Source organism: Haemaphysalis longicornis, unplaced genomic scaffold (genome assembly GCF_048455015.1).
Source record: "Haemaphysalis longicornis isolate Haplotype H1 unplaced genomic scaffold, Haemaphysalis longicornis Haplotype H1 scaffold_5, whole genome shotgun sequence".
Taxonomy (NCBI): domain Eukaryota; kingdom Metazoa; phylum Arthropoda; class Arachnida; order Ixodida; family Ixodidae; genus Haemaphysalis; species Haemaphysalis longicornis.
The window spans coordinates 26,716,620-26,780,531 of record NW_027526385.1 but is presented as its reverse complement, the minus strand read 5'-3'; the positions used below and the strand labels follow the sequence as shown (position 1 = coordinate 26,780,531).

The 63,912-nt window shown below is 48.5% G+C and overlaps 1 protein-coding gene across 1 annotated transcript; it reads right to left on the bottom strand.

Annotated features, from left to right (window-relative positions):
* Positions 1-43,629: 43,629 nt before the first annotated feature.
* Positions 43,630-49,390, bottom strand: LOC144137981 (uncharacterized). The gene is made up of 2 exons (XM_077670016.1): positions 48,992-49,390; positions 43,630-45,271 (listed from the first exon to the last, which is right to left on the bottom strand). The coding sequence occupies exons 1-2, from the start codon at positions 49,274-49,276 to the stop codon at positions 44,135-44,137; spliced, it is 1,422 nt and encodes a 473-aa protein (XP_077526142.1). The 5' UTR covers positions 49,277-49,390; the 3' UTR covers positions 43,630-44,134.
* Between the last annotated feature and the right edge of the window lie 14,522 nt (positions 49,391-63,912).

The following is a 63,912-nucleotide window of genomic DNA, read 5'->3' as shown; positions in this document are numbered from 1 at the left end:
ACGCACGGGATCAAATTACTGGTAAGATAAACCGAGATATCTGGCTTGGTTACTAGTCGCATGCGGAGAGGCAACACAAGAAGCCCGGACTTCTCCGCTGCGCAAGGCCGGCCCCCCCAGAGAGGCATAGTTCAGAACTACATCTGCTGCCTCTTGCAGGGCGTCCTGTATTTTGCCGTCCGATCCGCGTGTTGCCCACATGAACACATCGTCCTCGTACAGCATGTGGCGAAGCTCCGGAATTGCGTTGAGTAGAGGAGGCAGCTTAGCCATGGCCACATTGAAGAGTATCGGGGATAAAACTGAGCCCTGCGGCGTTCCTCTTCCAGTCAGTTGAAAGGGTGGGGAGCGGTGCTCACCTAACCCTATGGTGGCTGTCCTATCAGCCAGAAAGTTTCTGACGTAATTGCATGAGCGTTCTCCACAATTTGATGATTCCAGATTGTCAAGAATGAGGTCGTGTGCGACGTTACCAAACGGACCGTTTAGGTCGAGTGTCAGGACGGTGCGTGTTTGAGCTCTGTTGGGATGATCCAGGATGTCGTGCTTGAGTTGGAGGAGCACATCTTGTGTGGCCAGCAGGAACGAAAACCGAAAATTGTGTCGGAGAAGCGGGTGGCTTCGAGATGTGGTTGCAACCTAGCAAGAATATGTTCGAGAAGCTTGCCCAGACACGAAGTGAGATGGGGCGGAGGTTTCCAAATGAAATAGGTTTGCCCGGTTTGGGTATCAGGATGATGTCCGCGCGCTTCCATTCCTGTGGTAGAGTGCCCTTGCGCCACGCATCGTTGTAGTAAGCCATCAACTGGGTTATGGCGCGGTCGTCCAGGTAGCGAAGTAACTTATATTGGATGCCGCCCCCTCCCGCTGCAGCGCTTTTTCTGAGGTGTTGAAGGGTCGCTCTCACTTCTGCCTCGGTGATGTCAGCATCGAGCACGACATTTGTGTCAGAGGTATCTGGGTAAGGCCGATACTGGGGGCGGGGACCGACGCTGATATAGCGATGTTTCAGTGTAGCGAGAAGGGTATCTTTGTCAAGGTTTTAAGTGCGAATGCACTTTATAAGCGACCCTGAATTCCGTTGACCGCCGTCCGTCCACATAGCAACAGCTGCGGGTGCGCGCGCTCCTCGTCTTCCTTGGCAACGGGGGGGGATGGCACATACCCACGTGGGGGATTGGCCAGGAATCTCCTCGTCTTCCTTGACAACGGGGGGAGATGGGCGCGCGCTGCCTGGCCGCTGACATGGCACATACCCACGTGGGAGATTGGCCAGGAATCGGGCGTGAGAAGGGCTAATGCACCCGCTTAAAGGAGTACTGACACGAAATTTCAAAGCTGGGATCCGCCCTAGCAATCAAGTACAACGACAACACAAATAGGTGTCTGTGCATGGCACATACCAACGTGGGGGATTGGCCAGGAATCGGGCGTGAGAAGGGCTAATGCACCCGCTTAAAGGAGTACTGACACGAAATTTCAAAGCTGAGATCCGCTCTAGCAATCAAGTACAACGACAACACAAATAGGTGTCTGTGAATAAATGCATCTTTCTTTCTTTGTAGTTGTGTGTGTGTGTGTGATCTCTCTTTCGCGAACATTACCGAACCGCGCAAATTCAACTCGTGCATTTGCACTTTCACATTCTTCCCCTCGGGGAAATGCGGGGAAATTTTTTCCTGTGGAGTAATGTACAGATGGCTTTCGTGGTTTCTGTTTTGGTCTGCTTGGGGTCCAGGAGTCTGCGTAGCAGCGATCGTGTCTTTGCTGTTCCAAGTGTTCCTTGCAGCTGGTTGCAGAAATTTTGCCAGTTGGCCCGTGTCAACTCTGCTGCGTAGCGTTCGGCTTCGGCGGTGAGCAAGGCGATCCATTTATGAAGTTTCCGATTGTGTCTTTGCCTTGGCCATCGTTTGCTGAGGCTACGGCGGGCATCCAAAATATGAAGATGGTGGTTGTCCACGTCTGGCATGTGAGCTGCTGTTTTTACGGTTCTAGTAGTGTCGGCCAGATCGTTTTAAATTTGTTTAATCCACTGTGGGAGGGAAGGAAGAGGCTATTGCTCGGGGTCTCCAGTAGTGGACGTAGGGTCAGTGTCGGGTGAGCAATTGCCACTCGGCAGGGCACGGCGCTTGCGGAAGGCGACCCAGTGGGTGATTGCGACCGATCGGTTCGAAACCTTGGCGCCGAAGTACGCTATCTCAGAAAAGAGGATGTAGTGATCACTGTGTCTCTCCAAGGTTTGACCACCTCTGGTTGCTGAGGCCATGGTTAGAGTGAGCTCCGGACAAGTATCCCGTGTACCTCTGTTACCCAGGCGAGTAGGCAGGTCAGGTTCTGTAAGAACCGTAAGATGGCACCTGGCTATTGTCAGGGCTAGCTTTCGTCCCTTGGGAGTTTCTGTCATGTAGCCCCAAGTAAGGTGTGCCGCGTTGAAGTTGCCCACTATGAGTACGGGGCTGTTGGTCCGTTTTGCTAAAGAGAGGGTGCTGTCGAAGAGGTGGTCAAATGTGTCTCGTCTGGCCAGGGGTGTAGGTTATATGTTGAGGACGTATACACTTGTTTGCTTAGGGGTATTTGGGATGATTTCTAGTAATACGTGCGGAATGTGATGGGGACTGCTTGGAGAGTGATCAATGACTGCAATCCTCTTGTCTACAGATGTCGTCACTAGAGGCGCCTGGTCATCATTTCTGGAGTTGGAGTACGGAGAGTAGCCTGGTAGGGTGGGATCGCATCTTACTTCTTAAAGAGCAATTACGTCCTGCGAATTTGAGTGCGTGGCTATATATTGCAAAAGTGCCCCTTTCTTGCGGCGATAGCTTCTAGAATTCCATTGCCAAATGCGCAGGGGTTCGGGCGTAGGACGGGTGTGGGGTTTTGGTGGTCTCGACTTGCTAGCCGTGTTGAGGGGGTGGCTGGGCGTAGTTTAGAGCATTGCCGGGGTGATCCGTTGTGGGCGTGAGATAGGGGTGGACGCGGCGTAAGTCTCGGGGATCCTCGTCTCCTCCATGCGTGTCTCCGGGCAGAGTAAGTGGGAGAATAGGCTGGGGTTGAGCTTGTTTGAGCACCTCGCGGATGGCATCATTTACGAGGGTTCGGAGTTCGTTCTGAAGGGACTCGTGATGCGCCCGCAGTTGGCTCCGGATTTCGTCAATGGTGGCGGTGTAGGGCTGTGATGTTCGTGTGTGTTGTTGACGGAGCTCGTCGACGTCTGCCTGCAGTTTTTGTATGGTGGCCGTGAATTGGGCTTAGAGATCGGTTCGCATCGCCTGGAGCGCATCGGGTATTGTGGGTGCGTGTGTGGGTGTGGGGCACGGTGTTGTGATTGGGTGGGACGAGGAGGTGTTGTTAGAAGGAAGTGGAGAAAACTGCTCTGTCCAGCTCACCTTGAGTTTGGTGGTCTGCGGCCGGAAGTTAGATGGAGCTTGGTTTCCGCGGCTGTCGCTGGCCTCCCGGCTGTACCCTGGTACCCTGGACTGACCGTGGCTCGCTAACCGGCCTCCGTCCACGCGTCTCCGGTCGTGGCTTTTGCTGCGGCCGCGCGAACGGGACTGCGTGGACGGTAGCTCCGAATCGGCAAGCGGGCGCTCGGTGGTTGCAAAGGACTGCAGGTATCCCTGGGTTTGATGGGCAACAGTTTCACCGGTACAGTCAGTGGTATTACACTGTTGGGTAGTGGCGAAAGAGAGAAATGGTGGAGAGCGGTTTATCGATGCCAAGGATCGAAGAACATGCGTCTTGTTGTATCGGCGTCGTTGCCGGACCGGGCAGCAGGGATCCATGGCTGGTGGTCTGCATGGCAGTCGGCGCAGCGGGGAACACACATGTGATCTGGCACTGGGTTCACCGTCCACAAGCGCTGCACCTATGCGTGTCCGGACTCGGGCAGACGTCAGCTCGATGGCCGAGCTTAAGGCATATCCGGCATACTTGGTGGCGAGGTTGATATACGCGGCAACGGTATTGTCCCCCGTGCTAGTTGACGTAATCAGGCACACGGAGACCCGCGAAGGTGTGAACGCGGTGGTATATTTGCCCATCATCCTGGCGTGGATGGTTTCAGCGTTTGGTGACCGCAGATGCTCTACAAGTTCGTCGGTGGTGGTGTTGGCCGCAATTGCCGTGATTATACCTTTGCTTGAGTTGTCTGCGACAGCAATGTAAGCGGTGACTTCATACTGCTTGCTCTCCATGTTAAGGGTGGTGATTTGCCGGATCTTCTTGGGGATGTCCAGGTCCAGGGTAATCACTACGACCAAGTTTTGTTCCCTTCGTATGCGAAAAGTGATGCGGTCTTGTGTTGCGTCGGATATCTGCGCTTCGGCACTTATTGCGTTGGTGACACGCTGAACGAGCCACTGGGCAAGGATGAGGCCGGTACGGGGCCGAATGACCTCTTTGTAATCCTCAAGCGGGAGAGGTGGCAGTCGCGGTTGGCGGGGTAGGCGATTGTCCGTTTGGGAATGATGCTGCGGAGTGGTGCGATTCGGTGAGGATCCGTGTTGCTGGTAGGAGGGTTGACCAACAAGATGGGACTGCTGTTGTCGGAGGCGCCTCTGGCTGTTACGGCTTACGACTTCGGTCCACATGGGAGCTGTACGTGTCGGCCGATATTCAATACCAGCGGGGTCATCGGATAAAATTTCAGGATCAGAATTTCCGTGCTCAGTTTCCATGTCCGCAGGGCACTGGGCGTCGGAGGAGGTTCCCCCGAGCGCGCGGACGGGAAGGCCGCACGACGAGGGAGCCTGCTGAAGGCCGCGCGGGGGAGCCTGCTGGACCGGTTGGGTCACTGACACTGACGGAGGGGACGGAGTGGGCACCGCCGTCGCCGCGCCCGGTGGGGCTGTGGAATGCGCCGAGGCTCCGTCGGCGCCCATTTGCGTCCGGCAGCACATCGATAACCGCTGCGTGTGCTTATCGCTATGACGAACTGGCGCGAGGGAAGGATATCGCTTGCACAAATGGCACCACCAACGCCCAGGTTGCTGCCTGGGGCCGAATTCTCTAAAAAACGGGCGTCGCTTTGAAACGACGGGGTAGCGCCATGCAAATGCATGTGTTCTGGGGCTGGGGCCGTCGCTTTAACAAAGCTGTGCAAGGAGTGTAAGCCGCAGAAAAGCACTGTGGCAAGGCCGCGAAGCGACAAGTGAAACGATGGTGTGCAGTGGGTGTCGCTTCGCGGCCTTGCCACAGTGCTTTCCTATGGCGCTACCCCGTCGTTTTAGAGAATTGAGGCCGGTCTCATACTTTGACACCCGGGTGGTTGTACGTCTCTCGTCGGTGGGCATGTCTCGTGGTTCTGTGGCTCATCTCTTCCTCTCTAGCTGGCACCAGGGATGGGCGTTTTTTCACTCCAAAAGAAGCCACGGCGGCTTCTCGAATGATCATGTTCTGTGGGCTTGTGCCACCGCTCTTGTCTTCTTCGGTTAGTTTATTCGGGGGGATGGGCGTTAGAGTCAACATATCCGGCCGCTGCTCCGGTGGACATTTGTATGGTGGCAGGGAAAGCGCCGACTTGTTGGTAGCACTGCTCCTCATGCATACGATGTCGTTGAGCCTCACACACGTTCCCTGATGACGCTCCCGGTATCCATCTTCCTCGACGTAGCTGTTGGGGTTCTGGACCTCATTTGCCTCCTCTTTCAAGAAAACATTACTCTAGTCAGGACGAGGGCTACGGGACGAGGGCCTGGGTCTGTACCGATTCCTGTAGGTGAGACTCCTGTACCTGCCGGGCTGCACTCCACTGCAGTTCTACCGACAGGTGAATACAATCTTGCAGGGTCAAGTCTGTGGGCTGCGCAGTCAAGATTGCCGCTTCGACGGGGTCAACCAGGCCATCTATGACATACTGCCTTGCTGCAGGGCACACCCAAGGGAGTTCGCAGTCTACGAGCAGGCGTAGATTCTCATGCATGTAGACCTTGATGTCTTCACTGCGGCCTTGGTGCCGGCGGCGCATTTCCATGTAGCAGGCGTCATACGTGCGTGAGAAGGCACCGAACACAGCAAGCAGCGCCCCGCTACAGCTTGCCCCGGTCAAATGTGTGTTTTCCTGGTACATATTCCATGCCCTGGCAGCGTCGCGCAGGCGTTCTTCAGTGACTGACGTCTTCATGTGTTCGGGCCACGCGTGGCAACGGCAAGGGTGTCAATAAGCTGTACCCTCCGAACGGCGTCGTCCTGGAATCCCCGAAATACCAGGACGTCTGCGTGGGCAGGCGCTGAGAACGGGCTACCACGGACCGCGTATTCCGGGGCTTGCACGACGTCGGCGAGCCGCCACCACACCTCTGTGAGGGCCTGCACAGCCCAAGAAGGCTGGCCGCCATGCTCAGCACTGGTCGTCATCGTGAGAGGTTGCTGACTGACGAAGGAGAATCCAAAGTGCAGAAATCAACCGCGAACGGCGGACGCAGCGGCGAGTCAAGAAGACGTCGGCCGCTGGGGAAGGTCGACAGTAACGCAGACTGGGTTAGTAACGCACACAGGCCACGGCACAAGAAATACACGAAATGTTCGCACACATCGAGGATTTGGTTTATGTGGACGCCGCAGATCATAGCCATTGTGGCGCCATTGTCATTTCGGTAGCTGACCCAAAGGGCCATTCATCACCCTGGCACGGTCTTAACATCTCGGAACTACAACATCAACTAAATTCGATGGATTTAGCTCTAATGAATGAAACTCAACCAGAAATTCCGTTACTTTACATTGCACAGCATCCTGTAACAGCAATCAACAGCTCGACATTTTTAGGTGTTTAGTTACACTCTAACGAAGTGCGCTCTTCATGCTGCCTACATTAAAAAGAAAATGTCGAATGGCATACGCGTGGTCATCAAAGCCCCCCCCCCCCCCCCCCCTACTATATTTCTGTCGTCAGACACTCACCAGGCTTTATTATTCATTTTTTCACTCTCATATTACTTATTGTATCAGTTCTTGGATCAACAATTTCAAATGTCATGTCGCATCGATCCAAACAATCCAGAATCAAGCATTTAGAATCATAACATGCAGTCCGTACCTTGCTTAGGTCCGTACCTTGCTACTGGAACATTTCTGCGTTTTGACAGTCGCGAACCTCCTTAGATATAGTCTTTGTATCTATCTCTATCGAGGTATTATTAGCTTACTTCCCCGGTCATTTTACCCGCGCCATCCTTTTCCAGCCATACCCTCACGAGATTTTCGGTCAATGGTAATTTAATTCGCGTATAATTCGAATGAATTACCGTAAGCAAATGACCCATTTCTTTGCATTTACCATTTGGAGTACACTTCCAAGAAAATTAAGTACCGCAAATGAAAGACTGCATTCTTCTGAAAGCACTTTGAAATCTCACCTCCTGAAACAGAATTTACAACTGTTTGTAGTATTTATGTATTGACCGGGATACGAACAGCCCTGAGTATAAAAAAATTATTCAAGTACTATGCCCCGCTCTCAGCTGATCTTCACTTCGAAGCTATTACAATTTATTATTGAACTGTTCGTACTATTTCCCGCTTTTACATATATTAATTAGTACTTGTTGCTTCATCGTTCATTTTTCGAAATATATGATGAGTGGTGTGGTTATATTTATGATCACTCGCATTTTTTGAATATGGAATCTGTAATCTTGCTAATAGAACGTAATTATCTTTATATTTATGCTAAAACTCCCTTTTCATCTAATGCCCGGTTTGCTGCTAGTATAACGTATATCAATTTTTATAGGAGGTCCCGCTGCCGTCTCTGACTTTGCGATCTCCTTCTGTTCGTCCTACTCATGTACTCAACCTTATGTTTGCTATAAAACCTTTCGACTTAACTTGAATACCTCTCGGCGCAGCAGCCCCTTGTTACGCTTAAAAAAAAAACTGCTGCAGAGTTGACGGTTTTGGTCTCAGAGGTATCCGTACAGGCATTTACAGCGCTTTTCGTCATATTAGGTCGCACTAATCTATTTGTTGCAAAAAAATTTCTCCCACCTCCCCTCGCGGGAACCCCTGTGTAGAGGCGACGCATAGGGGGTTCCGTTGTTGTTTCCGTGAGCTTGATTCTCCCATCGCGTGAAACGTGCCGTGAACCCCCTGCCGCGGCTATGACGCAACACCATCCAACACAATCCACTTTAATCCAATACAATCCAAGCCAAGCCAATCCAATTCAATGCCCCTCGCGAGAGAGTGTTCGCTATCGGAGAGGAGGGGGGGTGAGCGGCGGAGAGCGCAGCTCGCACGGCTAGGAGAATGGGGGAGGGGTGTGGATGGACAACAACAACGCCGTATGGAGGGACAAGGCGAGTGAATGAGATGCAGTCGCACCTAAAAAAGCCAGATGCCGTGAAGGAGGCGCACCTATGAAGTGTTCCAAGGCAATACTTCAGCTCCCGACGCTACGAGGATAAGTGAAAACCGTTAAGTGATGTTGCTGCCAGGCACTACCCGCCGAGGTGAACACTGGTCACCGCACTTCCTGGTTATGGCTTTATATGTCAGCATAGGGAAACTATCGTATTTTTTAAAGACGATAGTCTTTCTTCGGCTACCTAATCCCAGAAATTTTGGTCTGTCTGTATGTCTGTTTGTTCGTCTGTCTGTGACTCGATTCAGCCACCGCAGCGAAAGTAAAATCGATACAGCGCAATAGTCTTATATACTCACAGCCAAATGTGAACGTCTAAGCCCGGTTTATATGTTCATACTTGTCAACTTTGTTGAACAAAACAAGACATTACGCAAATATAAGACAGGAAATTAGTACGCAAAGAATGTTTACAGTGTTTCTTTATTAAAAAATTTATGTATACTTGGTTTTTCGATAGCAAATGATATTCTACTCTACTACAGAAAACCTCCGCCTGCTGTTGCCCGCGCCACCTCCTGGCGCCATATGAGAAATCACGCGTCAACGGCAACAAAAAGTTCCACGTTCTGCTTGGAACGTACGTGGGGTAGGGCAACGCGGTTCTATAAACCCTTAAGTCGGCCGCCTCGATTCACGCGCGTCCCCGCCGTACTGCAGCGCTGCCATCTAGAAACCCGGCCTGTAGCAGTGGAACGCGGTAAATTCAAATCACCTTGAACAAACGTTTAGTGTTAAATTAGAGCGCGACGGAACAGGAACAGCATGAGAAGTGAGCGGGAAAGCAAAGGGTGGCATTTCCTTGGAAAATGTCTACAAAGACTATCGTCTTTTGACAACATTTGCAACAAAAGGAGCAGATACGCGGCCAATTTCTTTTAGGGGGGGGGACTCTTGTCTTCTAATCGAGTTTTATAGGCTATTCTGTCAGGGTCTCTGCCCTCCAATGACTCGAATGCACTACCTCACGTCCGAATCAGTGATAACAGCTGTTTGTGCTGGAAAAACAACACACCCGTGCACGCGTCCGCATGCATGCATGTGCGAACACATGTACTAATCTCTTCAGCCAAACAATATTTCCCTCCTCTTCACAAATAACTCCAAAAGAATTTAGCACCCGCGCAATTTTGTAGGGGGGTGTATTGTAGTGAGTAACAGACACACAGATAGAACACAATATCCCCGCTTACCAAGAGACCATGGAAGGGCATCACCTGTGCACACAAACAGCCTTGTTCCGGTGACTAGAATTGCTCCTGATTTCAAGGCCACAAGAAATTTTTGAAGTTCGAGGATATTCTCTACATAGACAACGTCGAAAACAGCTTCATCTGTGTATTTATTTCTTGTTCGGATTGCTGAGCTTCCAGCTTCAGCATGAAGAACAGAAATCACGCCGAGGAGAACAGAGATCATCACTACAAATTTTATTTTCAGCGCGATGGTGCCAAGTACGCCTATTCTGCATTAGGTAGGCATTATCGTATTACGGTGTATTTACTCATCTTGATGTTTCCACCCTACTAAGTAAAACTTAAGCTGACAACCCTGTCGCTTTAAACGTGTTATTGTTTCTAATATTATCCTGTGTGCACGAATTGGTCTGTCTCAGCATGATGTGGCAGGCAACTGTAACTGTTTGAATGCCATCACGGGAGCACCTCGAACCTTAGCAGCAGCTCATTTTCCTTAACGTAACCACCAAGTTCGAGGTCGCTTGATATAACCCTGGTGGCTCGAAAACTAGTGGCTTCATTGCTAGTTTTTATTGGTCGAGAAAAGATGGTATTATCCTTCGATGAATATCCCCTTGCGCTCAACAGCCGTTCTTCTCGTGTGTCCGGGTGAATGATGCTGAGCCTGCATTCCTTTGTAAATGGCCAGTCAAGAAACTCGTCCTCTCCACCCTCGTGCAGTTGAATGCACAAGGAAACGTACACGCTGTCACCTTCTTCCAGGAAATGAATTCCCCAAGACATAAGGTAGCGTTGTAGATACACTCTGTCACTCATGCTCAAAAACCAACCCTCTAGCAGTGCTTTTTCTTTACATGCCGCATATCCCGTTAGAATGCGCTGATGCGTTCTCGAAACACTGGGAACTGGCGCCAATGTTGAGGTTATGGCGGTCCTCAAAGGTTCACTTTTTTCTGTGTAAAGGCTTTTTATCTCAGCTATTTTGCCAAGGAATTTGTTACTAAAAGTGTCACTCTTTAAGGACAGTTGAGCGAGCTTTGTATCTAAGTCGCCTACTCGCTGTTCTATAGTTTTCACGTGCGCAGCTAGGTCTTTCACCTCAGCCTGGTTCCGGTTAAAACGATCGATACTTTGAATTGAGGCTCGTTTAAGCTCTGTGTTTAGTGGTTCTAATTGTTGTTTTAATGTTTCGTTCAAATGATTAATGTTGTGGCAAAACTCAACAAGTTTGTCGCTCTGCGAGCCATTCTGCAATGCTAGTTGGGCAAGCCTAGCATCAAGTTGGCGTACTCGTTCCTTTACCTCACTTTCTAACGCTAGAAAATGGGTATTTTCACTGTTATCTGTCCCCTGTTGGGCTTCAGGCACAGCCCGCAGTACAAGTGCTGTACATCGGGACTTGAGGTGTCCACACACGTCACGGCTCAACACCACCGCCAAGCACTTCGGGCAGGTGGTCACGTGGTGCTGGCAATCGTTGCGATTGTGCTCGGCGATCTGCGAAGCTGGAAGGACGACACCGCAGCCGTTGACCTCGTTCCAACAATGCACCTACGTGGACAGAAAATGCAGTGACGGGTATTGAAATGAATTGCATTTAATTTTTTTATTTCTCACAACTTGTGCCGGTGTATAACAACCGCTGTTGTGAGAGGAAAGTGGAAAGAAATGTCCTAACATGCTATTCTCGTTTTTAAAACGACAGTTTTTCTTGTGCTACTTTAAGGGACACTGAAGTGAATCTGTCGAATTTCTGTATTATTTCGCATTTCATCGACTGGCTCAAACACACCTATCATGGCTCATCTGGTCAATAGTGCAGTATTTTATTTTTAAACCCAGAATGAAGAAATATTACCAAGCGCAACCGGCGGCGACCGCAGCAACTCGCAGCAGTGACGAGTACTCGAGTTGCGATGTGATTGGACGATGTCCAAGATTAAAGTTCAGCCTATAGTCTCAGTTTCAATTCAGTCCAACAACAAGCACGGCATGCGACGTTATCGTTGATTCGCCATTTTCGATATCTCCGGAATACATACCGCGCTTCCGCCTTGTTGTCGGCTGTAGAATGGGTTAGAAAAGCCTACCAGCGTAGCTTAGTATGTACATTCTACAGCCGAGGTGTACGCAGTGGCTAAATGCCCTCCGGGTCATCGCAGACGCCCGACTGCAAGGCACTTGGCCCCCACTTTTCGCATAATGCCTGGCTCGTCCCTGCGTTTTAAAAAGGCGTTAGCACACCAGGAAGACAGTTGGATGGCTCGGCATTATGCTCGCAAGCTGTTTGTGCTGTTGTCAGCACAACACCAACGACACCTCGGCAGCGCGTCAGTGTCCCTATGCACGCGGTCTGCCAGCTTTCTCTTGGAGAAATTGAGTTCCGAGCACAAAATGATAAATGGATGTCGAAAACATCACTTAAACAACCATGATTACTGAAACAAACGAAGTGGAGGTACAAACCTGCTCTCTGCGACGCACTACATACGCGGCTTTAGACCGCTCGGCCATACTGGCAGCAGTTGCCGGTGAGGAAATGTGAAATATATCACGAATAACCTGTTCACCCTTTTTTAGTTTCAGCATTCCGGGCAGCTTATACGAGCATTTCCGGAATAACGCTGGAGCAGTAAGCGTTCAAGTGCCCACAAACATCTTATCACAAACGTCTGCCTTCCTTCGGCAGTAGCAGCGATCGAAATTGTGCGGTCGTGGTGCTGCCCGCTGTGCTTGTTCACCCTGCCTAAAAAGTGCTTTCCGTACCTTAGTTCAACGCTTTACAATAAATGTTTCGGTTGATTTCTATGCCGTATAATTTATATAAATTTCCATTAGTCTTTTCCCGCCTTTCAATGGCCTTGTATTTTCTACTAGCGTGCCACTCGCACAGTCACCCGCACCTTACGGCTCCAGCCAAGCAAAGCCAACGAAGCTTCGCTTTTGCGGAGCTATTTTGAATTGATCGACTTTACTAAACTTGATACAATCTACAGTCTAAGAAAGTAAAGCCACATGAATCTGGGCACAAATTTTTTCTGGATTTGTTTCAATTGAGATAACGAACTTTCATTACCCACAGGCTGCGGCCGTCTTACTGTGGCGCAAGGTGAGTTAGCCGCGCAGTTAGACAAAGCCTCCTCGAGTAAGCGTCACACGAAAGTTCATAGCCAATGGGGAATGGGGATGCAGAGAGAACGACAGGATTTTCTATTTGCTTTTCTATTAAATAAATCCGCGTAAACGCGCCTAGAGTAATCGAGCATGGCCCCAGTGACTCTAGACTTCAATTTGCACAACAAATCCCACGATGTTCACAAATAACTTCAGTGTCCCTTTAAACAAGAAACTTTTGGTCTGCCTGTGTCTGTCTGTCCGTCTGTCTGCTGGCTGTATTTGCCTCAATTCAGCCACCAGGCCAACAATTGATAGAATTCTGGAACAAAACGCTTATACAGTCGAGTCTTCTATAACGATTCCGATTGTAATAATATATCGGATATAACGATGAACAGCTATGGCACAGTCCGCTTTTGTATGCTTGCATGGGAAAATAAACCGCTTATTACAATGCTCCAGTGACGCGATATCGGGTATAACGATTGAATCGGGTTGCAGCAAGCACCGAAGATGCGAGGTGCCGCCAGCTCTCCACGCCAACCACACCGACACCATGCACCGCGATGCACCTCGCAACTCGTCCACCCCTCAGAAAACGAGTCCACTCCGCCGCTTACGAGGAAGCGAGGGGAGGAGGGGAACAGTTCTTCTAAACACCCCTCCCGATGCCGCCACTTTGGCTGCTTGGGCTCCGTCCCCGTGCCTGCTGCTTTGAATTTGACTGGGTGCCTCTTCAACTAACTCCGTTTTTCCGCGGATCGGACGTCAGGGCAGTGTTTTGGACACGTCTGGGTGCCTCACCGACAAGGCGATCGTTGCGCGGACACGTGCTGCGGACAGTGGTGGCAGTGACAACTCTGACGACTGGATTGCACACCCTACTCCGGTAGCACCTTCGCAGGAGGCCCAACGCATGATAGTCTCTCAGGGACTTCGTTTCCACCAAGGACCCTTCGCTCAGCTAGGCGAAGCCCCTATAGATGCTCTTGAAAATGATGTGCGCCAGCTTCATGTGCAGCAAACAAAGCTGACCGTGTATGGCTTCTTTTCTACAAATAGTTAGCAGTACAACCTTGCTTGCATTCAAATATATGTTTGAGCTCTGCTACGTCTTTTTATTTAGCAACCCGCATGTAACAATCATCGGTTATAACGATGGGATTTCCTTGGCACTTGTACAGTGTTATAAGTGGACTAGACTGTATACGCAAAGCATGTCTCAACTAATTATTCTTGTAGCAAAGTTCATACTTGTCAACATTGGTGAGCAAAAACAAAACATTAGGCATATTAGAGGCAAAGCATCAATAGACAAATGGTATTTGCATTTTGCTTTTAAAATTTTAACAAAAAGTGGCTGCTTGATTTTGGCATTAGTCCCAAATCAAAATAAACGAAAATTTCCAGTAGATGGCCCGAACAGTAGAACGCGGCACAATTGTATTGACTCAAGCAAACCTCCGCCACGTTTCTCGTGGAAGGAGCGAAATTGGAGAGGAAGCGCGTGATATGTTGGCGGGAAATCGCACCGATGCATTTGCGTGGCAGGGGCGCCAGAAACTATCGTTTTTCAACGAAATTTGCAGCGATGCGAGCAGATACGTGGCACATTTTTTTACATATGATGCCACTTCTTTTGCAAACCCTTTGCCACCTGGAGTTTGTAACCATGTGGGGTACTGGCAGCACGGGGCAGTAAGGGAAAGACGAAACTTACGTCACTCGGTGCCAACGGGAACAAAGTTTTTCACGCAATAATTACTGTATTTGACATGGCATTTCTGGGAGGGAACATAAATTACGAGACGGGCTTATTCGCAGAAGTAACAAGAGAAGCTTTATAGTCGTTACTGGTGTTCGTGCGGAGAAATTAAACTGAATACACTTGCTGAATCCAGTTCGCTTCTTGGCGTTAACCGCAGTAAATGTCCAAAGGGGCCGGATCAAAGGTACAGATTCAAATGAATGTTCCCCCGCGCGAAGCGCCTAAATTTCCGACATGCGAACGGACGTATTATAGGATGTTGCTGATGTAATCTTGCCCATAACTTCATCTGTGAATGTAGATAACGTAGGCGGGCGAGATTGCTGGCGTTAGGCGTCGAACTTTAAAGCTCTAGAGGTGAGTAAAAATAAAATTATAATGCTCGTACAAAAAGAGCAGAAAACAATGTACTGTAGGTGCACTACCAGCTGCGACAAAAAGTTTAATTTGACCCTGCCCTTAGTTTCATATGTGGGAATTGTTGTTGTTGTAAAATTTATTATGAATAGGACGGCACTAGGCCTGTTGCGGTGGTAGGGGCAAAAGGGAAGGGGGTTACGTGCGTCGCACTATGGAGGCTTCACACGCATAAACCAGTCGTACAACATAGACGGATTCTTTGTCGAGATGAGAAACATGATCACCCTGCTCCAAAAGGGATCAATCAATCAATCAATCAATCGGAAAACGTAGCAAAAAGCGAGGGGGAAACTTACTTTCCATTTGCAAATTCAACGTAAAGGTAAATTTTTCCTTTCAAAAGCCTTTGCAAAACCTTTGCAACAACAAAACTAGTCGTGACAGTGCAGCTTTTTCTAAATTATCGGTGTGAAATATAAGCTGTACTTCGGCGGGCTTCCGACCCGGTTAACTCCTCCTTTTCTGACCAACAATGATGGCGTTTGACGACCGCTTATGTGCGCTTGCAAGTTTTAAGTGTTGTGCAAGAGAAATTGGTAAAGTTGAAATAAAAAATAAGTGTCGACAGCACGCAAAAGTAATCTGTGTGCACTTTGGCCGTCTGGACGCAACCCTGTACATACTGCCACACCCGCCCGTATGGCGCATCCTGGCGTACAGCCTTTCACAGCCCGTCACGACGCTGCAGGCTCCATTGCTACGGTATAAACGCCAGATGGTGCACCAAAGTTCGTCGCCGTTCTCCAAAATAAAAATTATAATGAAAACAAGGTTTAACATGCGAGAAACAGGATGGTTGTGCAAAGGAACAAAGAAAATTATGGGAAGCTTGCTCTCACGCCCAAGACTTAAATGGCGAAGCTGTTGTTTTTGAGCATTGATGGACACATCATTGTTTATTTGCATATTTGCAGTGTTATAGTAATCGTCATCACATGCATCGAAGAGGTCGTCGTCGTCTTCGCGGTGACTGGTAGATGCCAAGTCATCCTCAGCATTCTAGACTTCCACCAGCTCAACTCAAAAACAAACAAAACAATTACTGCAGGCATCTATACTGATTTCTCTAAGGCTTTCTATCTCAATCATAACATTCCACTATTCAAAATGTACTAATATGGCATCAGAGGAATTCCGCATGCTCTGTTTGAATCGTACTTGTCTCAATGAAAGCAGTTTGTCAATATTGATAACACTACGTCAGCTCCTGAACTGATTAGTGCAGGTGTCCCCCAAGGCAGCATATTGGGACTACTTCTGTTCGTGATGTATATCAATAATATACTACAAGGTGTTAAAAATGCAGAAATCGTTTCTTGTGCTGATGACACAACTGGTTTCGTTACTGGCGTATATGAGACAGAGGTAGAGGGAAAAGTAAATGATGCATTAGTTGAACTGAAGAACTGGGCAGATGCAAACGGCTTAAGAATAAATAGCAATAAAACAAAAGTGGTGTTATACCTGCCCAGGGGGAAAGCACTGAGAGACATCAATATTTGTTTAGGCAGCGAAATAATAGAAATTGTGGACAACGTAAAGACACTTGGTGATATGTTTTCTAAGAATTTAACTTGGAATGACCATGTTGACTATATCCAATCTAAAATGTCTTCAGCGGTTGGTGTAATGAATAGAATGCGGCATATTCTTCCCGAGAAAATCAAGCTACTGCTATACAATGCACTGGTATACTCCATTCTGCAATACTGCAGCTTAGTTTGGGGTACGACAGGAATCACTAACTTAAAAAAAACTACACCTGCTTCAAAAGAGAGCTATTCGGCGCATTTCAAATATACCCTTTCTTTCGTCCACCAGCCAGCTTTTTCTAAAATATGACATTCTTCCTGTGTTTGCATTATATAAATACCAGGTACTAATAAGGTATAGATCGTTCACTAATAAAAAATTATCCCACCTTCCCTCGAGGGGAACCCTGTGGAGATGCGACGCATCTTGAGGGTTCACTTGGTGTTTCCGTTGGGTTGATTCTCTAATTGCGTGAAACGTGTGAGGAGCGCGTATGATGTATTCTTTATTTAACACGCGGCGTAACGTTAACGATGACGGCCTTGTGGTCGCTGAAGTGTACGGGTAGTGGATGGTGAAATAACGGGAAAACCGTGCAATTTTCAGCGAAGATGTGACGCAACGTGGCGCGGCTATGACGCAACACAATTCAACACAATCCACTTTAATCCAAATCCAATCCAAATCCAATTCAATCCAAGCCAAGCCAACCCAGTCGAATCCAATCCAATGCCCCTCCCGAGAGAGTGTTCGCTATCGGAGAGGAGAGGGGGTGAGCGGCGGAGAGCGCAGCTCACGCGGCGAGGAGAATGGGGGAGGGGTGTGGACGGACAACAACAACGCCGTATCGAGGGACAAGGCGAGTGAATGAGATGCAGTCGCATCTAAAAATAGTAAATTCATAAGATGTTTGTCCTTATTGACAGGGAAAAGTTCAACTCTTCCGACAAGGCATGCAGAGAAATGGTTTGTACCTACTCCCCGAACAACTTATGACACACAATCGCTAACCTATAGTCTGCGGGTCCTGCTTAACAGGCTGCACTTAGAAAATTTTGACGTAACTTCCCATTCCAACTCTCAAATTAGATTGCATTGACAGCAATTGTGTAGCACCGTTTGAAGTCAAGTGTTCTATTGACATCAGTGTGTCCCTTGTATTTCCCAGAATCATTTATATTCTGATTCTCAATACCTTTTGTTGCACAAAAAGCCCCTGAGCTTTTGGTTAACAGCAAGAGTGTTTAATACGCCTGTAATACGCCTTTCAAATTTTGTCAGCAACATTATATATTATCCTAAAACCGTTTTATGCAGTTCAGCTTACGATATGTATAATGAATTTTTTTGGTTATGTTGAGGGTTTTTGTTGTATATGGTTATTTCAATTATGTTTTGCCTATGGCGAGTGTCACATCCCCGACACTGCTGCCATTGTATACGGGGCTGGAGCCTTTGTCAAGCTGGATTCACAGCTTATAGCTTCAGCCCCCTCCTCTCAAAGGAAAATAAAGAATTGAATTGAACTGGCGAAGCTTGCACGAAGTCGCGCAAGGCTTGAGCCATAGCAAAGATGAAGTATTTCTTTATACGTGGGTACTAAAGGACATATCACCAACCATTTGTACAAGTTTGGAATTTTTTACTTGTTACGTCCTTGGATTGCAGTGGGCTAGTAGTAATCGTAATATACATCGATATAATGTCTTATTCCACATGTGACGCATTACCGGCGCGGTAGCCGTTCGCGGCCGTGCTTGCGTTTTTTTTGTATTTTTTTTTTCCTGAAGCCACTGCGAGAGCCGGGGACTCTGCTGCCGGCACGAGGCAAGCGGTCAGGAGCGCGCGGCATTTTATTGGTATTTTTTACTGCAACGATGACCTTACCGCTTCTACAACAACTCCGCTGTTAAAATTGCGCTACTATGGATGGCCATACGCTACACTAGTGCAGGTGGCGATAAAATATCTTCCGCGATATCAAACCAAACGTTCTCTACACGAAACGGCTTCGGGTGCATATGGCTGGTCTGAGTTCTGCCAAACCCCCCTCCCACTGCGGCGTTCTTCCCTGTGGGCATGTGGGTGAAACAGGACGTGTGTCCAGTTAAATGCCGTACGCGCCTTCCCGCGTTCCGCGGTAGGCACGTTTTCCGGTGTGATGCTTCGCTCCGAAAAGGATGCCATTCGCAAGGCCAGACTAATGAAGGTTTTTAAAGCGCGCTGTTGCTTATTCTGTTTCTTTTTCGACCTATCTCAAAAGAAGCCTTAGGGCATAAATTTATTTTCCGAATACGAGGTGAGGCTAACGGTTACAAAACGGCCAGAGTGTATTCTTGCGTCACTGAAAAGTAAGTCTAAGGAGATAGCGTCACCCCGGATGCCTGATAAAGAAAGAGAAAGAGAGAGATGGAGGGAGAGAGTGAGGGAGAGAGTAACCTTGTCCCGGTCTTTCAAGACCTTCGTCTGAATATTTTCGCTCTCACAAGTCTTAAGTATGCACATCCGAGTCTCAGGTGACCTTTGAGATAATTTCGGAGCCTCCTCCACTCCTCTCCCAGCAGTCTTTTATATCCACATCGCTTCCTGTCCTTCTCTTCGTTTTCCTCTAGCTGAAGGTTGAGGATAGCTCAAGCTCAAGCTGAGCGGATGACAGCGCCAACACTCATTATGGAGAATCACTGCTCTGCTCTTCTGGCAGCTTTCACATTGAAAGGGACAGGTTTAATATTTTGGTAAGACGTCTCCAAATCTCATGCTGCAGCAATTGAAACAGTCTGCCTCCATAAATAAAATACAGATACGAACCGCATTAACCTTGCAGTAAGTTATTTTTCCCATACATACAATGAATTCTGTAACAGTGGCGCCCAATCTACTACCGCGACCGTGTCACGCTCGGAGCGGCGAAATAGCGAACATAGCCTAAACCCACAGCTGGCGTGGCACGACCATCCCTTTATGCGTTTGCACTTTCTATGAAGTGCATTACAGCGCTATTTTAAAATTTTGCATAGATAAGATATTAACGTACTGGCCTGCCTGTTTAGCCTTTGGGCGATGAATGACTGGCTGACGGTACAAGCGAAGTTCCTCCAGAATCCGGTTTACTCCTTGTCCTAGCTACTGTTTTTTTGTTCCAACAGCCAGTCTGCCGGCACATCTCAACCACCAAAAAGCAAATAGGTGCTTTCCTGCGAAAATTCTCAACTCGCACGTGAGGCAGAACGCAGGCTCAGTTTCGATTGTCAAAAAAAAAAAAAACAAGACAGTCGTGTCATTTGGCGTTAATTGCAAGGAATTGGTGTACACGTCGATGTTCTTGGAAATGTGCACTCCCAAACTTCCCTCGATTTTGTAGAATCGTTATTCTTGCAAGGTTCCACGTCTAAGTACGTTAGAAATCAGCATAAATCATTCCTGAAAGACAGCTCGACTTTGTATTATCTATAGCACTCCAAATCGCATAGCCGTTCAATATTGACGCCATTAAAGAAAAGCACACATGCGACTATAAAGTGAGTTACGCCTACTTTTCAACAATCTATCGTAAATAAGCACCCTGCACTTGCTTACCTGTCTTTTCAGTAGGTTCCCGACTGGATACTCCTTACTGCTGACATCGGCTGCAGCAAAAACGTCCCCATCCAGTGGACACACACACTCAGACGTGGTAACGCATCTCTCGTAGCACGGTTGACAGCAGGTGTGGCCACACGGGAGATAATACGTCAGTCTGGGAACGTTGCTACACGCACTGCAGATTCTGGCTGCTGGTATGGGCTCCACGAATTTCAGGGGCTTCCTTTCCAGGTCTTCTGAATAGCCAACCAGGGCGAATTCGTGTCTGCCATGGGCCATGTTCAAAGGCTTCCGGAGTTAGAGGAAATAGGCTGCCACCCTACTCCTTGCAGGTCTGGGCGAGTGCTACAATAACGCCGTGTCTTTCGACGTGTGCTGCAGACGTGGGCTGTCGGCGTTTCGAGATAGGCGAAACGATATGTTCCGATGGCATAACGGCGCCCAGACAACGCCCCTTCTAGATAAGAGGGATGCATCCGCTAAGTGTCTGAAGAATCGTCTACATGGCTTGTGCATGACTTCAGCACCGTCCTTTCCGATGCACTGCTTTCAGATTTCTCGGCGCTGTTCGAGATAAAAGCAGCAGATAAGTTCACATAAATCCGGTAACGTCCGCTTCGCTCGCTGGTATCGCTAAGCAGACTACCGCGGCACCTTCCCATCCCGCACTGGATTCCAAGGTAGCGATCTATCTACGCAGCTGAGGCAATGTAGCAAAATGTTATCGACGTCCACACTTTTCGTTCTAACATTGTCATATCGCGCAGACAGGCGCCGATAGAGACTAAATTAGACGAATTTCCCGAGTTTAGCGCGAAGTAACTACTGCAACGGTAATGAATGTTCCTTTTTTTAGCACAGAAACGTTTTTTAGCAATACAAATACCACTGCCGCTTCTACAAATACGTACTGAAGACGTCCTCGTCCCACTTTATTTGGCAGAAAATGGGGGACGTACTCCGGAAACTAGACTATGCGTCTGCCGTTTATTTTAACGCACCCTTTCAGTCATACAGTACCGGTTTTAGCGATTAAGTTACTTGTGCACATTGTAATGTACAAACAGCGAATCGCGCAATAGACGTTTCCCTGTTAAAAGAATCCCGCCATCTCCATGAAGTGAATAATGATGAGAGGGGTGAAAGTAAACTGCTTATCGGTAAAACCGTGAAACATTCGCCAACACATCATATAAAGACTCGACACGTCAAGCTTTCCACCGCTCTGTTGACAAGCCCGGCGACGACGTCGATGTTTGTGGTGATTATGTAGGGCTTGTTTGGGACGATGAGAATCTCCATGGGTATGTTGGCGAATTCGGTGTGTGACAGTTTAGCCACCTTGGCCGTCGCCTTCTGCAGACCGTCTTGTGTCGCGTACTCCCGGTACGTGTCTTGAGCTCGCAGGCGGCTAACGGCAACCTCTTCTTCTTCCTCTCCTCCTTGTGGGGTAGCAACGAATGCGTTGAACGTTTTGACCTCTTCGGCCAATCTTTGGTTGGCCAATCCTTAGGGGGATCCTGCCGCAATCATCATCAATGTGCCGTGGACGGCCGGGACACGGCCCGAGCAAGAGGAGCTTCGCCCCTAATAGAATGCAATATGCGCAGCCGTAGCCATGTTCTGGGACCAAGCAACCCGGCTCCACTTTGGCTCTCCTCCCCATCAAAGCGTGAGCGCTGTCTCGAGGTCGGGGTCGACACTAGGGCCAGTATCCGGTCTAGGTATTATGTTATGAAACTCTAGATCCCCCGTGCTTAGCGCAGAAATAAACAGGGTTGCGTTAAACCCTAACTTCCCTTAGCAGGCCTGTGTTTCAGATGAACCTCTCTCCCTCTTCACGGCCCTAACGCAGCACCGTCCGCCAAAGCGGCGCTCTCTCCGCCCTCTCTTCCATGGGTAGCTGTCGCGCCCCACACTCCGTGGGTACGCCGGATTTCTGCTCGCGCAGCTTTCGCGGCTCGACTAAGCCCACTGAAGAACAGGAGAACAGCTTCGTTTTCTACGTCGTTCTTTATCAACGGCACACAACGACCAGACGATATTAAAATGAAAAATTTGAATGAAACATGAAAAAATCTTCGAGCATGTTTAAGTTGCCCATACTAATATTTTATCCTGAAAATTAGGTACCCTTGTACTTTGCGTATGTATTTTTATATCGTTGTGGTATACTTAAACTGATAATTTATTTTTCACGCATATAATCAAGTACTTGCAAATTTATTTGTGTGGAGTGAAAATTTGAATGTCCTCAGACCTTCTCTGCAGCTTGAATCTTATGTGAAGATCGTTCGGGTACGTATACATTCTGCCCACCTGCTCTGGTCTCCAGCAGCCCCGTCACCGAAGTAATTCGCCGCAATGTTATGAAACTCCGGGTATCGGGTAACGGCTTCACACTTCACTAGGTTCCAGCGCACTGCGACATCCCTGGAAATGAGAAAGTGCACCGACTAGCACGCGCACATTTACTCTCCGTGCTAGCTCGGAGCCCCTCCTCACTCGTGGCTACGGCGTCCTTGCCCGTCCCTCAAGAACAAGCCGATCCCACGTCTGAACGTCAGATTAGTCAAACGCGCCGGACAGCTTACCTCGTAGCCATGGCCCTGCAGTTCCTGCAGTTTCTTCCCGTGAGTTCTCACGGCGGGAAACTGTGATCATCCGACGGATTCAGACGGGAACATTGCCCACACCATTTTTAAGTGCGAATGCACTTCTTAATAAGCGAGCCTGAAGCGTCCGCCGCCGTCCGCATAGCAACAGCTGCGGGTGCGCGCGCTCCTCGTCTTCCTTGGCAACGGGGGGAGATGGGCGCGCGCTGCCTGGCCGCTGACATGGCACATACCCACGTGGGGGATTGGCCAGGAATCTCCTCGTCTTCCTTGGCAACGGGAGGAGATGGGCGCGCACTGCCTGGCCGCTGACATAGCACATACCCACGTGGGGGATTGGCCAGGGATCGGGCGTGAGAAGGGCTAATGCACCCGCTTAAAGGAGTACTGACACGAAATTTCAAAGCTGAGATCCGCTCTAGCAATCAAGTACAACGACAACACAAATAGGTGTCTGTGAATAAATGCATCTTTCTTTCTTTGTAGTTGTGTGTGTGTGTGTGATCTATCTTTCGCGAACATTACCGAACCGCGCAAATTCAACTCGTGCATTCGCACTTTCACATTCTTCCCCTCGGGGAAATGCGGGGATTTTTACTCCACCGTTTTCATCGCCGTGGGGCCGCTCTCAGAGTCCCGAGCACCTGCAGCACTTGCCATACCAGGGCAGACCTACAACATCTAGTGTGGAACGACTGCCCCCGCTACAGTATCCCTCGGTACCATGCCCTCACCAACGTGCGACTTGGACCCTGGCCCACGTCTCTCCAGTCCTGGTCCTGACCGCCACTAAAAGCTCCTGCTGGGTACGCTACTAGCTTGTGGCACGCCCTGCTGCTTTTTCTGTTGGACCCCGCAGCACCAGTCGTTGGCGACCGGCTTTGTGGCGACGCGCAGGACAGCACGGTGGCTATTACTCCAGGCGACCATAGTGTTGCGTCCAGCCGCTGAGGCAGTGAATGGCGGCATTATCCTTTCCCACTTTCCCCTTCTCTACCAATCCCCTACCGGCCCATCTATCCATTGCCGCACTCAAGCGCAAGAAAATGGAATACACGTGTCTTCAATCAATCAATCAATCAATCAATCAATCAATCAATCAATCAATCAATCAATCAATCAATCAATCAATCAATCAATCAATCAATCAATCAATAAATCAATCAATCTCCGTAGAGACTTTGCAGTATTTGTAGTATAAGGGATGCGGCGCTAGCAAGAGAAGCCGCGGCTTTTCCCGCACGCCGCCTCTGCAAAGTTCACGTGCTGTACTATTCGTCATGCCATGGTGGGGATGTCTGGCTGTGGTGCAGGGGGCTGCTGATATGATGGGTAATGTAAATATCGTTAACTCTACTGGGCAATTTTTCGCGCAACCTGGGCATACGGAACCTCCCTTCCCGCCCGGAGAATGTTCTACTGTGGGCGGATCGATGCAGGGGGTAATGGTCAGCCTGTTGATGCCTCGGCCACCCAAGCCTTTTTTCGGTGCCGACAAACGTCGTAAACGACATTGCGATTGCCAGTAACGCTCCTATTGGTTTTCTCCATTGCGATGCCCAAGTGCGCTGTTGTCGCCTTTTCCTAGACGAGTGCTTCGACGACGATTTCGCGTTGACCCGCATGCCGCAAGTTGTGCGGGTATGTGGTGGTGGTGGTGGTGGTGGTGGTGGTGGTGGTGGTGGTGGTGGTGGTGGTGGTGGCGGTAAATCATTTATTACAAGAGCAGGAGGTTCGCGCTTGAAAGCGGGAGAAGCCCTCAGTCCAGGGACCCAGCGGTGGCTGCTGTCCTGGAGCCCGGTCGCCCAACTGTCGCTGATCTTGAGCGTCCGAGCTGCACAGCGCGGCCTCCGACTTCTCGAGGGTTGGGGTGGGAATGATGGGAGCTGCTGGTGCCTTCTGCAAAGCCCACGTGGTGCGGTGCAATGTTGGGTGTTTGCTGCAGTGTGGGCATATTGGTGGATATATGGTGGGGGAGTGATATGCAGGAAGCTAAGGTCGAGGTGTGTGTTAGTCTGGCGATACCGCTCGGCTACAGCCTCCTCTCGGGTGGGCTTCTGCTGCAGTGGTGGGTACGCACTCCTGGCAAGGCGGTGATATTGCAGAAGGGCACAGTACTGCTGCTGCTGCAGTACCCCACGACAAAAAATAGAATTTACAAATCCATCCTTCAGAATTATTAGAACATAACTTACATACAAGTTCACATTTCTGGGTGAATCTTGCATGCGGGCATTGATAACTCAGTTCGAATGATTTAACGCAGTACCTTGGCTTCAGTGCCTTCGCACAAGAGTGCGTGCGGCGAAGTAGAAGAAGCCGTAGCAGACGGCACTCAGCTATCTTCGGCAATGACTGATTGAGCAAGAGCCGCAAGATACCCCTGGCGCCCGTCGTGGCGCTCCGCCCGGCGCGACTACAAGCTCCATGTTACCTTTAAAAGTGACCGCGTCTGTACATCCGTTTGGGAGAACTGTCGTTGTGGTGAACCGTTTGTTAACCACAGGAAGGCGATAGGCCTGCAAGGGGTAAGGGATAGGCTGGCAGGAGAGGAAGTGTCAATTCGAGTTCCTTAGTCAGCTCCGTAAAAAATGCTTTAGATCTCTTAAAAAGGGGATCCACTTCGTCAGGGAGAACTGTGTGAATATAATCATGGTTGGTGCACTCCTAGACACAGCATACGGAAGAGGAAAATAGTATTTACCCGAACGATATAACTTATTCCCGCCCACCGAGAAGCAAGCATCTTGTTAACTGAAAACCAAACACGGTAGACACGGGATAATTGAGACTGGAAGGAACCCCATGATTTTGTTTGAGTTGTCACAGTTGTCTGAGTTGGAATGATCAGAAGTTTTTATAAATATGATTTGGGGAGAACACCAACTTGTGTTGTAGAAAAATATTCTCATACATCTATATTACAACATTCAATACATAATATAAAGGGCTATTCACACTGGTGAAAATCACGAATGAGTGACTACTTTCTCTCTGTATGAGAGTTCAAAAGAAAGCTCACGATGTAGGCAAGGGCCGCGCTGGTCAAGAACTTGTGGATCCTAGGAAGGAGTTGAAAGGCCTGTGCAGCTGTGATGGTTGGTTCTTCCTGTGTCGGCAGTTACTCTTCTCTACTGTTACGGCTTCAGTGTGCTGGCAACACGTGGTTCACCATATGCCCTACCTGCCATGATTTTTTGTTTCTTTCTCAATCCACAATCGGTTTTTAACCTGCGCAGTTTCGTTTTATCACGTGAATACTGGTACACGCTTTACCTGTGACTGTCATCGATATAAGGATGTAAATATGCAGGTAGATCCGGAAGATAGTTTCCCTCAGGGACAAGCAAACAATTAGCAGTGGCTTATCTCGGCTATGCCAGGATATACGTAGCGTGAGCTAAGGTTCAGGTGCTCATTCTTAGCATTCCGGGTTGTCTCGGAAACGCCCCGCTATACCTATACCCCCCCTCTCCCCCCTCCCCTGATACCTCTGCGCATGCGCACAAAATGAGCGGCGCTGTCAAGCGGCTCCGGCGCTGCGTCAGACTTGGCTTATGCGCAACGCAGGCGCGCAGCTGGGCACACGCCGGCGCCAGGGCGTCTACCGCGGTTATGACAACACTCGTATGAAATGCGCACACCGGCGATTACGGCGCGGCGGCAGCGGCTCCGGCGCGCCAGCTGTTGGCCGTGTAACGTCACTGCTCCTCGCGCATGCGCAGCACAGCGCTCCAAGAGCCACACGAAACTGCTCAACCTCTGCCAGTGTAGCTCACGCTACAGTACACGTTACTCTTGTTTACCCAATGGAGCAGTTTAAATTCGCGGCTGTCAAATACATTGAAAACATAGCAGGCCAAGCAAAATTCTGAAATTTCTTTGAATTACCCGAAAGTTTGAATGAACCGAGTTTTAATATAACATGCTGTGTAAAGTCCATTCCTTCTTTGTTATACTTGGCCCCTGTGATTGCGCCGACAGGACACCAACGGCGTCCATCATTAACCACGCACCAAGAGTCGTAATATCCCCTGACATCTTTCCTAAAAAGGTGAAACTGCAAACTGAAAATGACCATTTAAACTACGAAATTGCACTTGCAACACGTCACTCCAAACACCATTTCCCCACTGTCCAAATACAAAGCGTCATATTTAATTATTCCCGTACGCCCACAAAATATGCGTACAAATCTTACATAACCTGTTGGAACGTTTAGATTAGTCATTTTATCCGTAGCCTGTAATTTAGTCACACACCTTACACCTTTCGCAAACATCACACCCAGAGAGGGCACCATACGCTGACAATTCAAACTTGGCCCCTTATGGAACACTCTGTAAAGCGCGCCTGTAACCACTTTTCACTAGTGTCATGAGTATTGTTAGAGGAAAAGCTCTGCTACACCATGTCTCGAAAGTTCATTCACCACTTTTAATGAACTTGCACCGCACTGCACCAAGTGGTATGACACGCCACAAGATCCGCTGCGGTGGGGCGTAACAGGTAGATGCGCTACCACGTGATTTGGAGCGGGTTTAACTTCCGTTTTCAAGGCTTGATTGCTCAGTGGTGCCCTGGATAAGGTGACGGCAGTGCAGGCTGTGAATGGGCCGTGTATTCACCAATGATGACGGGGCTGACGTTCACTGCGTATCATTTGTGAACCACATTGTCGTTACATGACAACAAATATCCTACGCGCTTGGTTTACAACTTCTATTTAGGACCAAGACACGCATTGGCTACTGTTATTTCGGGTATTTAAATTAACGTCCAATTCTAAGCCTTTGGCCGTGCAGCAACCCTCAAACATCTCCTGTTACATGAGAAGTCATGCAGTATGTGTAGTTGCTCCAAGCAACAGAAAATACGCAGTAAACACACTTGGAGCTTGCCTTCCATAGCAGAGATAACACGCGGAACATTCCCTAAAATCCTAAGTTCTTTGCCATAATGGTGTTTTGCAATACACCGGGCAAATGCTGTACGCGCTTTTTACAACGGCTCAAGCAGAGCCTAAACATGCATCCAATGCATTCTCGATAAAAGCCAAATTACTCGAAAAGAGCTCACACCTTCCCTAAAAATCATTATTCTATTTACACCGCACTCGCTCTAAACCCAAGTGCGCTGTACCATATTATTTGTCGCTCGAAACAACAGAAAAAAAAACATGCATTTAAAGCTTTGGGGCTCCTCTAGTCGCACTGACTGTTTTGTAAACACTAAACAGCGGCAGCCGGCGTTTCTATGAAATGGTCTATGATACCATAGAGTTCCATACTTTTATATACTATAGGGAAATCCGTCACTGTAGTCGCGGGCCGCCGTGGGCGACGCCATTGCCGCTAACGACGTTCCTCGCCTACTTGGCCTAACTAGCCATATGGCTCCTTTTTGTCTCGAAGCCAAAATCAACAAAAAAGGGTGACATTTTTTCTTATTCATTCTAAATGAAGCTTCTACATAATAACTGACAAATTAATCTTTTTGGAGGTTCACTTTTATGATAACAAAACAGATTTCATGAGCCTTCTACAGTAATATTGTTGCTTTTTTGCAGCCACAGCCAACTTTTCAGCTTGTACTTGAGCCATGCCAAGGACAAGAGGAACGTGCCTGCCCGGCACATGACGAAACGCTAACCGAACCGCAGCTCCCCTGAACAGTGGCGCCGGATTTCCCTCTAGTATATATTAGTACGAAACTGTATGCATGGCACTACCATGGCTTACTACGCTACAGAGTTGGGAACTTATAAGCTATGGCGATGTCAACCACGTTCGGCGAAAGCTAAAATCTAACTCATTCAGTCTTTCCGGACCTATATCAGCGGTATGAGTATACCGCATTTTCGGGTGGAACATGCTTTGACCTCTAACCATGCGTCAAACGCCCGCCTCTTTGGCTCTCTTCCCTCGACATCAGTAAAATGCACCACATTGTGGCCGAATAGTTTTTAACAGCGGTTGCTTATGTAAGATGCATAAGAAACACACGCAAAATCACACACGGACGCACTGCTCTCAGCAATTATCTCTAGCCAAACACCGCTTCGTACTTGGAGAATTGCTCAAGGTGGATTCAAAATTTTTTTCTGATTGGATGGATTTCGACAAGAAATAGACCCATAGATAAATCGTAATTCCATTGTTTAGCTACCCCGTTAAACAGTCTATCAATCCTGTCCACAAAAAGAAGCCACTTTCCGAGAATAGAATCTTCCCTGCCTTCCAGGCAGATACAAGCCCCAGCACTTTCAGTTAGTTGTCCATAGGCGCTATGGAACGAACCGCATAATTTATTTAACGCGGAGCTTTCGGAGTCTCTCTGGTGCTGTCTGTGGTCCACCTAGAGAGCACTACAGGAAAGCAAACTTTCTCTAACGTCGATGGTGACTGTGTTTTTGTGAAGAAAAATTAAAACTCTTCGGTGGTCTGCGTAGAACCTGGGTGATTGTGTTATGAAGCCGACGTCTACCCTATTGCGCCATCTCGGCACGCTCGAAGCAGTTTGTATTTTGAGAAGGGTGCCAGTACAACCTTTGTCAAAATTGTCTAGGCCAATCCTAAGCCTTCGGGACCAGAAAAATACAAAGAATAAGCTTTCTCTTATGACAGTAAGATAGGAAGGTGTCTTCTATAGCTCTCCAGCAAAAAAAAAAAAACGGTTCTGCATCACTTGCGACATAAGGTTGCACAATGAATTTTTCGCGGCTTCTGCTCTTTCCGCTGGGCCTAGAAAATTTGGCAAAGACTGTATGTTGTGGATTAGACAGAAAATGCACACCTCGGTCTAAGGAGGATGATGGCTGAATGCTAGTGAAACACATATTATGCCCGTATCAGCAAAGCACAAACCGCAGAATCGCAGAGCGGTAAGACGTCCCCCCTGCAAAAATACCTTGTTGGGTAAGGTGGCTGGATGTTGGTCCGCTCGCAACTTGGTGGATTCGCTTTGTGTTGAACTTAATTTTGAGAAGCTTCGCGTACCCCCAACGTTGTCGTTTCACAGAGGGGAGATTGATATATTTAGCCCTTGACCTGACGGCTAAGTTACCTGCTTAGTTGCGAAAGAAGATATTCCACAGGAAAGAAAAGATAATTACACGAGGTTTATTTTGAGCAAGTCGAATTGAAGTACAATGGCCGACATTTTTAATAATATAGCGGGAGCGACGACCGATCAGAATGTCAGCGCCTTATCACTGTGTTCACCGGCAAAATGGCGAGGGTACGAGCACGCGCGCAGAACAATCTGTTCCATGCGTCGTCTGCTCCGTTATTCTTCTCAGGGCAACACACACCCTGTTTTTGTTTTCTTGCCAGGTCGTTTCGCTACCGCCATAGGTAGCTAAGCAACGTGGGTCACAACGTCAATCAGACGCAATATATGGCAGCGGGTGTACCACCCTCAATGAAACAGCGTAGCAGACGCCACTGACACAGCAGAAGCCCTATGCGCGTGCGCGTACTCTCGCCTATTTCGCTGCTGAGCAGCGTGATAAGGCGCTGACATGCCGGTCGGTCGTCGCCTACGCTATATTAAAAATTTGGGAGGCTATACATGATCACCAACTATCTGAAGTAGCTAGTTCAGCATCAGGCGGGGCTGACCTTTTCGGTCTCATAAAATACTAATGTATCTCTATCTCTATCCCTCTGTCTGATTATCTGATGATTGTTGGATGTCTATGGCGCAAGTCCAACTAGGGCAAAGACCGCCAAAACAATGGTTATGTATGACGGATGCAGATGCAAACTGTAGGACTTCTCAACAAAAGCAGAGATTAACATAGTAAAATCAGTAAGACAATGAGGATGGCGGGTGTAAAACGCCAGGGTGTAATAGTGCAGGGTATGAAATTATGTGCAAGAACTACGCGTGATAGGAAATGAGCTGTAAAATTTTGATTTCGCTACGAAATGTAAAAGTGAGTTGTAGAGGGATCATGGGAGCATCCGCTAAAACAGTGCTGGGCAGGTAGGACGTGCTGTCTGTATAGTTGTGGGAAATGTTTGCGTCTTGTTCTGTGGAGTGCTTTGCACGTAATGAGAATGTGTAGTATGGATAGGCCCTCCCCACACCTGCTACACAAGGATCTTGGAAAACCAGTGAGCAGATGGAAGTGTGTCGCGTGTGTGGGGCCTATCCGCAATTTAGCTAGGGCAACTTCGATGAATCTGTAGTGCGAGTCATTAGTGTATGGTCCTAGGTGTGGTTTTATTAGGTGTAACTTGTACGTCTGTGTACTCCAGTCGGCTTGGGAGGTTCTGCGAAGGTGGTTCTCTTATGAATGTTTTCAGGTCGGTGTAAGGTAATTTTGTAATGTCCACTGTGTTCGTGTGTGCGGCCGCGGCGGCCATTTGGTCCGCGGTCTCATTTCCTGCAATCCCACAATGGACCGGTACCCAACATATTGCCACTTCGATATTTTCGGCATACGCTGACATTAAAGTCTTAAAAACTAGATTTATGACGTGATTTTTAAAACGTTTTTCGGATGGTAATGCACGTACAACGTGGAGTGTATCTGTGTAGATGATGGAATCTTGAATGTGGTGTTGAACAATATGACCAGCAACAAGAAAAATGCCATACGCTTTCGCCGTGAAGATGCTCGAATTTACATGCCTTGATATAGAGGCCGTAAAGTTGGGTCTGTGCGCAGCACAAGACATCACGATGGAAGTTTTTGATGCATCGGTGAAAAATTCTGCAAGCTAGTATTTTTGCTGCAGATACTGAAAATGCTGCGAAATCGTGATCTGCGCTACCCTGGTTTTCTGTAATTTTGTAAACGACAGGTCACACGATACAGGGTGAAATTGCCAGGGGGCTATAAAGTCAACGGTAGATGTTTTGAACGTGTCCAAAAAGGTGATTGACAGTTCAGAAGCTTCCCCTCTCACCCTAAGTGAGAAAGGCACAGAAAGAGATGAACGATTTAAAAACGGCTGTGATGTGGATGTACCCATAAAAACAGGTTTCAAAAGATGGTTGTCGATTGATATTTTACAAGCGTATCAGAGATCAGCATACGTTCGCTGGTGTTCTAGGCACCATTTCTCGCATTACACATACAGGCTTTGGACAGGGCTTGTATGAAAAGCAGCACACGAGAGGCAAAGCCCCAAGTGCAGCACTGGGTCGAGCATTTTAAGCGCTGTTTTTGTGGCCGACCCTTAGATAACACTTCAGTAATCCAATACGAGACCCTACCAAAGCTGTATAGAGGTGCAGCAGGAGTTGTTTGTCTCCACCATAGGATTGGTGGGAGATCAACTTGAGAATGTTTAGTGTTTTGAGGCATTTATGTTTAAGTTGTTTGATGTGTGGGACGAATTTGAGTTTTTAATCAAATATGACACCTAAAAAATTGTGCTCCTTTTTTACAGGAATAGATGTACGATGAAGGGTAATCTCCGGGTCCACCTTAATCCCGCGCTTGCGGGAGAAAACAACACAAGTACTTTGCCTGGGTTTAGTTTAAAACCGTTAAGGTCCGCCCACCCAGGAAGTTTCTTAACACCGAGCTGAACTTGGCGTTCGCAAATTGACAGGTTACAGGATATAAAGATATTTGTACATCGTCTACATAGATGGAACAGGAAATGGATGGCGGCAGTGGCTTTCGGGAGGAGTTCATCTTAACTATAAGCAATGTGCAGTTTAAACCTCCGCCCTGCGGCATACCATTTTCCTGCACATATATACCGGACAGAGATGACCCAATCTTAACACGAACTGTCCTCTTGGACATGTAGCTACAAATAGTGTTTAACATGTTACCTTACACACCAAAGTACTTTAGGTCACTAAGGAGGCCGTATCGCCAGGCAGTGTCGTAAGCCTATTCAAGATCAAAAAATACCTTAAGGCAAAACTGCTTATGTACAAATGCATCTTTTATGAACGATTCCAACGGAACAAGTTGAGTGTTGCTAGATCGCCCCACCCTGAAGCCTGCCTGGCAGATCTCGAGAAGACCATTGTACTCCAGAAAGTACACAAGCCTCCGGTTTATCATGTTCTCGAGAAGCTTGCATCGGCAGCTGGTCAGGGCAGTGGGTCGATAGCTATCAAGAGAGGAAGGGTCCTTCCCGTCTTTTAGGACAGCTACAACTACAGCCTCCCTCCAAGAGTTTGGAATGTGCCCCGGAAGTCATATCTTGTTATATAGGTGCAGCAGTGTTAGAATAGTGTGTGAGTGTAGGTGCTGTACCATTGTATATGTGATGTTGTCTGCGCCTGGAGCTGAGGGTTTACAAGTGCCCAGAGCGGCCGTCAGCTCATAAAGTGAAAATTCGGAGTTATAAGAACATGTGGACCTGTTGTTATCCAGTAGGCTTCTTTTCGGTCAAGTGTTTGTGTTTAATGAAAGCGTTAGTGTAGTGTGCTGAACTGGACACTTGTTGGAAGTGTTGTGCAAGTGCGTTAGCCTGGTTATCCAGTGTATCCCCTGTTGTACTAACCAGGGACAGGGTATGTGTCTGATGTCCATTGAGTTTCCATATTCTTGTCCATACCTTGTGTGTTTCTGTGTATGAGTTTGTGGATGTGAGGAAGCCGCGCCAACTCACCCTTTTCGCCTCACGGCGCACACGCTTCGCATGTGCCTTTGCCCGTTTAAAGGAGATGAGGTTCTGCGATGTGGGGTACCGACGAAGGACACCCCACATCTTGTTCTGGGCCTCTCGCGCCCGCTTACAGTCCCCATTCCACCACGGCCTCCTCGGGTTTACGGTGCCGTGGAGGCCTGGAGAATGGTCTTTTCGGTGGCGTCGAGAATGTGTGCCACGAATAGTTGGGCAGCTTCCTCCACGTGCAAGTGTGTTATGTCCGTGTGTTGTAGTTTAGGTGTCTCTGTAAATGTACTCCAGTAAGCTCTTGCTTCAGTGAACCTGTTTTGGGAAGATGGACTGCATGAGCCTTTACCTATATATGTTAGTGAAGTGGGGAAGTGGTCACTACCGTACGGGTACGTGCCCACGCCCCACTCAACACATGGAAAGAGAACTGCGGAACCAATGGCCAAGTCAAGATGTATGTATTGTTGTCATGAATGTTCGGCCGGGCCGCGTGCAGAGCAATGAGCCGGACAACGGTCTACACAAACACACGCGTTATATTCAACAGGCAATCCAAACGGGTAGATATTGAGAGGGGAAAGACAATATTTACAACACTTGCAGAGGACTGGCGAGGAACCGGTCCACTACAGTCCGCTGGTACGGACACGATGAATGGAGCGGGGACGGGCCGGTCACCTCGGTGAGTCGACGCGAGGTGGCAGTCTGTCCGCTCAGCCGACGAGACGTGTGCGCCGAGATGCCTTAACCCGGCGTTATGTTCAACGTTCAACCCGGCGAAGAACGTGGCGGTGCCGATGATTAGCAGCGGGAGGAGTTAGCTTGGGCTCGAAACGAGGCCTCGCTGCCCACGCTCCGCGTCACCGGCACGCCGCTCACTCTTGGGCCGGACCCCGGATTCTCACGGCGGGTTCCAGGGCTGTCGTCGGGCCTACACCTCGACGGACGGAAACTTCAAAGGAAGCGCCGGCGACGGACCTCGGGCCTACACCGCGAGGGTGCCGTCCTGCTGTCGTCTCGCCCGACCACTTCCGAGCTCCTTCCTCCTTCTTCCCTGCTGACCTGTTCCCTCCAGCCAGCGCTACACCCCTGGTTCGGCGGATTGGCCACCTCACTGCACTGGGCCTTCACTACATTACCCCCCTCTTGAGAAAGTTCTTAGAAAGAACTATTCTCTAGACGTTGGGGATGGAGAACGCCAGTCAGTGTCGAAGAGTCGAAGAGAGGGCCTAACCACTAATCCAATTAGCAACGTCACACAGTACAGTCGAGTTCGTAGAGAAGAAAACAGTTTACACACTAAAGTTCAAGCACGTCACCATAAACAGTTCACATGGGCACGAAACAGTTCAAGCAGTTCTTCAAGCTACCAGAAACAAGAAAGTCTTTGGCGTAGTCTTCTTAAGTGCACTACAAGAACAAAAGAAAGCGTCCGAAGCTGTATACAGCCGGAAATCGTTCAGAGTCACACTTCCATGTACACAGGTGGGTGTTTGCCGGAAAAGTCTACGGTTGCCTAGAAACTCGGCGCCTCTTCCGCTTTGGGGAGCATGAACCTCTGCTGTAAAAGACACTCTGGTTGCCTTTTCTGCACCTCTTACTAGGGTGTCTGTGTCCTGACAATGCGGTAGGAAAAAAGCACGATTGAAGTGCGGTGAACAGGTCACGTTTCTTTCGGGTGTGTGGCTTTCGCCTCCGTTGGCGGTTGCTTTTAAGGGGTTTGCGCGAACGGTTGGGTGGAGTTCCTTTAGGTTGCGTACCACTTAGCGGGCTGATCCAGAAAGCTGTGGTTGGTACTGCGTAAAAGATGTCGAACCTCACACTCCCACGCAGTAATGGGCCTGTTGAAAATCTTTTAGTTCGACGCGTTACGGAGCTGAGCGGATGCATTCCACGTCAGCTCTATTTTTTCACGTTATTTGTGGCGAAACCACTCAAGATAACCTCGCGAAACCTATCACTGGGAGCGCCCGAAGTTCTCCGACACCGAGGGACACCAACCCCTGGAGGTTTCGACCACGGACTGGCCTTTTTGAGCCGGCTTCCCTGCCCTAGGCTGGAGCCAGCGCTAACCCTAACTGCAGCTTCGGTGCACCGAGGTGGAACGACGGCGGCGGCCTTGCCCTAGCCGCTTACATCCCGTCTCGGGCATCCATCGAGGCTTCAGGCGACTTCCCCCGAAAGCCGGAGCAGCGCAATGGACGGCATCGAAGTAAAGGGTGAGCCAATCTCACCGGACGATATCACGGAGGAAGCTGGCTGGCTAGCAAGCCACCGCCGGCGAGGCGCTCGCGCCCTTGTCAAGCTGAGCCCAATAGCAGAACATCCTCTCGAGCAAGGCGCCGTTGGCTCTCGTGAGCCGGACCGAAAGCCGCGAGCGCAACAGTCACTACGAAGACAGAATCGGGCGCCGCGTCAACCGCACTTGCCGAGTGAAGATTTATAGATAGTGCTCCGGCCGAGAACAGGCCTCGATGTAACCAAAGTCAGCCACGCGTGGCTTCGTGACGGGGTGCTGCGTGACACCGGCCTTACCGACGACGAAGCAGTCGAGGATCTCCTCCGCATAATGCGGAGAAAAATATCATCGTTGCGAGCACACCAAGCCTGCAACGTGCCCAAAAATACAATGAGGTGAAGGCACTCCACATCGGAGGAAAGATGTACGAGGTCACCGGGTATGCGGCACCTCCGGAAGACACCGTCAAGGGTGTAATTCATATTATCCCAGACTACGACAGTGCCACAGACATCCCTAACAGCCTGGTATACAAGAAAAATCCAACCATTCTTCAGGCAAGACGAATGGGCCGGACCAACGCAGTCCTTATCGTCTACGAGGGTAAAACGGTCCCGCACTACATCTACTACCGTGGGGCCGAGTACCGCTGCTTCCTCCACAAGAAGCGCCACGAAATCTGCGACGGATGCGGCCGACTAGGACACCGAGTGGATGTCTGCCCAGCCCCGGATAAGAAGATATGCAAGCTCTGCGGCGAAGAGACACCGGGCAAAGACCACTCGTGCGCGCCCAAGTGTGCACTCTGCGGCAAGGACCACGCCACCGGGGACAAGAAATGCCGACTCCCCTTTCAAACCCCCTACGTACTGAAGAAGCGCAAGTGGGACAAGCAGCGCAGGAAGCAGCACCAAGACCACCGGCAACAACAACACGGTAATCCTGAAGGAGGCAACTCGTCAGAACTTCTTAAATCTGGTGGGGCTCTGCACAGAGGCCGGGATCGTTCGAGCTCCTTCCCCCGGTTGCCCCAAGAAGAGCGGCAAAGCAGGCGAGACACAGGCCGCCGAACGGGAATCCGGGACCCCTCCTCCCAGGGCCGCAGCTGTTCGCGATCATCGTCGCGTCGTCGCCAACCGAGCAAAGAGGGCCGGAGCCTCCAGCGGCGACCATCTCGATCCACGTCACGCGGCGGCGAAAGGACCACCCACAACAACCACAAAAACAAGGTGAGCTGGGCAGCCACGGTCTCCCACGGTGAGTGGGCAAGCGAGCAGCGCCGGCATCATGTCTCACGTATCCCGCTTCTGCATTTCGCAGGCTTTGATTACGCTGCTAGTGCTGCCGTCTCCACCGACGATATTCACTGCAACGGGCACTCCGGTCCCGCTGCCACCACCGAGCCAATCTTCTGACGACCACAATCAAGAACACGGCTTTTTCTACGCTTGGCCTGACACGGTGCACCAGGATTCCTGCGAAACACCATCGTCGGTGACGTCGCCAGTCCCAGCGGCCAACTTAAACAGCTGCTGGCACGACTACCGCTTCAGTGGGCAAGCCAGCAGCGCCGGCATCATGTCTCACGCATCCCGCTTCTGCATTTCGCAGGTGTGTAAACGCTTTTCGCTACATGCTAAGCGAAGTGATAACCGCTATATACTGCCGCTCCCTTGCCCACACGTATTATGTGAAACGTTTTCCGAGTGCTTTTCTTTGGTCCTCATTTTGCTCTGTTCTGGTGACGTCGAGACGAATCCCGGGACACGTAATACCCGTTCCCAGGCCCTGGTTGATCTAGAGGATTTACCCGAGGACCCTGCACAGCATACAGATATTCTTTTTCGTCTTCTCAAGGAGGTTCATGCACAGCAGACTGAATCGTCAAAGAACCACGCCGAGCTGATAGCCGACATAAAAGCTATAAAAACTGGGCAGAAAAGCATTGAAACAAAAATTGGCGCTATTCAGAAGAGGTTAGACGCCGTAGAAGAAAAAATGAAAGCATTTGATCGCATGGATGAGGACATGATACACCTTCAGAGCTCCGTTGACACATTAACAACTCAACAAGATAGCCTGCAATCACGCGTTGATGATCTGGAGGGCAGGTCGAGACGCAACAACATCATTCTTCGAGGTATACCGCATGACCGCGAAACGTGGGAGGAATCTGAGGTGCGCGTAAGGGAAGTTTTACATGGCATTTTAGACCCGTTACCCGAGACTGCAATTGAGCGTGCGCATCGCTTGGGGCAATATCATCCAGGGAAATGTCGCCCAATTATTGTTCGATTCTCAAATTCAAACTACTGTCCGTGCGGAAAAAACTGATGGAAAAAGATGTCTCAGTAAGCGAAGACTTTTCGCCCAGTACACGTCACGCAAGAAAGAAGTTATACGAATTTGCCAAGACTCAGACTGACGATTTCCAGATTCGGTACAACAAGCTCGTAATGAACAAAAAACAGTACATCTACAATCCTGTAACTGATACCGTGAGTGCAATCGCTCCCCAAGTGGCGCCAACAAACCACAACGGGAGTGCTGCGCATCCGTCTAGCGCATACGGAGGCGTGAGGGGCAGTGATCGCCCCGTTCCTTGCGTATCAGTTCTTTTCACCAACATTCGGAGCGTTACCAACAAACGCGATATCATAGCTTCTGCCATAGATACGATTGGCGCCGATATAGTCGTATTAATAGAAACTTGGCTGCACTCGCACGTACAAAACAACGAAATTTTCCAAACCGCTCATAACTTCACAATTTATCGCTGCGACCGAAATAACCGCCAAGGGGGCGGTGTCCTCTTGGCCATTTCGAAAGACTTCAAATCCTACTTTATTGATATCCCAACCAACTTAGAAACTTTATGGGCCATCACTGAACTCGGGTATCAGAAAATAATCGTGGGCGTTTGCTATCGGCCCCCTGATCATACTTCCGACTTCATAAACGGCCTTCATGACATAACACACACAGTTTCTTCTCGTTATCCTCATCTGCCTTTATTTTTATTGGGTGATTTCAACATTCCTAATATAAATTGGGCTACCGAACCACCTACCATCCTTCCACCATCAACATTAGCCAAAGAATTCGTCGACCTGTGCTCTGTATTTTCCTTCTGTCAAGTAGTTCCTGAACCAACAAGAACAACACTTTCAACCGCCAATACCCTTGACCTCGTACTAACAACCAGACCTGACGTTGCTTCGAACATTACCTACGCACCGGGTTTAAGTGATCATTCATTGCTGTCGTTCAACATGCAGCTCGCGCGTGCGAAACCACTTAAGAGCACCAAAATTATTCCTGATTATAATAAAGCAAATTTTGAAGGCAATAATCATGACCTGTGCAATTTTCTTGGCACTTTTCTGGAGGGTTTTGACGAGCGCACTGTGCAAACTAATTGGAATCTGTTTGTACGTAAGGTAGATGAACTAACCAACAAACACATTGCCGTCCACTCTATCACTACAAACTTACACGCTCCATGGTATAATAACCACATTAAGCTACTATCTAACAAGAAGACGCGTCTATACAGATTAGCAAAGCGTTCTAACAACGCTGCCCGATGGAATTCCTACAAATTAGCGTCTGCTGAGTACATCAAAGCAATCCAATCTGCTAAAGACACATTTATCAATACCACTCTCCCATCCATGCTATATAAAGATCCTAAAAAGTTTTGGTGCGTCATAAACCCAAGCAGTGAACATACGATAACCCTTACCGATAGCTCTGGTGACGCTGTAGCCCCCGAGCAGTGCACTTTATTTCTCAACAATTCTTTCACTCGTAATTTTTGTCGCACCATTAATGCTCCTGTGCCTCCCAAGAAGTGCTATAATTACCCAGTCATGTTCCCAATAATGATAGATTCTGTTGGTGTAGAAAACACAATTAAGTCCCTGAAACTTTCATCCGGCCCCGGTTCCGACCTGATTACCACCAAGTTCCTTAAAGGTACCTGCTCCTACTCATCCATTATTCTTGCTAAAATTTTTCAACAGTCGCTTCACGAAGGCATATTACCAATCGAATGGAAGATTGGCAAAATTGTACCATTTCACAAGTCGGGTGACAAGCATTCCCCATTAAAGTATAGACACATGTCGCTTACTATTATTCCATGCAAAATATTTGAGCACATTTTGTTCTCTAACCTTGCAAGCTTCCTGGAGACTAACTCATTTTTTACGCGTCACCAACATGGCTTTAGGAAAACATTCTCGTGCGAAACTCAGCTTGTAGCCTTTACACACAAATTAAACGTCATTCTTGATCAATCTAGCTTTGCTGACTGGATATTTATAGATTTTTCCAAAGCTTTTTATAAAGTCTGTCACAACTTACTGTTGCACAAATTAAATGAACTTAATATAGATCCCAGGCTTCTAACATGGCTCGAATGCTTTCTAAAAAATCGCTCTCAATTTGTTTCAGTTAATAATGCAAGCTCTGAGCCAAGTGCCGTTCATTCCGGAGTACCACAAGGCTCCGTACTAGGCCCACTGCTCTTCCTTATATACATTAATGATTTACCTTCCTGCATTACCTCTAATATTCATTTGTTCTAGGATGACTGCGTAATCTTCCGGGGGATAACTTGTGATGGTGATATAACGTCTCTCCAACATGACCTTAACTTCATTTCTCTTTGGTGTACAGCATGGCTCATGGAATTAAATAGTAAGAAATGTAAATTTTTACGCGTTTCGAGAGCAAACCATCAACTTCCAACCTATTACCTTGATGACACACCTCTTCAATCCGTGAGAAACTATAAATACCTTGGGGTGCATATATCAACCGACCTGACCTGGACTGTTCACTGTAATTACGTAATTAAAAATGCTTACCGAATGTTAGGTTATCTCCGCCGCAACTTTTCAACGGCCCCTTCTTCCTTGAAACTTCTTCTTTACACTAGAATAATATGATCTAAACTTGAATATTCCGCTGCAGTATGGGATCCTAGTCATGCTAACCTAATACACTGTCTTGAAATGGTACAGAACAACTCGACTCGTTTTATACTTTGTAATTACAACCGGACAGCAAGCATAACAGCCATGAAATCCAGCCTTAAGTTGCCTGCACTTTCATCCCGTCGTAAGATGTTCCGTCTCCACTTGCTTCGCAAGCTGTTTCATCCCCCTTCGCTACGGGACGGTCTTATCTTGGCTCCTAGTTATCCTCGGTATTCAATGGCGTGGAATGTATGCAGGCAACTAAGTGTGTGCCGCCATATCTGTGGCCAAGCGTGTGTTGCTAGGCGACGTTGCGCGCACGGCCCGCAGACCAGGCACCCCTCTTCTCCTCCGTGCAACCGTGTGAGTGCGCCCGTGGCCTCCGCGATTTGCTGCCGGCGGCGCGCCGCCGACAGCCGATCGCGGAGGCCGTGGTGCGCCGTCACTCGTTACGTCGGGCTCCGCGGGATGGCGGCACTTGCCCGTGCTAAGCACGACTGTAAAACGCATGACTGTGTTTCACGTTACGAACTCTTTGCCGTACACAAAGTGTTGCGTCGAGTTCACTGTGAGTGCGATTAATAACACCTCTGTTGGCGCCACAGTTTAGAATCAGATTGGAACGGAGCAGGGGACGCACGCCGTTGTCTTTTTTTCTCTTCGGAGTGCGGCCGCAGTGGCCCAGGCTGCGCCGTGTCCGTTGCGCATCGGCCATGTCTGTGGCCGTTTCCAGTGTTGCTAAGCGAAGAAATTGACCGCTAAACTTTTCAACGAATACAGTCTATATTTCACCTCGCCTGGATCATTCCCATAAAGTCGGGTTGCCCCTTTGCAAGACTCACGCTTCCTCTCAGTCTGTCATACCACGCACCTCTGAGGACTGGAACCGCCTTCCCGCATCAGTGGCCATCATTGAAAATCACCTTCATTTCAAAAGTGCGTTAGCTAATTATGCGTAATTTAGGTCACTAAAGTATGCCATTACGTGATGTTGTGTTGTTCCTGTACAGTATTTATTTCCTTGTCGTTTTGCCTTTCTTGGTCTAATTTTCATAATTCCCGCGCCTTTGTTTGCTATAAAGCCTGTTAGCTAAAACTGTATAATTAGGAACTTCTGCTCAATGTACGATTCACATCTGCATTTTGTAAAACTTTTGTGTTTTCTTTTGCAACCACTCCCCTCTGTAATGCCTTTTGCCCCTGAGGGTATTGCAAATAAATAAATAAATAAATAAATAAATAAATAAATAAATAAATAAATAAATAAATAAAAGCATGTCTTCGAAAAATGTATTTATACGTCCAGTATTTTGGGGGTGCAGCACGATGTCCTAATTATATTACAGACGAAGTACCAATAAAGAGTTTTCGTACAGTGCTTTAATCAGCGTGTATTTATTTGTTTTTTAAAATAATACCGTCACGGGCGAATGGGCATTACGGAGGGGAGTGTGTACAGAAACATAAAAAGTACCAAAACGCTGCTGAAGGCAGTATGGTAGTGATTCCTAATTATGTACTGTTGGCTAATAAACTTCATTGTAAATAAAAGCACTTTAAGCATGGTCCAGTATATGAAATGTTAGCTAGAGCGAAAAAAAACAAACGCAACAAACGGAGTGGCAATGTACCTGGCAATACAATAACAGGATTCTGTGTTTGTCGTCGCTTTTCTCGTTGCCACTTCTTCGTTAAGAGGTAAAACCTCTCCATCACAATTGTCTGGCCTTTGCATAGCCATCGTGACGTCTGCATGCGACAGTTCTAATAATAACACGTAAAAACGCCGAAGCAACAAGCGATCCCATTGACCCTACCGCAGCGTCTCGAGAGCGCAGGGCGGCAAAGCGAGTCGTGTGCAGCGCGCCGGCCGGTGCGAGAGTGAAATCCGAGGAGGAAAGTGGGCGGAGGGAGGAGAGTGTCGCTACTTTCCAAAATATAGGGGTTTTAGGTGTACGATGTTCGGAGTGCCTCCTACCCATCGCAGTTTCCCTATAGCCCGGACGTGGCTCCGCACGTCTCGCTTGTAGATGCTACCGCGGCGGGCGCCGATGGTGAAGCTTGATTTGCTTTATCTGCCTGGTTATGACGACGGACGCATTGCAACGAGATTTCGATATATTATACTCAAGGGACATAGCGTTTCTTTGGCTGTATAAACGCCAGAATGTTGGTCCGCGTCTGCGTCAATCAATTCAACGCGTATTGCAACCATTATTTATTTTTGCCCTTTTTTTGTGAAACTACCACCCGCGATGATTGCTGCGCGGGTTTCCCCGTGAGTACCTATTTTAGAACGTGAGCAAGGTGACCTGTCGTGATAATGTATTCGAATAAACTATTTCTCGTCTAAATTCTTTTCGTTTTGGTGTGCTCATTTTTATTTACCAACCAACTGCATGTTTTAGGCAAAAAATACAAAGACGCAACGGACGAAAAATGGCACTGACGTAACGGAGACGGGCAAGATAAGCAATCGGTTGGATAAAGCAAGGGCAGAAAACGCGCATTTCACCCTCGCCGTTTGCTGCTGAAGCGTGTGTAAGCGAAGCATGTTAAGGTGCCGGGAATCCAGCTCCACCGTTCAGGGTGGAGACACCCTTTGAATGGTCCCGTGCCGCCGCTATTGGGCCAAAGCGCTGAACGCACTGTTCTTTTCATTTCCCACAAGGTCCAGCAACGCCAAACAGATCAGATGATCCTAACTTCGCGAGTGAAGAGCGTTGCGGCGATAATTTTAGCGTGGTTTTGATACAATGACTTGCTGCGGCGGCGAGTGGGTGACCCAAAATGGCGGCACCAGTGAATACGTATCTGCACCCTGCACGGTGGACGCGTGGGATTCGAGTCACACTAAGGCATGTCAGCAAAAAAAGTGTCCACTATCTCCCAACACTGAATGTCATCAGCTTTGCCACTTGAAGTGAAGGAAAAGACAGGATAGTGAGCATTGTTGGACGCTCACGCGCACACGGATGTCTCGATCCCAGAAGTGCAGCGTTGAATGGCGCGGCGACGCATTTTGCAACGCGCTTGCGTGTCCCGGATTATTTTGCCGCCGGCTGTACGCAATCAGTGCACACGGATGTGCAGGCTTGTGTACTGCCGACAGTATTTCATCACAGCAAACCACTACGGCGCAGTTAGAGACAATTATATTCGTGAGCATTTATTTCGAGCACAGTTTTGGGATTTCAGTGAGTAATAGAAGCACAGATGGACTACAATTTTATTGTTACCTATAATTCATGAAACACCGTCATCATTCAAGCCTGAGCACAACAAGAGGCTCGTTCTTTTGTCTACGGATTCCCTGCCCTCCGAGGCCCAAATAAACACTGCTAATTTCAGCTTAATCTCGATATATACACCGGGAGATGCCACTTTATTTTGGTATTTCTTTCTAGAATTAATAGCTAAGCTTCGCCCATACTTTCGAAAGATTAAATCACACCAAGCTGACCGGGCAACGAATACAAATTTCATTTCGCGGAAGTCGCTTTTCAGTAGTTCTATTCAGAATGACGCCATGCTGGGGGTTTTGAATGTGTATTATTTCCGCAGCTCCGTGTATTTACCGCACTACGTATGCAAAATCACGCCTAACACTCCGCGGTTTGAACATGTGATTATTTCTAATATTTTAATCTATCCCCGAGTTGTTCGGCCTTACTTCCCTTTCAGAAATGCAAGAGTAAGTACGTGTTTAAATACCATCACCTTCCCACCTCCAACCTTAGCCACACTTGATCACTCTTAACGTAACCTTCATTTTCTAGCTCACTTGCCGAAAAGTTCATGTTCAGAAAACGTATGCCTGTATTGCCATCATTAGATGGTTTCTCTGAACAATGCTTGAAACTATCAATCCAAGATGAACCACTGTAACGGTGCAGTTCTTGTTCCGTCTCCGGGTGGATGATGCTGAGCTTCAATGCTTTCTTAAAAGGCCACTCAAGAAACTCGTCATCGTCACCTTTATGCAATCGAAAAACCAGACACAGAATCAAGTCGTCACCATGTTTTGTGAATTCAATACTCCAAGATATTAGGTAACCCCCTAAATATACTTTAACCTCTTCGGTCTCAGACCAAACGCCTTTACGTGCCTTTTCTTTGTGGGCCGCATATCCCTTCACTACCCGCTGATGCGTTCTTTTGTCACGTGGGACCGACGTCAATACGGATGTTTCCGCGCTTCCCGAAGATTGGCTCTTTTCAGCATACGGGGTTTTTACCCCCGCTAAGTTTCGATCTGAGGCTTGGTCAAACTGTTGTGTTAGTGCTTCTTTCACATTAGCGAGGTTGTGGCAAACTTCACCGAGTTTCACACTCTGCGAGGCGATCTCCAAAGACTGTTGAGAAAGCTTAGCATTCAGCTCGCTTACACGTTGTTCAGTTTTTTCTTCGTGTTCTACCAAGGCTTTTACCACCGCTTCCAAACGATCGATAGTTTTAATTGAGGCTGTCCTTAATTCTTCTGTTAGTGCTTCCTTTAAATGGTTATTATTGTGGCAAACTTGAACGAGTTTGTCACTCAGGGAGCCGCTCTCCAACGATAATTGACAAACCTTAGCATATATATCCCCGACTCGGTGCTGTACCTCTCCTTGGAACGCTACGAACTGCGCATTTTCTCTGTTATCTGTACCCTGTGGTGGATCAGGCGCAGCACGCAATACGAGCGCACGACATTGGGATCTCAGGTGTGCACACAAATCGCGGCACAGCAGCGTCGCCGAGCACTTGGGGCAGCGGGTGACGTGGTGCTGGCAATCGTGGCGAACGTGCTCGGCGATTTGCGAAGCTGGAATGACGGCCCGGCAGCCGTTGGCTTCGTTCCAGCAGTGCACCTATTTGAAGAAGAGGGAGGGTAACATTGAGAAAGGAGGAAAATAACTGAGTGCAAGTTTTTTTTAAACGATAGTCTTTTTTTGGGTTACCTAAAGAAGAAAACTTTGGTCTGGCTATCTGAACGTCTGCCTGTCCCTCGATTCAGCCGCACGCCTAAATTCGGAGAATTGTTAAACAAGATGTTTGTGAAACGAAAACGCTTCTAAATTTCAAGACCTGGTGGGAATCTTTATATTCGATTGATTTATTGTTTTGACCCTCTTGGGTATCTTTAATAGGCGCCGAAATCTCGTACACACGGGCGGTTTTTTATTTTGGCCTGCATGAATTTTTATATTTCTCAACATTGTTTAGCAACGAGAAACTATTAAACCTACTTGAGGTAAGTCGTCAACACGTAATATTTGCTTAGGAAAGTCGTGAAAACTAAAAAACCCCGCATGGAGTCAGTGAGTGCCAGATCGCAGGAGCTTAAAATAACTCTTCAAAACAAATTCGCACTTCTAAACGAGAAGAACGAGTTCACTGTAGGAAGCTACATGACAACCTAACATCCGCAATCAGTGAATCAGCAGCAGCTGTGGGAGAAGCAAGATGTTGGGAACAAACGGAAAAACTAAGAAAACGAAGGACCTAATTGCCAAACGTAAGAACCTGAAAGTGTCAAGTTCGACCGATCAGATTGAAATACCCGAGCTGTCAAAACTGATTAACAGAAGTAAACCAAACGGCATTCGTGCATATAACATGGAAGTCATCGAGTGAACGCTGAAAATAAGTGGCAAGTTTGAAAGCAACTAAGAGAAAGCTAGCCACCGGCAAAGACAGGATATGAGGACTCGGAGACGAGCAAGGTAACATTACGCACAACTTCGACGAGAAAATAAAGGTAGCAGGACGATTCTACACCAGGCTGTATGCCAGCGACGTTAGACCATGGGAAACTACTGAGAGTACAAGCTGAATTTGCGATGTCCTACTAGTAACTAAAGAGCACGCAGGAAATGCATGAAAAGAGGAAAATCTGCAGGTAACGACAGCATAACCGTTGACCTTTTAAAGGAGTGAGGATATATTGTACTGAAAAATCGTGCTGTACTATTTTTGCAATGCTTAAAGGAGCCCTGAAGACCAAATACAAGTAGAATTTATTAGAAAGACTGCTTAGTCCCGATAAAAATGGTACCAATATCATCGCAATCTTCCAAAAAATTACGGAGATATTAAAGAAAACGTGTGAAGCCGTCGCGACCCCCTAGCCAATTTCCCGCAACTTTTGTATGATGTCACGGCACCTTGTTTGTGCGATTGGCGGCCGCTTAACTCAGCTGTCGCGACGACACACGACTGGACGTCTGTAATGGGGCCTGTAGTTCCATTTGACCGCATCACTTGAATGATAACGTGCAGTTAACGCACTGAAAATTATATTTTATTGTTGGCCCGTATGACGTCATTCTTGCTCATAACACGAGACTGTGGCGCAAAATTTGAAAGTTTTTAAATACTGCTTGCTCTTTTAGTTAAAAACATATTTTGTGGCTGTAATGGAGCGGAGTGAGATACCGAATCCTAGTTTCAAATTAAACGAAGTTGTATTTTCTGTTCATGGCTGCTATAAGGACTCAAAATGTGCCCATAGCCTGGAAAAAGCCAACGTTTTACAGACCAATCAGCATACGCTGAGTTGTTTACAAGCTGTTTAACAACATTATAATCAGCCGCATCGGTGACAGCCTGGATTTCCAACAGCCCAGAGAGCAGGCTGGGTTTAGGCAAGGGTACTCAACATTAGATCCCATCTATGTTTTCAATCAAGTGAAAGAAAAATGAGCCGAATACACTAGACCCCTTTCTATGACATTTATATACTATAAGAAAGCGTGTGATTCAGTTCTCACCACCGACGTACTATAAGCACTAAAATACCAGGGAATAGACGAGACCTAGATGAGACTTCTGGAACACCTATATAAGAAATACACGGGCAGGATAAATCTCCAAAAGCAACGCGAGAAATTCCCGATCCCAGAGGGCGTAAGACAAGGAGATGCCATCTCGCGAAAACTATTCCCAGCATGTCCGGAGGGGGTATATAGAAAGCCTGAGTGGGAAAACTTAGGTTTAAGGATAAACGGTAAAAACTTGAGCCATTTGTCGTTTGCGGACGACATAGTCTTGCTGAGTGAGACTGAAGAACACCTGCCAACAAGGCTTGGTTACCACAATCAGAAAGCACGGTCATGGGGCTAAAAAATATAAATAAATCTCAAGAAATGAGTTAGAAGCATGCCAAAAACGTCCTCTTCAGCTTAGGAAACAAAACGGTAGAAGGCGTAAAAAAATATAACTAACTGGGACAGGTGGTTAGCGCTGACCAACCAACAAGAGAGAAATCCGCCGCAGAAAAGGTACGAATTGGGGAGCGCTTGACACAAGCACTCCCGAATAATGAAAAGTAAGCTACCTCTGTTATTCAAAGGAAAAATCGGCGACCAGTGCACACTGCCGGGGATGATATCTGGAGCTGAAACTTGGCGCCTTACTAAAGAACTTGGAAGCAAACTTAGGTCGGCTCAACGGGATATGGAATGAATATTGTTAGGATAACACTCAGAGACAGGAACCGAGCTGCCTGAATCAGAGAACGAACTACTGGAGACGATATTATAGTTCAAAAAGAGAAAAAGAAACGGACTTGGGCTGGCCATGTAGTGAGGCGAACCGACAACCGGTGGACAATTATAGTAACAGAGTGGATACCAAGAGATGGCTGTGGAAGGGTGGGGCGTTAATCAGATGGAGGGATGAAATAAAAAAATAGGCGGTAAACTGTAAGCGAGCAGCGTAGGACCGGGACGGTTGGAGGTCAGTTGGAGAGGCCTTCGTCCTTCAGTGGAGCTAAGTAGTCTTATGATGATGATGATGAAGCAGAGATCACACTATAATTAAACACGTTAAAATTTTCCAGGTGCAAGTGGCCAATTCTTTCACTACAGCCGCAGGCCCCGACATACCCCTCAGTCAGCGCCAAATCACCACTCGGAGTGGGAATACGGTCGAGGGTATCCACTTTACGCACAAAGCTGTCCGCAGCACTATTATGTTCTGCGCGGTGGTTGTTTATCTTCTATCGCTCCGCGATAAGTCAATGCACGCGGCTCTCTGTATTTGGCATGTTACTGATACAGAATGGGCCGGCTATACTGCGCGCCAGCAAAGAAATTAGGAAAGCGAACAGTGACGACTTTTCTGCTTCTAACGCCCCTACGCTCTTTATTTTCGTGCATATTTCATGGATGCGAAAATGGCATACATACCCACACACCTACGTACTACGTGCTGTAGTGGGTAAATGAGGCGCAACTAAAACGAATACCTTGATAGCCTGTTGCAATCTTTTTACTGCCACCCAACTGTGGTTATTGGAGGTCCCATAACAGCACGAATTAGAATATAGAATGAATGCACCGCTTCCATTTCTAGACCCGGCGCTTTACCCAGATTCCAACAACTGCCTGACGCATCCCAGTTGCTTCCGATGAACACGTTAAAGGCAGCTCCAATGAAATGCGGATGGAGAGAGATAAGAGGGCATTCCAGCATACGGCCGAGTGTACACAGATCATGAAGGATATCAAAAATATCTTGAACTTGTTAAGTGCGGCCAGCCTGTCTCCCAACGTTCAGTCGTATGCGCGACCACACCCATGCCTCACCTTTCGTCGTAGCAGGTTCTCGGCTTGATACTTCTTACTGGTAACGTCGTCTTTGCCGGAAACATCTCCGTCCAGTGGACACACGCATTCCGAAGTTGAAGCGCAGCAATGGTAGCAGGGTTCGCATAAAATGTGCCCACATACAAGATAAAACGTTGTTCTCGAAACGTTGCCGCACGCACTGCAGATTAAGCCTGCTGGAATAGGCTCAACGAACGTCAGGGGCCTCCGTTCGAGGGATTCTGAATAACCGACCAGTACAAACTCTTTGCTGCAATGGGCCATGTTTGAAGGCGCGCAGAGACGGAGGGCGTATGCTGCCACCTTGCTTGCTGCAAGGGTGTCTGACAACGACGACAATGGAGCGCCTTTTGATATGAGCAGCTGACGTGAGTTGTTTGCGTTCCGAGATAAGCGCTTCAATATGGCCCGATGGCTGTGCCGTGCGCAGCCAACGCCTGCTAGGTAAGATAAAGGCTCCCCCAAAGAGCTTGAGCAATTGTATAAATCACTCGCCTTTTGTTCATCATGAATACCCTTAGCGAAAACTAACACGTTTGAAATACGTACGAGCCTGCTTGAAGGGCACTTCAGGTATGCTTTTGTATTTTTACATATATTTCCAGTGCATTAAAAATGTATTTTCACCCGCCGCGGTGGCTCAGTGGCTAAGGCGTTGCGCTGCTGAGAACGAGGGGGCGGTTTCGATTCCTGGCCGCGGCGGCCGCTTTTCTGATGGAGGCGAAAAGCAAAAACGCCCGTGTGTACGAGATTTCGGCGCACGTTAAAGATCCCCAGGTGGTCAAAATTAATGCGGAGCCGTCCACCACGGCGCGCCTCATCGCCTGCGTTGCGTCGGCCCGTTAAACCCTACAATCAATCAATCAAAAATGTATTTTTTTCAATTTGTACTAAATATTGAAAATACATTTTTAAACACGCGGAAAAATACAGTGCTTTTAAGTACCCTCAAAATACATTAAGAACACACTCAACCTAATGAATGTTCGCTAAAGGTATTCAAAATATATTGAAAATGGATTTTTTGGGGCAAAACGATCACGGTGTAAGTGCACTAAATATAATACAAATTCACTTTAATAAATACGTTCACAGCAGCACTCTGAGAATACCTAAATATTATTCTGAAGCATATAAATATACTCCGAATATGTTCGAAATATATTTCAAATGCCTTTTATGTTTGTGGAACGAACATGGTAGAAATACACCAAGATTAAAGCAAAATATGTATTGCAAATACCTTTTAAATGCATTAAAAAGCTTTGCCAAAACACATTTCGAGTACGCTACAGGCGCTGCTTCAGTTGCTGAATCTTAAGATTCACGTAAAGCCGGTCGCGGAATAAATGGTCCCGAAACAAATGGTCCCGGAACAAATGGTTGCGGAAGAAATGGTCCCGGAACTAATGGTCCCGGAACAAGAGGTCCCAACTGGAAACTAAGAAAAATTGGTCCCACCACTACTGCACCTATGCATGAGCGCCTGTACGAGGGAAGGAAAGGAGTTAATGTATTTATGTTTCTATGTTTGTATTTGTGCACAATGTATTTTGCATCTGTTCATATACAATATATTTGCTAAGGCTGAATTTACTTCAGTTAAATGCGGTTTACAAGTTTTTTTCGCACGTGTACGTCCTGGCGCGCTTTCTTTGCTAACCTTTTTTTGTGATTCCGGATACCAGGCAAACCAGTGGCAGACATTTCAATCAAAATCTGCGTGAACTGGGCAGCCCTCGGCCGGTGTTAAAATTGAATACAATAACGGGCTGCCATAATTTTTTGAGAGACGACGGTTGACGTGGCCGTTTATTCCAACACACGGGCCAAGAAGAAAACAAAGCGGTGATGATGATTATTTACAGGTGATGATGATGCCTTGCCCATCCGGATGGGCTAGCACTGATGATAGTGGGTGATTATGAAGAAGAGCCCGGTTACATAACCCAAAGTACTGGGAGCGTATTCACCGGGTCTCGCATAATTTCCCCTCCGCGAGCGGAAGCGGCCTCCTGGCCGCGAGTGAGTCGGTGGTACGGCTGTTGAATGGCTTCAGCCGGGATACATGGACGATTTCAGTATCACGACGACGGCGGTCTGTAGGCGGAGTTACCGGCGTGATACGATAATTGAAAGGAGAAATCTCTTGTAAGATTTGGTATGGGCCAAGAAAACGGCGGAGGAACTTCTCGCACAGTCCGGGGACGCGAACGGGGGTCCATAGCAATACTTCATCCCCAGGCCGGAACCGCACAGAGCGATGGTTCACGTCGTAGCGGGTTTTCCGTTCGTGCTGCTGAATTTCCGTTCGACGTCGCGCGAGGCCTCGGCAGTGGGCGAGCCGCGAAACTTAATGCTCATGAAATGGCGCATCACAGGCGACAAGAGCGTAGAAAAAACTTGAATCGAAAGTAATCGATGGGGAGCGGCTAAAGACGAGAAAGAATGGTGGATAACCGGTAGTCTTTTGCTTTGCAGAGTTGTAAGCGAAGGTTACAAGGGGTAGGAAAACATTCCAGTTGCGATGATCAGGACTAATGTACATGGAGAGCATGTCCGACAGTGTTCGATGAAATCGCTCGGTCAGACGGTTCGTCTGGGCATGGTAGCTGGACTTTGTTTTGTGCGCCGTGTTTGAACCACGAAGAAGCTCTTCAACAACAGTAGAGAAAAAAAACCCTGCCGCAGTCGCTCAGTAGGACGCGTGGTGCTCCATGGCGCAAAATATTGTTGTGCAGGATGAAGTCTGCCACTTCCGCGGCGGTGCCAGAGTGAATGGGCGCAGTTTCGGCGTATCGAGTGAAATGATATACGACAGTAACTATCCATCGGAATCCACATTGGGTCGCAGGTAGCGGTCCATACAAGTTGATGCCCGCACTCTCAAAGGTAGCCGAAGGACAAGGAAAAGGATGCTGTAGTCCGGTCGGAGGAGTAGTCGAACGTTTGCGGTGCTTGCAAGAGGCGCACGAGCGGAAAGCAGCGGGGAGTTGGATGCAATGTTCGCTCTCTATGAGGAGGAGAGAAAACTGACCGCGTACTCTTCTCGTGCGCGGCGGAGTGCAGCCCCAGTGCTGCTCCCACACCAGTGAAGAGTAAACCTGCGCATCCTCTCCCATTTCTAGTACGAAGAGTAAAATTGCAATTTCATTCTTGTCGAGTGCGGAAGAAGCATGGAGACGCACCCCTACCATCTACGAGCACTAACGCATCAGCGATGTTTTATTTGCATACGAATATATAAAATAAAACATTTGTGTAAAAAGCGCCCGGTTACTTCTGCCGCGCATTCTAAACGTGCAAGAATATGAATTCGTATAACGATTCCTCGCAGCGTTCAGTGGCAGCAGGCGGCAAACCGAAGGAACCAATCTACAGGCCGCTGTAGACTGTCACTTTGGAAGAGTTTGAGAGACGTACGCTTGTCCCTCGCCTAGTAGACCTAAAAAAACGGATTGTAAATCTGAGATCGATTGAGGAAAATGGTGTTGCAGGAAGTGAAGTCCGCGCTCTCCTTATAGCTCAAGCTGCAAGCGCAACACGGACCCGACCCAACTACCGTGGCTTGTGTCGCCGAGATAGGGATGTACATACGATAGCTTTTATTAGGTTAAATAAAGTAAATCCGGCTACATAGCTGGTATTAACAGCAATATGGGGCCCGTCTGCAAGATCGGCGTGTGAGGAACAAGCGATACCACTGCGAGGTCATCCCAAAAAGGGCCCATCTCCCCGCAAGGGGGACTCGAGTAAATGCGCCGCATAGTGGGTGGGTGTATTGCGTTAACGTTTAGTGTTTGGGGAGTTGGTGGTAGTGAATGCGTTGTATCAGCAGCTTCTTGACGTAGTTTGAATGAGTCAAGGATATAAGGCGCGTTCGTAGCCTTCCATTCTGTGTCGGCTTTGTGGCGCAGTGGGAAGAGCACCATGTACCTCGCGTTCCGCCCAGAGGTAGTGAATGCGTTGTATCAGCAGCTTCTTGACGTAGTTTGAATGAGTCAAGGATATAAGGCGCGTTCGTAGCCTTCCATTCTGGGCTTTGTGGCGCAGTGGGTAGAGCACCATGTACCTTGCGTTCCGCCCGCAGGGTCGTGGGATCGAAACCAGGCGCCGGTAAGTATTATTTTTTTATATAGTGTAGGGAGAGGGGTGAGGACCGGTTGTTGAGAGCGAGGAGGGTAGCGTGATGCGGGAGAGGAGGAGTGGGGGAAAGGGCGCACCTGGAACGGCTATTGCAGACGCCGAGGCACGCCGACAACGCCGGGTGACACCGTGAGTTAAAGAAATGCTCTGCATTTAATACACCGCCTACGGTGAAAACTGTCTCGTCGGCTGACGAGCGACGATAAAAGCGTGCACACCGATCGGTTGCTGGAATTCAAGCGCCTATGACGACCATGCGGGTAAGGTAACGAAAATTCCGGTTCGTCAATATCTCTATAAATCTGTAAATACTTGGATTACCAGCTTGATATTTTTTCTGTAAGATCAGGGTGTCATAGGCTTTCCGACAAAAAGAAAAAAAACTTTTTTACAAAAAAGAAAATTTTTAATTGCCTAGTGACCTAAATAATTAATGTGCCAGTACATTAATAAATACTTCCACTATTAGCGTAATTTTTCATTTCTGTGCTTCTGATGTCCAAAGCTGTACGAAAAAATGCATAAAAACAATTTGCTCTTGAAATAAAAAATCCAGGGCTGAAAGGGTTAAGCGAACAGAAATGGTGAAACCCCCCCGGTCCCCGATAGGGCGGCGGCGCAGGCGTGGAATACGCTACGTAACGCGTCAGACATCCGCCGGGTCGGGTAACGCGAACCGGAGGAGAAAGCGTGAAAAAAGCACCTTCAGCGAGCCATGAAGTGCGCGTCCTCTACAAACACCTACACAGGCCGTGAACACGCCACAACCGGGCGGGCGACTTACTGACCGCGCCAGACCATGATGCTTCGCTTTGTAAACAATGTGCTCCGAACTGAGTGGGCTTTCAAGCAGACGCTTCGTGCAACATGGGAAGTTGGACCTGCCTTTATCTTCATACTTGCTTCGAAACACTACGACGCGTGTTGGCTAACTGTTGCATGCCTGTGCGTCAGCGCGACATCATAAACACGCGAGCAAGTCGTATAATTCATTCATTCGTGCGTGTGTGCATGGCACTAGTTTTTCTTTCGGACGAACATCACAGCGGCGGCAGCGCCGAGGCCGCTATGCCGATTCCTGAAATCATCATCATCATCATCATCATCGGAACTATGTGTAGCGACATGTAGCGATGCGCGCACTATTGGCCGGACTCTATTCGCAGCCTTCGCAGGCTTCGCGCCTTAAAAGTGTACTGACACAAAATTTTGAAGGCGAGGTAACTTCGGAGATAGATTGGTGTGAACACATATACATCATCGGCAAAATATCAGCGGCGAATACAGCCTAGAACATATTTAAAATCAATTTTAAAGTGTGCAAAACGCAACCGACAAGCCAGCAGAGGATTACGCGCAATCGACATCCCGAGGATATTTTGTAAATAAACAACATCCAAACACGTCACGAGTTTGTGTTTGCCGCTTCCGCACGGCCGGCGTTTTTTGCCAGCTCGCCCGGCTCGCCGCTCCAATCGGAGGGCCGGAGGGCGGAGCTTCTGCTCTCGAGAACGAACGACCCTATCGTTGGCGGCGGAGGCGTCGTGATTTCGCCAGCTCATCGGGCAGCTAGCCGCGGCCAAAGTTCTACAGCGATTCCAGGAACTCTGTTTCTATTACTTTTTAGTCACATTGGACGCGAAAACGCGCCGGAGACACGAAAAGCCCACTGAGCGAGCCGCACGGTCGCTGTGCAGGCGGCGGCCACGGCCGCGAAGTGGCCCACGCCGGCGCAGGTAGCTCGAGTGATAGCTTGTTATCGCTGCACGAAACTACCCAAGTCGCAACCATGGCAGCTTGTATGAGAAAGGAGTTAATGATGCGATGTCGGGTTGCATTAAAAATTGTCATCTGCACCGCTTACGAGAGCGGCAATCGAATATCCGCCGCAATGCTAAGCCGTACACATCTGTAGGCGGACCTGTAGGCAAACCGGCTGCTACCAGCGCGCGTGTCTCGAGCGTCGCGCGTCGTTATTTAGCCGCGGTAGCATTTGCACTCGCAGCGCCTGCGTCACGTCCACGGTCGCTTTTTAATTAAGCGGCTTACGAGATCAGTACGTGGGGAAACTGCCGGCGACGCGGATTCGGCAGTGCTACGGTAGCTTTGCTCTGCGATATCCCTCCGATGGTCACGTTGTCAGCTTTGTTCACGCAAAAACCATCGTTTCGCGGCACCCGCTGAAACCGAAACTGCGACTGCCCGCATTGAAAATGCCTCTAATTAAACAACCGTCGCACGCTGAAGCAAATGAGGTTTCTACAGGTGATAAGTAGGTCACTAGCTACTTATCGCAACCAAAAAAACAAGATGCAAAATTTTTGTGTCAGTGCCCTTTTAAGCTTGGGATCTTTCGCTGCTATGACGACCTTCGATTTATCTATCGGACGAAGAAACGCTGGCACGAAGTAGAGGTAAGCCATTAGTTAACCTCGTCTTCTTGTCTTACGTATTTGACGAAGCAGAGTTGCTCTCTTAACTTCGGGCCGCGTAAGCGGTTAGCACGGTTACCCTAATGTTTTCGTGACTCATTTTGACCGTTGCTTAGATTTGAAGGGCGGCTTTTGCACCCGTGTGCAAACAGCGTCGATTCTTGCACCATTTCAATCCCTTTTATTCGTGAAGTGTTGGTATCCTAGCCGATTGTTTTCGCAGGAAAGAAGCACGGTCACGCGAATAGTGGCAGCGCTACCCTGCTCTGTTAGCTCGGCGGCCAGGGTTAGAGTGGCTGCCGTGCAGTGGCTGGCTTTCTGCACGGCTCCAACGAATTGCGTACAATCGGCTGAGTGATAGGAGCACGTGGCAGTCACTAAAATTACAATAATTTTAGTGACCGCCGCGCGTTCAGCAGCAGACTGCAATGCTGTCAAGACAGTTTTTTTTGCGTTTTGATTGAGGGCAGGATGGACGGAAATGGGACTTTTTGGGGCGTACGCCCCGCACTGTTGAGGGTTAACTACATGCGTCTAAAGCGATGAGCGACGCGAGTAACCTCACTCAATGTGTGCTGCAAATAGGTATTGTGGGCGACACAGACAAGCGACACAGACACAGGCCGCTCACGGCGGCAACTGCGGTAGGTGACGGGCCGTTACCGTCGCGTCTTTATTCCAGGCCAGAAGCAGCCCACAAGCGAGCGGCAGCAACGACGACGGGGGGCATAGGCAGCAATGCATTATTTTTTTAGATGCGGCTGATCTCTTGCTCTGAGGCATGTCCCTCCTGCGTCGGCGTCGGCGCCCCCGCACGCCACCTGCGCATGCGCGACTTTCCTCCGCTCTTCTCTCCGACAGCTGTGCGCAACGCTCTCACTCCGTCTCATTATCATAAACAACAGCTATTAACATTATCATAATAAACATTATCATAAACAAGCAACGTGCACGCGCTTGGCGCGCTTCGCTCGCTTCGCTCCGCTCCCGTCGCGCAAGTGCGCGCATGCGCGACTCTCCTCCGCTGTCTCCTCTCCTTCAGGCGCTGTGACTATAAAGCGGGTAGCGCGCTGCGGCGGTTCAGTCAGCGCTCGCTCTCGTTCGACTTCGCGTCACTTTGCTTGACGACTGCGTGCTTGACTCGATTCTTCCGATGAAGACGTGACGGAAGCGACGGTCCCTTCAGCGAGTGGTGTGACACAATCCAATACCAGCGTCACTCCAAACGCTGAAGTAAAATTACGCCCATCTTCCCGCACATGAGAACACCCGCATGTCATGGAATGCATCATTCGCGTTCACAACACGTTTCACCCGATTTAGAGAATCAACCCAATGGAAACGCCAATTGAACCCCCCGATGCGTCGCATCACAGCAGGGTTCCCTCGCGAGAAGATGGGCGTAATTTTTTTCCGTTTGTCGCTGTCGCCCAGACTGTTTGTTGTACGCATTACGTTACGTGTTTCGCGTCGCTTGTCGCCGTCGCTGCATGTGGTTACCCCTTAATTGTTCGAGCGTTGCGATCGTTCAATAACGAGCCTATTGGTTCTCATCAAATGCTGTTATCTGCAGCGTGTATGCCACGAAGCGTTCTCGAGAATGAAGAAAACAGTAGCTATAAGACCCACTAGCAACTTTTCCACGCTGGACTTGTGAACGTATAATAAGCCGTACATTGCAGTCAGCTGAAGACAAAATTCAATGCAAATTAATCAGGAATTATAACCTTACAAAAAGAGTTATCAGTGCTTAAATTTTGTGCAACGTTTTTATACCGGGAACGATAGCGGGGTAAACAATGGAAGCTACGGATACGTAAGCACTAATGAGTTTGTGGTTCAGAGCGTAAACATACAGCTGTAGGGCGCGCTGTCTGACATGACATTGGCCATGTGGCACAATGAGCGTGGCTGCATCCAAGGTCACCGCACATTCGCACTGGTGACTGCGCCAAGCAGTATTGCATTCAATACAGGTTCAGTGCGTGCTCTCGGCGCAACAACTAAGCTATCACCCAATAAACCTCATTTAACGTTGTCAATCTCGTTAATATTTTTTTCATTGTAGAACTTATCTCAGCTGTCCCCCTCTTTCTGCCGATGTAGGAACCACGGTAAGACGCTACTTGCCCGAAGATTTTTTTTTTTTTAGTGAGAGAGATCCCCGAGGCGTCCGCAGGAGTGGCCGTTGCATTCAAGACACTTCTCACAGCCTTGGACATCGTGGATGGGACGCAAGATAGGACGCATACAAGCGCCCGTATCTGCCGTATCTTGTCTTCTTCGAAGTACGTTTTGTTTGTTCTTTTCGTCGGCTACAAATTTCGCGGCGGCATATTACCTGCTCAGCCATACGTCGTTCGACTGCGGCAAGGGCAACGTCAAGTTCGATCACGCACTGCCTGCTGTTTCACTGAACACGGCTACCATAGAAACGGGAGGATTTCGGCTTCCTTGTAGTTTGTAAACGTGTTAATGCATAGTGAAGAAAGCAAATCCCAAAAAACCGCTTAAGAATCCAATTGCCACGCCAAGCCCAAGCCAAAAAGGGTGTCTTCTCATGAACCACCATGACGACATGGCTTACGAGGCGCAGTTTCCTCTCTAGTAGACTTCCTAAAAAACTCTATGGGCACGGTGACGGAGCGAGCACAGCCGAGCGCTAACACGCAGATAGCGCTACGGTGAGAGCGGCGCTAGCACGCAGCTGGCGCGGCCAGGAGAATGGGGGAGGGATGCGGACGCCGCCGGACTACGCCGGAGGGACAAGGCGGGTTAAACAGATGCGTCGCATCTAAAAAATTGGAATACAAACAGAAATTGTTCCGAAGAAACTTAAAGTAACGTCGAGTCTTTACTTACTAAACATATATTGCCGTCCAAGAGGCCAAGATGGAAACCTCTCTTTCGTCGTCAAGCGTGCCAAACGCCTTGCATTGTCTAATCCCCTCATTATCGTAGGAAATTTTAATGCGGCACACCCTTTATTGTGATACAGCTATACGAACGAGAGAAGAACCGCTTTGCATTCCATCCTTGAAGAGGAAAACTTCATCCTGCTGTCGGACCCGGATATTCCCACGCGCATGGGTAACATCATCTCCAAAGACACGTCCCCTGATCTCTCCATCACTACGGGGAAGGTCACAGCTATGTGGTCTCACACCGGGAAACCTGGAGAGTGACCATTCGATCCTAGCCACGACAATACTTGGAGAAGAATACGCTATCCCTCTGGGCAGGGCGAGCCCCATCGACTGGCCTAAATTTCGTGAGCGAAGGGAACAAGCCCGACTTCACAGTGCAACCACAACATTGCCCACTCTACAGGAATGGACCATCCAACTCCGCAAGGCTATGAATTTTTTCACAAGAACAATGCGGACAACCACACAACCCCCTGTGTAGACCCTCACCTCCTCCACCTATAGGAAGCGAGAAGACGCCTCATCAAACGCTGGAAATGACAGCGCCTCAATCCTCCTTTGAAAAGGAGGATAGTTCTTCTAACAAAAGAAGCCGCTCCCTATGCGGCTTACCTGTGCAAAGAAAGCTGGTTATCCCTTCGCGACAGTCTCCGGGGCCAACTCAGTACATCAAAGACCTGAAGACTGCTCAGATATCTCATGGACCCTTCAAAAAGCAAGACCTAGTCAAATCAGACCATGCAAAAAATAATTCACTCTCAACCAGGAGATTCCACTGCCCTCATGAAGTCCCTCCTGGACAAATACCTCCTTGGAAAAATACAAATACCTCTTGTACAAATACCTCTTGGACAAATACAAATACACTCTTAGGCAAAAAGGACTAAAATAGGGACTAAAATACAGCCGTTAGTCTTCGCGGGCGACCGTTCATCTTCAAGGGGAGTATCTGCGGCAGAGTACGTGCCGTGTGCATAAATTCGGACTAACTGTTCGTCCCCGCCGATCTATAAGGAGTAACGGGAAGACGAAACGCATGCAGTTAGTCTCTTTGCTGCGTCGTTAATCCCCTAATGGCGTCGTCGTTGCCCTTTCGCGCATATGTCTGCGAACAGTTTCATATTTCCAAAACACAAGGCATTGCAGTCACTGGGTGCTTTATATGGGGCCATGGGAGAAAATATTGATGTTAGTTATAAGAAAATCGCCTAGGGTTAGTAGAGCGGCGGGTAATGGCAAGGAGCGGCGAAGCGTGATTGTTATACGCTTCTCGGCGAGGTTATGTTGATACGCTGTGTTGCATACGATTCGTGCGAGATAATAACGGCCAATGAAATCTTTCAAGCGCCTTAACAGTAACTCAAAAATTAGTGAGAATAGCAAAAGTGTATTCCTGACCGTAATGAATATGTATATGTTTAACAGACTAGAAAAAACGCATCTTGCTGATGACAACTGCAAAACAAAAATGCTCGCTACAGGTAAGCGTCTCGAAGTTATCTTTTATACTCGGTACATAATTGCCTTGGGCACCAAAGCTATGACAATGCTGCAACTGCTGTAAAACCCGCTTGCATTTCACAGTCGCAATCGTCTAGCGACGCGAATTTGAAGAATTCAGGCTAAGCAACACCGAATTCGCTTTCGCCGATGCAGGAAAATATGGCATGTTTCCTTATTCTGACACTCACACAGACGACACCTTTCACATACGTTACATAGAGCACTTAACATATGTATCGAACACTAAGAAAGCACTTAGCTTGCGCTAAGTTGCGCGGAAACAAATGAGTCGTCCGATCGCCCAGCTACCTATCTCAACTAGGCGACGACGAGTTGATTGTTATTTACGGAAAAACTATGGTTGTGAGGCTCTACTTCGAATCGAACTGAGCAATAGTCCCTAAACCTAGCAAAGCGCTAAGCGCAAGGCGCAAAACGCGGTCACGTTCGCTTGCACAGATAGAAAATCGGGCACCAGTTGCAATGGATCTGTTGCGTTATGCACAGAACTACAGTACACTTGAATATTATCTGCCACCACAACCAACTGGCGGCGTGGCCCAGCGGTTAGCGCGTCCGATTCCTTGTGTATAATTCCGGGCGTCAGGGGTTCGATCCCTGCCGGTGCTCGAGTTTTTTTCTTTTTTCTGCCCTCTACGCAGTTCGTCCTTGGGGAGTATCGGAACGGACCATCCGAGTGGGGGACTAACCGTTCGTCCCCTCGCAGTTAGTCCCCAAAGGGACTAATGATTGTGGCAGAGGACGTTAGTCCCCGAAAGGACGAACTTTTAGTCCTTTTTGCCTAAGAGTGTACCTGTAGTGGCGTTTACAGATGGACATTCGAAAACGCACTACAGCCGCACTCGAAACAACCAAATTTCAAGCTGGATGAAGACAGCTACTTCCATGAAGTAAAAGCGGCACTGCAAACCATGAGACGCAACACAGCCCCAGGGGTGGACGGCATAACCAACAAGCTTCTAGCGAACTTAGATGACGATTCCATTATTGAACTCACTGCCCACCTGAACACGGTATGGAGGTCTGGCCAACTTCCGGAAGAATGGAAGACGGCAAAGGTGCGCCTTATTCCGAAGCCTGGAAGACCACAACGCACCGAGAACCTGCGCCCTATATCACTAACCTCGTGTTTGGGAAAGCTTCTAGATCACGTCGTCCACAAAAGGCTACAGCTGTACCCCGAACAAAATAACATGTTCCCACATACTATGTGTGAATTTTGCAATCACCTCTCCACATAGGAGATCCTTCTTTAACTGAAGGAAGAGGTTATGTTGAAGTGCTTGAGGGATAACCCGAAAGCCATCTTAGCCTTGGATTATAAAAGGTGCGTTTGACAATGTCAATCGTACACCCATACCTAAACAACTGAATGGCCTTAACTGAGGGGAACGCACCTACAAAAATATTCATTACTTCCTCGACGGTCGAAAAGCTATTAAGGTGGGAGATATAAATTCCAATTCAGTTTCTCTCGGCAACAAGGGCACACTCCAGGGTGCGGTCCTTTCAACCTTGCTGTTTAATATATCCCTCATAGGCCTCCCTCCGCTTCTGGATGCCTTACCAGGCATACGCCATGGATTGTATGCGGATGACATCCACATATGGTCTACTCATGCGTCAATGGGGGAAATGGAGACCAACCTACAATAGGCGGCCGAAATTGTCAGTGAATACGAACGACAATGTGGTCTAGCATGTGCGCCACAAAACTCTGAGCTGCTTATTGTCTCACCACGTAAAAAACTCCCTTCCGCATCGTGAACCATCTCCCTAGAAGTGGATGCCCACCCTATTGTTCCAACGCAGAAGGTGAGAATCTTGGGCATGCTTCTACAAGCGGATCGCTCCAACACCAAACTGCTGGACCGACTTAAGCACACCACGGAGCATGTCTCCCACATGATCCGCAGGGTCAGCACAAAAACGAGAGGTATGCGAAAGGCGGATGTGCTAATGCTAGTCGAAGCCTTTGTCCTCTCTAGGGTTACTTATGCCCTTCCCAACGCTGTGCTCTCGAAGGCTGAAAAGGACAAGGTACAAACTATCATACGCAAGGCATACAATCTGGTGTTAGGACTACCTATCAGCAACTCGGCACAGAAACTCCTACACTTGGGAGATTATAATACTTTGGATGAACTCCTCGAAGCTCATCGTCTGAACCAATTATGACGTCTGAGCTCCACCACCACCGGCAGAACAATTCTGAACCAGCTGTGCCTGCACTCACCGCTTCAACACCCGCAGGCTGATGCGACTGAGCTTCCGCATGAAATTCGCCAATTTTTTGGTTTGGCCCCACTGCCCCGCAACATGCATCCAACACACCACTAGGATCGCAGAGACTCCAGAGCGAAAGCTATCTTCAAACGGTACGACCAACACTCCGCTGTTGTGACTACAGCTCAAGCCCTCCTCACAAGTGGATCAATTCCTACCACCTATGCACTTTAGGCAGAAGAAGTTGCCATAGTCCTAGCAATTGCTCAAACCCCTGCAGACATCATTATTACGGACTGCCAACAAGCATGCAGAACTTTCTTGAGCGGCTTCGTCTCCCCCCCCCCCCCCCGCCGCACAAATTCTACCGCAGCATCCTCCACAACACCGCGTAAAATTTATCTGGCCTCCAGCCCATGCCGACGTGCCTGGCAACGAAGCTGCCCATCAGCATGCCCGCGATCTGACATACCGGACTAGTCAGGAGTTCAGCGAGCGAAGGAAGTGCAGCGAAGCCACCCATGCTTGCCCGGGTTTTCTCTGTAACAACCCCCGTGAAGAGTGGTTGCCGGGAGCGGCAAGATCGCGGAAGAAGGACTGGAGAGAAGCGTAGCTCTACTTCTTCACGCCGCATCTTACCTTCATTTAAAGGACCACTGCACTCAAATTTTACTTGGACCAAATTTATTTTTAATGTGTAGTGAGTGCCACCAAATCAGCTGGACCCGAGTGGCAACCCCGTGGAACGCCTCGTTGATCAGCCAGAAGGGTTTAAAAAAGCTCCGCTGCAGACCACGCTGAATCTGCCAGCGGATCGTGTAAACAGGCATGACGCGCCTGTGACACTCCGGCCGGCCGGGGCTTCTTCCTTTGGCCAGCTAAGCAGCTGGAGAGGTGGTAGAGCTCTACAGTGAACGCTTCACCCACTAGCTGCCCTGTGCCCGCCTAGACCATGCCCGCAGGCTTGTTCCCGAGCTGCTGACCGTCCGGCAGCTCGCTAGCCGGCTGCAACATTATTTTAGTGGCCGCGCTCTCCTCGATGTCGGTTTCAAAGTCACCTGTTTTTGCTGACCGCTTGCGGCGTCCACGCGCGTATTTAAGCTGTTGTATTTTGCAGCTTGCTTTCTTTTTCACCTGACTATACGGAAATAGTATTTTCAAGAGGTCTAAATTTCGGGTGCAGTGGGCCTTTAGGAGGCGCCGCAAAATGCGTGAGAATCCTGCACGCACGTCGCAGCGTGACTGTGTGATCAAACTAACAAGTATGTACTTGCGAGTACAGTACTCATGAGGACTACTCGCGAGTGAATGTACTCGTGAGTACTGTACCTGCGAGCATTGTACTCAGGAGTGAGTGCTGTACTAATCAATACAGTCCTCGCGGGTACTGTGCTCATAAGTGAGCACTGCACTCATAAGTAGTGTACTCGCAAGTAATATACTCATTAGTGAAGGCTGGATCCGAAATATGCTGACCAACGTGATTCGATAAGAAGCGGCTCGCCAGTCGCATGCAATTTGCATGTATTTTTTGGTTGGGGTGCTGGTTTGAGGGGCGGTGATAGGTGAAAAGCACACAGAGCTAAGTTACCACTAGGGCGAAAGCGGAGCACGCTGTTACCGCGTCGCTTCAAACTGAAGCGTA

Excerpts from the sequence above, each read along its gene's own strand:
- LOC144137981 (XM_077670016.1), bottom strand. The coding sequence starts at position 49,276 with ATGGCCCATTGCAGCAAAGAGTTTGTACTGGTCGGTTATTCAGAATCC. Across the intron at positions 45,272-48,991 it reads AGAACCTGCTACGACGAAAG|GTGCACTGCTGGAACGAAGC; the intron begins GTGAGGCATGGG and ends TTCTTCAAATAG.